This window comes from Cryptomeria japonica, chromosome 9, assembly GCF_030272615.1.
Source record: "Cryptomeria japonica chromosome 9, Sugi_1.0, whole genome shotgun sequence".
Classification (NCBI taxonomy): Eukaryota; Viridiplantae; Streptophyta; class Pinopsida; order Cupressales; family Cupressaceae; genus Cryptomeria; species Cryptomeria japonica.
This window is the reverse complement of record NC_081413.1, coordinates 16,703,565-16,775,653: the sequence shown is the minus strand read 5'-3', so window position 1 is coordinate 16,775,653 and position 72,089 is coordinate 16,703,565. Positions and strand designations below refer to the sequence as shown.

The window sequence follows — 72,089 nt, the reverse complement described above, 5'->3', positions numbered from 1 at the left end:
ATGAAATGCAATATTTTTGTTCTTTTATGTTTTTAATATGTTATGCATGATGCAAATGTGAATGTATGAAATGCTAATGAATATGATAATGCAAATGATTATTTACATGATGAGAATATAAAATGTGCTAACATGTGTTGTGTGCAGGATGTGATGCATTTGGGATATCTATATGTATATGTGAAATGCTTATATGTGGTAATGCAGGTGCAACTACATGAAATGTGAATGTTTTTGGTGTGTCATTATACTCAGTCATGTGATAATGGGCTACATGGACTCGAGAAGGACGATGAAAGTCAATCCAGAAAGGGGGATGGAAAATAGAAGATATGAAAGTGAAAAAGCTTCTTGTGCTTTATCATCATTGAGCTTTATTATGGCAAGTGGGTTATGACAATCTAGGCATATGTTCGACCCAGAAAGTCATTGTACCTGTTTGCATGGAGATAAGACAGCCACAAACAAGGAATGCCCCAATTCATACTAGACTCTTAGTGTCCTCATATCCTTGAACAAGTCATAGCATTACTAAGAGACAATCCATAGACAACAAATAAAAATAGATGACGATACCCCATCCTCGCCTTTCTAGTCAAAGACATCCTGGAGATAGAATCTCTAGTCAGAGACATCCTAGAAAAGCTAAAAGACATGTCACCAAAAGATAAAATCAAAAGAAAACCAAGACTTGACACCAACATCCATTGTAGTCCTCAAGTTTAGTGTCTCTTGTCACTTGTATAATTCTTATTTGATTGTGGTCACAATGTTTACTTTCACAAAAAGGATAGATAGCACTTAACCATAATGTTGTATGAGTCTATTGAAAGATTTGATTTGTTGAAGCCCATTGTTGCTGTTGTGTCTCATCTAAAACTGACTGAATCCATGAAACTGTTACTTTATTGCATAGAAGAAAAAACTTTATTGCGGATTGGCGATGCAAGTGTTGCTTTATTGCCGATTGTGCGCGGATAGATTGAAGAAGGTTGGAAGAAACTGTACTCCTCGAAACATGTGATGCTCTCAGTTCCACACCCATTACGAGACATAGGATTTGCCTTAGCCATAGATAGGAGCTGATTTATTATGGATGGAAAAGGATGAAAAGGAATGTTATTATGGATGGCGAACCAATCTTAGGTAGATCAATAACAAGCCATGATGGGAGTGGGTAAATTTTATTGTGAATGTATATGTTGTGAGTGTGTGCAAAGTGACAGGATGAAATGGAAAACTGAAGGAGGGAGGAGCAATGTCTCTATGCATGGCACTGGTAACCCAGTTTTCACCATGGTACTTGCCCAGGGCACCACCAAAGTGGTTTTCACCATTGGACGAAAATGTTTGTGTTTACTTTTTTGATTTTTTGATTTTTTTTTTTTTTGTTGTCACAAGGCGCCTATTTGCCAGGTTTTCACCAAGTAATGATTTTTTTGTTTTATGATTTTTTTTTTGTATTTTGAATTAGGATACTCCAAAGAGCTATGTGTAAAACCTGCGAAGGTGCATGTTGTTGATAGGATCCTCTAAATGTTCACCCTCTATGGTTGAGAGCTGATATGCCCTAGATCCATATGCTACTGTAATGATGTAAGGACCAAGCCAGTTTGGTTCAAACTTGCCCTTCTTCTCTCCGTCTTGCTGATTTTTGGGGTTTTCTCTGCGAACCAAATCACCTACCTCAAATGTCTGAGGCTTGACTTTGTGATTGTAGCTACGACTCATTCATTGTTGATAAGCCTTGAGATGATTAAAAGCAGTTTGTCTTCGTTCATCCAATAGTACAAGTTCTTGTAAGCGAGAGACCCTATAGTCTTCATCACTAATAATGTTTTGCAAAGAGACTCATAAAGAGGGTAGCTCGACCTCAATAGGCAAGATAGGTTCAGCGTCGTAAACAAGTGAATAGGGTGTAGCTCCTGTAGGTGTGTGGACACTTGTGTGGTAGGCCCAAAGAGTGGGATTGAGTTGGATATGCCAATTACGGCTAGCGTCATCGACCGTCTTTTTGAAGATTTTAAGGATTGTTTTATTAGACGCCTCAGCTTGACCATTACCTTGCAGGTAATATGGTGTGGAGAAACGATGGGAAATATGGAAGCGGTCACAAAGTTCATTAACATCCTGATTTTTGAAGGGACGCCCGTTATCAGTGATAATGGAAACAGGAATACTGTATCGACAAATGATATAGTTGAGAATGAATGTAGCAATTTGTTTTCCAGTGACTTGCATGAGAGGCATGGCTTCGATCCATTTTGTGAAATACTCTATGGCAGTGATAATGAATTTATGACCGTTGGAGGATGGAGGGTGAATCTTGCCTATGAGATCGAGTCTCCATTGACAAAAGGGCCAAGGAGTCGCAATTGGTTGAAGTTCTTGTGCTGGCGCATGGATGAGGTCTCCATGAAGTTGACATTTCTTACATTTCCTGACTAACTAATATGAATCTTTTTCCATATTGGGCCAGTAATATCCAGTCCTGATAAGTTTCTTGGCTAACGTAGGACCACTAGAATGTGGACCACATATCCCTTCATGTAATTAACGTAACGCAATCTAAGCTTCGTCGCTTTCCAAACATCTAAGAAGAGTGCCATCTAGACCTCGACGGTATAGGACATCGGCTAAAATGACGTATCAAGAAGATTGGTGAATGAAAGTGCGACGTTGGTTATTGGATAGGTCAGGAGGAAAGGTATTATCATGAAGGTATGTGAAAATGGAACCATATAACTGGGACTCAGGACCGATGACACATATTATCTCAGTAGGAGTGATTTCATATGAAGGAACCAAAAGGTTATCCACCAAGAACTCATAGCGGGTCTCATTCAGAGGTAGATCAATTAGTGAAGCAATTGTAGCCATGGCATCTGCGGCTCGATTCTGCTCCCTTGGTATCTGCTCAAAGTCTATCTTTGCGAAATGTTGTTTCAGGTCATCCACCATTATTTTGTAAGGCATTAATTTCTCATCCTTTGTTTGGTAATCATCAGTTGCTTGACGAATTACAAGTTGAGAGTCCCCAAAAACACGAAGTTCTTGGATCTTCCACTAAACTGCAATCCATAATCCAGTTGTTAATGCCTCGTATTTTGCTATGTTATTAGTGCAGGGAAATGATAATTGATATGATTTTGGTATAGAATCCCCTTGAGGAGTTATAAAGAGGATGCCAGCTCCTGCCCCATGCTGTGTGTATGAGCCGTCAAAGTAAAGTTGCCATGGCTTTGCATGTGACACTGTTAAAATGGATTCATCTGGAAATTTTGAAATTAGAGGAACATCATCTATCATGGGAGCATCTGCGATAGCTTGTCCTTTTATTGCTTTTCTGTCCACATACTCGATGTCGAATTCACTCAGGATCATTACCCATTTGGCTAGTCGCCCAATAAGCGTTGTTTTATTGAGAAGGTATTTCAATGGATCGATCCTTGCAACCAACTTAGTCTTATGAGTTAGCATGTAATGTCATAATTTCTGCGAAGCAAAGACCACAGTGAGACATGCACGCTCAATTGATGTGTAATTTAGCTCATATGCCACCAATATGCGAATGATATAGTATACTGCCTTTTCTTTGCCCTCAGCAACTTGTTGTGCTAAGAGTGCCCCTAGTGCTGTTGAAGTAGCTGATATGTATAGTAATAAAGGTTGATCTGGAACTGATGGCATCAAAACTGGCGGATTCAGAAGATAACCTTTGAGTATCTGGAAAGCTTGTTGACAGTTATCATCCCATTTGAATTTGACGTTTTTATGTAGCAAGTGTTGAAAAGGATTACACTTATCTGCAAGTTGTGCTATGAATCTTCATATGGATTGGAGGCTCCCTTGCAAAGATCAAAGCTAACTGATGTTTCATGGTGGTTGCATCTCTAGGATGGCCTTGACTTTTGTTGGATCGGCTTCAATTCCTCTTTTTGATACAATGAATCCTAGGAGCTTCCCGGAGGTTACTCCAAAGACACATTTCTTGGGGTTTAATCTTACTTTATACTTTTCCAAGTGATCAAAGATGATTGAAAGTATGTCCAAATGTGTATCTCTGTCTATTGATTTACCTAAGAGGTCGTCAACATAATCTTCCACAGTTACGTGCATGAGATCATGAAAGATAGTAGTCATGGCTCTTTGATATGTAGTGCCTGCATTTTTTAGCCCAAAGGGCATGACATTCCAACAGAAAGTTCCCCAAGGACAAGTGAATGTTGTTTTGTGCTGGTCTTCGGATGCAATTTTTATTTGATTGTAACTAGAGAATCCATCGATCAAGGATAACATCGCATGACCTGTTGTGAGATCGACAATCAAGTCAATATTTGGTAACAAAAAATCATCCTTAGGAGAAGCTTTGTTGATGTCTCTAAAATCTGTACATATTCTGATACTACGATCTGGTTTACTGGTAGGTACTAAGTTGGAAATCCATTCAGGATAATCAATTGGGCGTATGAATCTGACATCCAATAATTTCTCAAGTTCTACTTTGACTAGTAATGCCACTTGTGGATGCATCTTTCTTAATTTTTGTTTTACTGGTTTTGCCCCCAGTTTAACTGTCAAATGATGCATTACCAAATCCAGATCCAACCCAGGCATATCAGCGTATGACCATGCAAAGTTGATTTGTCGTTCCGTGAAGATACTTATGAATTTTGACCTTTCTGACTCTGTCAAAGATTGAGCTAGGAATATGTTGTGTGGAACTTCTTTTGTACCAATGTTTGTTTTGATAGTCTCTTCTACCAACATGGATGACTTTTCCTCATATGATGCTAGGAGAATGTCGAGCCTTCCATCTTCGGGTGCCTCAAAGAGGTTTTCACCCTCAGATACATCCTTTCTTTTTACTTTTTTGGGGTCAGACAGCACCACAGTGTGGTTTTCGCCATAAGACCCTTGGTTTGTTTTTATTTTTACATTTTTGCAACTAGAAGGCCCGACACCCTCACCAAAATATGCCATGCTATTGAGTTCTATAGCGTATCCTGCTTTATGGTCCCCAGGAGGAAGATCATCTCGTATGCCAAGATAGTCAATAAAAGCTTCATCATTTTGGAATGTGTTAAACTGTGTAGGTCCTTCATGGTCCCAGTCAATGAGTTGGTGGTGAATAAGGGGAAGGCCTTTGATGTCCTCAAAGTTAGTGGGCTTAAGAGTGAAGATGCAGTTATATTCAGGTATGTCGAGGTAGTTATCAAGGTCATCATTGGCACTCTCCTCACCAGTCTCGATCATGAACGAATCCAAATTATCATCACTAGTAGCGCATTCCGGGACAGGTTTTCTCATTCTATGTGATTTCAACCCAGGACCTAGAGGCAAAGACTATATGGGTTCCTCTGGGGTTGTTTCTTGACCAACTTTGAATTTCCTATTAAATTCCTCTTCTTTTGTTGGTTCACTTGGTTCTCTGAATGTCTCGGTGAGCTCATAGTCACTAGAGGATTTGTCTGAACCCCATTCCCATTCATTGAAGTATGTGGAATAGTGGTTTTCTTGTTGAATTTCGGTAGCTTTGATTTGTAATGCTTCTTTTGTCCTTTGAGTGTGGACCTTGGAAGTCACAAAACCAAGTCCCTTCGAGTGTTCCTTTTTGAATGTCAATTCAGGTTGTAAAGGTTCAATGATGCCTTCCTTTCTTAACCCAAGAGGGCTTTTGCCATCGTACCCAAATTTTTGTAGAATCTTGAACCCTTTGCCATACTTCTCACATGGTATACTGATGTGATCTTGTGTATCATTTTCAAGGTCTTTGTAAAGCATTTTGTATAGGTCTTCCTCTTCCAGTTCACCCCATTTTTGAAAGATAGTAGGGTCCCATTTGAGTATAATGATAGATACCTGCTTATTAGGATGTGGTCTTCCATATTCTTTTGGTGAACTCATGACTTGTTGTAAGTAAATGGTCTGATTCAAAGTGTATTCACCCATGCCCTTGTCCTGGAATTTTCCCTTAAGTTCACCTTGTTTTGATGTCGAAGGTTTTAATGACTCAGGATCAATGTATGCAGAAGAAGGAACAGCTTCGCGATTACTGGGAATGATGGTCTTAGTTTTTGGTCTCAAGTTATTGCAATATATGAATGGATTAGGATCTCCATTAACTGTTATTTCAACTCCATTGTGAGGAAACTTGATGCATTGGTGATATGTAGATGGGACCACCCTCATTTCATGAATCCAAGGACGTCCTAGCAATATGTTGTATGTGAGATCAAGATCTAGTACTTGACAAACCACATCCTTTGTAACTGGCCCAACTCTGAGAGGTAAGGTGACTGTGCCCTTGGATGAATGCTCTTCATCATCATATGCTTTGATGGTAATTTTGTTTGTAGAATTCACAACTTTGTCAGAATATCCCAATTGTTTAATGGTGCTCAATGTACAAATGTTTAGACCTGCTCCTCCATCTATCAGAACTCATTTGATTCTATGTTTGTGTATGAAGGCTTCAATGTGTAATGGTGCATTATGTGGCTAACTTACGGAGGTGTCATCAGCTTCTGTGAATATAAGAGAGTTTGGAATGGAAAGGTATCCCACCATGGCTTGAAATTGGTCTACGTTCAAATTAGTAGGAACGACAGTGTCTATCAAAATTTTGTCAAGAATGGCTTTATGTGCGGGGGATATGCGTAAGAGTTCAAGGATGGAGATAAGCGCAGGTGTCTTCCCTAACTATTCTACAAGGTCATATTCAGGCTTGGTTGATGAGGAAGCGGTGTTTTTAGCTGGAGCACCTTGCAAAGTGAATTTACCTCGACGGGTTATAACATGACATTCAGAGGTAGGTTCAGAAGAAGATCCAATTCCTTTCAGAACGATCTTGGGTCTCTAGGTAGAATTCTCAGGGGTTTTGTCCTTGATGATAATGGTAGAGACATAATTGTCCATCGAGATGTGATTAATAGTTGAATCATAGTTATAAGATGCTCTGCTATAGTTGGTCTGGTCATCTGTGGCTGCAGCTTTTCCCTTGTCATGTTTTGGGAATGGTTCCTTAAACATCTCATGTTCTTGATTGGATGAGTGTCCTTCAATCTCAATGTCACCCCTATCAATAAGATCTTGTATAATGTTCTTCAGTTGATGACAATTTCCTATTTTATGACCCTTGCTCTTATGGAATTCACAATACTCATCATCATTCCACCAATTTGGTTTGACCTTTGGCTCATATGGTGGAAAATCTGGAATTGTGATTACTTTGTTTGCCACTAGCTTCTTGAAAACTGACTCAAGTGGTTCTCCCAATGGGGTGTACTTCCTTCGTGATCTAGAAGTTGTTTGAGTATTCACTTGATTGTTTGTAAAGCTTGATCCCAAAAAAATGATTTTGGGTCGCACTGTATTGGCATCAACAACACCATCATTGACTGTGTTCTTGTTTTTATTCCAAAATCTCGGCTTATCTTTTCCTTTAAAGTCATCTTTGTTTTCCTTGAATATCTTAATGACTCCTTGTTCAATTAGGACCTTTTCTGTCACTAAGACTTTTTCAATGACGTCCTTGAAGGTGGACAAACAAGCTTTCCTTAGATCATAGCCAATGTCTTTGTTAACATTCTAGGTGAACATCTCTACCATTTGTTTTTGTGGAATTTCACAAGAGCATCTGCTAACTAGATTTCTCCATCTTTGTAAAAATGATGCAAAAGACTCTCCCTCTTTTTTCTTGGTGTTGCACAAGGTAGTGACTAATATGTCTGTCTCTATGTTGTATGAGAAATGCTGGATAAATGCCTCTCTAAGTCACCCCATGACTTAATTCTAGGTGGAAGTTGGGAGAACCATTCCATAGCTTGATCACCTAAGCTCTGTGGGAATAATCTAATCAAATATGTCTCTTCTGAAGCTACCTCAATGCAAGCTGTGAAAAATTGTCTTATGTGTGCCGTAGGATCCCCTTTTCCTCTATACTTATCAAACTTAGGTGTCACAAAGTGTGTAGGAAATGGAGGCATTGGAATGCTTTTGTCAAATGGATAAGGACATATGTCTCTCATTGTGTATGTTGGCTTCGGTGTATTTATGTCCTCCATTTTCTTTTGTAAGTCCCTGATTTGTTGCTCCAAATTGTTCTTCAGTGGAGACCGACTTCTTGGACCATACCCCATGCTTGAGGCACCAATTGGAGGAGAAGCATGTTGCATATATGGATGATATTGATCATACACATGTTCATATAGAGGAGGTCTATAATGATGCTACATATATGGACCACTTGGTATAGAGTCATGATGAGGAACGAAATATCTGTTTTGTCCATGTATACCATACTCTATAGGAATGTCACGAGTTTGTTCTAGTGTGTTGCCCTCAAATTTAATGCAGGGTTTCCTTGTGTCCAAATTTTGAGCATGCCTTTGAGTATCCAATTGCTTTGGTGGTTGATCCTTAGCATTGGTATGTGATTGAGCATATTTTTCTGCATAAGACTTCCATAATGGTCTGCGAAGGTGAGTATCATATGCTTGACCATGTGTGTATGGGACCTCTGGTTTTTGAAACAAAGATGATGGTGATTCAGGCACCATATGTGGTCATCTATTGCCTCCACTATTAGGCCTCCTTTGATCCATGTTGGAGTGATTTTGTTGCAAAGGTTGATTTTCCATTATTTGAGACATGTCAAAATCATGAGGTATCTTGGCTCCACTTTGTGCCATCACTTGTAGGAAGTATTGTCTATCCCTCCTCATTATTTCCTCAACCAATCGATTAAAATGAGGATTCATAATGGTGTCTTCCACTTTTGTTGAATGTACAGAAAATTTGTCCATATTGTCATTGTGTGTATCATTGTTGTTTGTAGTGTTCATGTGCTCAACATTTGGAATGTTTCTATAGGCATCCATGTCAGGTAATGTAGTATGATCATAATTGAAAAAGATATCATTGTCATACTCATAGGAACTCATGTTTGCAAACTCTTGAGCCTCTTTAGTTTTTCTCCTAGATTTTTGGGAATGGGTTTCAACCATGAACTAGGTATTGACCAAGATGTGTGAGACTAGATGAAAATGGAAAGAGTATAGAAGACCAAGAGTTGGATGGAATGTAAATGAATCTGAGGTGTACTTTCAATGTCCAAAGTGTAAGACCAAGTATGTATGTAGTAGAGTAGGTGTGGCTTCCAAAGAGATGATATCTTCTCTTGATGAGGTAAGTTGACCTTGACTCTAAGTAAGACCAAATGAGACCCAAAGGTGATAGACCTTGATGAGGGACCACTTGGCAAAATGTTGTTGTATGTAGTGTGTTGACAAAGTATGATGAGGACAAGCAAGTGACCTTTTGACTCAAGTTTAGACAAATGTGTATGTAATGTAAGGTGTAAAGCAATGATGGAATTTGTGAGACCCAAAGATAGGTTGAATGCTTGATGAAACCCTGGAGAAATAACCTAGGAAGCTCAACAATTCCGAAACTGACAGTTCTTGTTTGCTGAATTATGAAAGTTCTCAATCCTTAACAAAGACGTGTCTGTATACTTCACAGATGTGCTTAAATGACACAAACGCTATTATGACAAACACAGACGCATTTCTGAGATGTTATAAATGCGAAGTTGCTTAAAACACAGACACGTTTCTACCCTTCACAGACGCGGTTATATGACACAGACGCTATTATGTCAGACACAGACGCGTTTTTGCAAAAGTTGTGCAATTTTTTTCAATCTGTGAAGTTGCTTTGTTGTGACCAAATCTAAATGTTTGATTGTTTTTCATGACAAGAGGACACAGTGTTGATGAGGACTCAATGTTTGCAAGTTTTAGACTAAAAAATGACTCAAAGAAAGTGTGATATCTGATGTAAAATTGTTTTGCATACACTTGAAGACACAAAAGACACAATGTTTTGATGTTTGGTCTTGAATGTTTGATTGTTCAAAATAAGTCAAGCACAATTCTTATGGCTGGCCAAGACAATAGTTGTTGATCCCACATGGAGTTTCCCCTGAGGCTACGCTATTCAAAGCGGATACTTAGATGTTTGACCCCACTGGCTCCACCCTCGGCACTCACTTCTCGGGGCAGCCAAGCATTAGTCCCCATGAAAACTCCTCATGGCGAACTTTGTATCTCTACTAAGAACCATATGTGTGTGGGCTGCTACCAGAGGTCTGATCTCCTGCCTCAACAACTAGAAGGATTTTGGCTTTTAAAACAAAAAGGTGCTAGTAAGGGCATCTACTCATGTGGCCATACATGCGGCACTTTCAGCTCTGTAAATACAGAAGGCTCCCAGCCGGTAGGGGTTACGCCCTACAAATGATCAAATAAATTTGATCAAACGGGTTTATGGGGAGACATAGTGTCTGTATGAACTAATCAGCACACGTTATTTATAGTTTTCACCATGAATATAGTTATCTATAATGGTTTGGAAGAAGGTGGCTTTTCTTTTGCTACCACTTGGGTCGTTCTCTCCTTACTAGTAGTCCTAATGACCACACAGGGAGACAGGCCCTTTAAAGATTAAACAAAAAGAGCCTATTGCTCAAGACACAAAAGACAATGATTCAATTTTAGTGCACCAATTGAAGTGTTTGCTAGTCTATGAAAACAAGGCACACAATAAAAATCCAAAAACCCTTTCCAAGGACCTGCAACAAAGATTTATTAGTAGTTTGGATTGTTTGAAATAATCACCCCTTCCTGCAAGCACACAAGTTAGGTAAATTTTAGATCCAAAAGACTTTGTGAAAATAGAGGCCTTCAACAAAACAATTTTGCTTGAAGACAAGCTGCACCAATTTCGTTAGCTAGATCTAAAAATGTTAGCTCAAAATAAACCAGATCTAAAAAACCGAATGACTAAAAACTGAATCAATGAAAACCCCCAAAATGACATTAGCGCACACAGACGCGGTTACCATAAACACAAACATGGCTTCTGGACGCAGGCGCGCTTCTGTGACACATAGATGCGGCTCCGAAACGCAGACGCGCCTAAAAACCCCACAGACGCAAATAGGGAACACATACGCGATTTTCGAAATCTGCAAAAAAAAAATACTGTCGAGGGTGTGGATGCGATCCTAGATGTCGTAGACGCGATAGAAAACCAAAAATGCGATCCGAAAGTACGCAGACGCGAAAATACCAAAATATTGTCGAATGTCAGATCTGCAACTTCAAAACACAAAATCTGCAACAAAGATGTTAAATGCAAAAGGGACAAGAGTCCCACCGGGCGTGCCAAAATGTTTATGGTGAAAATGGAAACAATAATATTGAAAGACTAAATGAATTCAACCACAAAACCCTAGCCTAACAACAACAAAGATCCACCATAACATATGAAGATTACCTAAGATAATGCAAATCAAATGAAATCACAAAGATTATACCATCACATGTCCAATAGGGTTTTAATCTTCATTCTTCCTATCTCCATTGATCTTGCTTGATATATTTGCTCTCAGATTTTATGTGCACAAGAGCTCAACAAAGAACGGAAATGTGGTTGCAAGTAGGATTTCATATGAAAAGCGTAGTGTAGTCAAGTGCATAAATTGATTAGCCAGGGTTTGATAATGAAGGAAACATCTCCTTATATAGAAGACACTATAAGAAATGGAGGGATAAGATTGAGAGGTGTAAAAGAGGTCGGCTATGATTAGAGGGTAGGTAAAGAAAATAATAAAATAATGAAAGGGGTAGGTAGTGTAGGAATTAAGAGATGAATGACATGTGTCATAGGTAGAAAAGGTTAATGAATTAATTAAATAAATAAAGATTTATTTAATTAATAGAAGAATAAGGATCAATTAAATAAATAAGATATTTATTTAATTTAGAAAAAAGGATAATTTAAATAAATAAATGTATTTATTTAAATGAGAAATAAGGCTAGAAGAAGATAAATGAATTAATTAAATAAATAAAGATTTATTTAATTAACAGAAGAATTAGGCTTAGATAATTAAATAAATAAAATATTTATTTAATTAGACATGACAATTTTAGGTGTCTATAGTATTAACTTAGGTATCATCATGGTCATGCATGGTGGTAGTTATTCTCCATGGGAAAGGATGACTGTGGGGTTGTTCATGAGAAACTCTATCATAACTGGCATGAGAATGAGTGTATGTGTTTGGAATCTCAAGTTTTTGAAATAGGGATGAAGGTGACTCAAGCACGAGATACTTTTTCTTACCACCTCATCAGGCCTCCTTTGTCTTGTGTTAACTTGATTTTCTTGATTTGGATCATCCTCCATAATTTGTAACATATCAAAATCACGAGGTAATCTTGTTCCACTTTGTGCCATGACTTGTAGGAAATATTGTTCATCCCTCTTCATGACCTCTTGAACCAATTTATTAAAATGGGGATCCATGATAGCTTCCACAACTTTTGCAGAATCCACAGATGCATTGTCATTGTCATTATGATGCAAGTGCTAGGTTAGGTGAGTGCAATTCAGGACAAAACTATCACAATAGGCCACCAAGGAAACCCAAAACACCCTACCAACTAGACTTACACCTTAAATACACTCTTCAATTAATCATAAACAACATTCTGGACCCTAAGGATAACAATGACAAGATCTTAGGATCAAAAGTTGAAAATTGCTCAAGCCTACTCAAACCGACTGGACACCAAACTTGGCTTCAAGTTGGAATTTTGACAAAATAGTGAGAAGGGATCAAAAAAAAATGGTCAAGGTGGATTAAAATTCCAATACAAACATGCTCAAGGTGTGGTGACACAACAAACTGATCAATCCAACAAGGTTCCTTTGTAAAACCCCAAAATCCTTGTATACTCAAGGGGACTTATCAAAACAACTTTGCAAACTTGCAAATGACCAACAAAAAAAAAAAGGATATCCAAATACCCTTTATTGAGAAAGGTCTAAATCCAAAAGGAGGTGGTCTGGAAAACAAAGGAGACCTGCTGCCCTTCACAAATGCAAGTAGGCCTAATTAGGCTTAAGGAGATGGGTTTGTGAAGAAAGTGTATGAAATGTGATTGATCAGAAAGTTTCACCAATTGAAAAAGTGTTTTCCACACCAAAATTGACCAAATCTAGGAGTTTGTGCATTGGTTCAACCCCTATTTTGTTTTATCACCAATTTTGCATTTTGAAACTAGGTTGTCACATGAGAATGCCAACCTAAAAATCAAAGCAAACGCCAAAAAAACTTGCCAACCTACAAATTTCTTCCAGAATAATTGAGTACATATATAAACCTCTCATTCCACCAAGTTTTATAATTCTTGTACGGTGGCCATGAGAGGAAATGCAAAAATAGGTCAAAACCCTAGGTTTAGGAGGGTTTCAAAACTGTTTTTAGTAAAAATGCAATAACTTTCGAACCAGAGCACTTAGAGACCTCAAATAAAAATAAAAATAAAGGTAAGAGGCCCCTCAATCTGAATCCATAAGTTATAACCTCCTATTAGTCCGAAAATAATCCGTACAAGAGCAAAAACGTGACTGTTTGCAGGAAAACAAGGTTTTTTTATTGATTGCCAAATGAAAATTTACATCAACTCCTTCATCACCCACCTGAAAGGGCTTATGAAGGACTCCCCCATCATTTAAAACCAATTTTTTAACTAATTAGCCAATGGGGAAGGATATTTTCTTACAAACAAAAAGTTGTCAAGTGTTGTGATGACAACATTGACACTTTTTGACAATTTTTGCTCAAAAGCACTTAAAAGTGCAAACTAACTTTCTAAATCCTACCAGTGGTCATGAAGGACCAATTTATTGCCAAAAACAATAAAATAACTCAAAACTAAAGTTTTATGACCCTTTGACCATAGTTGACCAAGTGGCTCATAAATTGTCAAACCTGGGACTAGGCCTCACAAATGGATCAAAAACAAGACCAATGACTCCTAGCATGAAATAAACAATCCAAGACTCCTTAGGAGTCATAAAAAGGTAGGATAATCAATTTTTAAATTTTGTGCTCCTGCACCATACTCCCCATGAGTTTTTGAACTCAAGTTCCCACTTGAGTCAAGTTTATCAAGTGAAGATCCATGATTGTGGATCTGCTCTTTAGTCATCCATGTGACATCAATGGTGGGGAGTCCTTTCCACTTTACTAGGTACTGCAAATATGTCTTCTTCCTAGTTTGTTTTAGAATCTTAGAATCCAAGATCTTTTCCAACTCAACCGGCTTGATTTGAGGAAGGTTGGTGACATAGTCTTCTTGGTCATGAAAGATTTGATCATTAGAAGTACCTGCACCTTCAAAAGGACCTGCAACAATGTCAATACCTGCATCACCTTTATAAGAGGTCAGATCACAAATATTGAAAATCGGAGAAATTTGCAAAGTAGGAGGAAGAGAAATCTCATAGGCGTTGTCACCCATTTTGTTCAAAATGGTGCATGGCCCCACTTTCTTCATATGCAACTTGGAATATCTGCCCTTAGGAAATCTTTCCTTCCTAAGATATGCCCAAACTTTGTCTGCAATTCTGAAATGTACTTCCTTTCTCTTTTTATCAGCATGGGCTTTATACTTTTGAGTAGTATTTTGAAGGGTTTGTTTCACCTCTTCCTGCACTTTTGCTATCAAATCTGTAAGTTCCTCTCCTTGTGCACTGATTTTGAAATCAGATGGTAGGTCTACCAAGTCTAAGGGACCTCGAGGATGCATGCCAAACACTGTTTGAAAAGGAGTCTTCCCTGTTGACCGGTTTAGAGAGTCACTGAATGCAAACTCTGCTTGAGGGAGTACCATCTCCCAATTCTGATTGTATTGCTTTGTTAGGCATCTAAGTAGATTACCTAATGACCTATTCACCAATTCTGATTAGCCATCAGTTTGTGGGTGATATGCAGAACTATAGGTTAGATTTGTGCCCAATTTCTTGAACAAAGTTCTCCAAAAATGGCCTTGAAACTTCACATCTCTATCTGAGACAATTGTTTTTGGTAACCCATAAATTCTGACCACTTCTTTGAAGAAGAGATGGGCAATATGTGAAGCATCATTTGTGCTTTTACAAGGTACAAAATGTGCCATCTTGCTGAACCTGTCCACAATGACAAAAACACTATCATACCCTTGCTTACTCCTAGGCAATCCCATTACATCCATTAAGATTGATTCCCAAGGTCTAGAAGGTATTGGTAAGGGTTGATACAATCCTTGATTGGTTGACACACCTTTTGCTTGCTAACATATTGTACAAGTTTGAACAAACTTTTTGACATCATTTGCCATTTTAGGCCAAAAATAACTCCTTTTAACTAGATCTAGAGTTTTATCAATACCAAAGTGACCACTCATGCCACCACAATGTTTTTCCTTGATAATATTAGACCTCATTGAACATTTAGGAATACAAAGTTGAGATCCTTTAAATAATAAACCATCTTGAATGAGGAAATCTGAAAAATCAGTGTGATATTTACCCACAAGTTTAGAGCAAACCTCAAAAGCTTCACCAAAATTTGAATCACCTGCATAGAGAGTCTTCAAGGCATCAATACCAATGCTTTGAAGTTGGATTTCTTGAACCAAACCCACTCTTCTACTTAATGCATCAGCCACTTTGTTGGCTTGACCCTTTTTGTGCTTGATAGTGAAAGTATAGGCTTGAAGTTGCTCCATCCATTTGATGTGTTTAACACTTAGTTTCTCTTGTGAGTTTAGGTAGCTAAGAGCATGATTATCTATGAAAACCACAAACTCCTTTGGTAGAAGGTAGTGTCTCCATTTTTTCAATGCTTGAACCATCACATAGAGTTCAAGGTCATAAGTAGAATACTTCTTCCTGGCCTCATTGAGTTTTTCTGAAAAGAAAGCAATAGGTCTGTTTTCTTGGCTTAGGACAGCCCCTATAGCCAAGTTGCTAGCACCTGTTTCAACTGTAAACACTTTGCCAAAATCAGGCAAGGTTAGAATGGGATATTGTGCCACCCTATTCTTCAAATATTGAAAAGCCTCATTGGTTGCATTAGTCCATACAAACTTAGTTTTTCTACCACCTTTAATTGTATCCAACAATGGAGCACAAATATGACTGAAATTTTTAATAAACTTCCTATAAAAGGTGGCTAATCCATGAAAACTTCTCACATCACCTGGATTCTTTGGTTGAGGCCAACTTACAATGGCTTCTACCTTGCTTGGATCCATCTTTAGTCTGCCTTGAGAGATGACAAAGCCCAAAAATGTGAGCTCCTTCTGCATGAAGATACACTTCTTTAGATTGATGATTAGTTTGTGCTCATGAAGCTTCCTTATAACCTGCTCCAAATGGTTAATATGCTCTTCTAAAGTGCTGCTAAAAATCAGAATATCATCAAGATATATAACCACAAACTTACCATTGAAATCTTTGAAGATTTCATTCATCAACCTCATGAATGTGCTTGGAGCATTGCTCAAACCAAAAGGCATGACAAGCCATTCATACAAACCATCTGTTGTCTTGAATGCAGTCTTCCATTCATCTCCCGGTCTGATCCTTATTTGGTGATAACTAGATTTGAGATCAATTTTAGAGAAGTAGCAAGCATTACCAAGTTGATCCATTAGGTCCTCCATCCTTGGAATTGGGAACCTATATCTTATAGTGATCTTGTTTATAGCCCTGCTATCAATGCATAACCTCCATTTCCCATCTTTCTTGGGTGCTAATACTGCTGGTATGGCACAAGGGCTAAGACTCTTTTGAATGAGTCCCTTGTTCAACATCTCATGAACTTGTCTTGAGATCTTAGCATTCTGATTGGGTGTCATCTTGTATGGTGCCTTGTTGGGAAATGATGCACCAGGAATCATATCAATTTGATGGCAAACATCTCTCAAGGGTGGGAGGGTAGAGGGCAACTCACTTGTGTTGACTTCCTTGTACTTGTCAAGCAAACCTTTCACAACATTGGGAATAGGTGCTATAGGATTATATTCATCTTTGTCCTTGGGTTTCACAACCAAAACAAAACTCTCTTCTTGAGACTCTTTCAATGTTTTTACCATCTCTTTCTCACCAATTACTATGACTGTGGGTTCTTTCTCTGCCTTAGTGTCAGGAAATGGTTTCATGGTATAGGTGATTCTATCTTTTACAATGGTGTAGGTGTTCTTCTTACAACTATAAGTGGCATCCATGTCATATTGCCATGGCCTCCCTAGTAGAAGATGGCAAGCATCCATCTCTACAATATCACATAAATTTTTGTCCTTAAAATCACCTAAAGAGAACTCAACCATGGTTTGATCAGTCACAAGGGTTTGCTGCCCCTTAGTAAGCCAAGAAACATGATAAGGAAAAGGATGAGTAGATTTAGTTAGTCCAATTTTATCTACCATTTCTCTAGAAACCAAATTTTTAGTTGAACCGGAATCTATGAGTAGGTTACACACTTTACATTGGCACCTTATCCTTATCCTGAAGAGATTCTTCCTTTGGGGGGGTTCTTGGGTGTGGGGAACTTGTAGGAAGGCCTGCCTCATCATTAGGACCGTACCTTCTTCAACATCAAGTTCATGTCTCTCCTCTTGGACCACTTGAGTTCTTCTTTCACCTTGGTTGTTGTTGTTGTTTCCTCTTTCAGGGCACCTTCCAACATGGTGTCCTAACTGATTACAATTGAAGCATTTGAGGGGTTCATTTGATCTCCCTCTTCCTCTACCAAAAGGTCTTCTCCCTCTAGAGTTTCCTCTACCACCATAGTCACCTTGTTCTTTGTTTCCTTGGGGCTGCTCCCAAGATTTGCTGTCATTACTTAACTGCCCTTTACTCCAAAAATTGCTCTTGCCTTTGGAGTTTGGAGTTCTTGTTGAAATTGCTGCCTTTACCCTTGCTGCCTTGGTCTTTCCTCCTCTTCAACTTATCTTCCACTTTAAGTGCCAATTGGTAGCACTGTTGTACTGTGGTGGGGGTACATAAATTCAACTCATCTTGGATATTCATTTTCAAGCCATTCAAGTACCTGGCTAACCTTTCACTTTCCCTTTCCATGGTCTTGGACTTCAAACACAACTTTTAGAACTCCTCGGTGTATGTGCTGATGTCCATGTCCTTTTGCCTAAGATTTTGCCTCCTTCTATGAAGTTGAACTTCATAATCTGGAGGGATATAGGCCTCATGTATCTTGGCCTTCATGGTTTTCCAAGAGGTAATCAAACTCTTGTCCTCTTTCACCCTTTCTCCTTGAAGAAAGTTCCACCATGTCAAAGCTCCACCTTTCATCTTGGACTTCGCTATCTTGACCCTCTGACTTTCAGGGATCTCTTCACAATCAAAGAAACAATCTAGGGCATCAACCCATTCAGTGACCACATCAGGGTCCATCTTGCCATTGAAGGAAGGCAAGTCAAGCTTACTATCAGTGGTTCTCCTTGCCACTATCTTGAGGGAATTAACAAGGTACCTTTGGTCTGTAGGTACATCATCAGCATCATCCTACCACAAGGGTTCTTCCTCTTCTTCACCCCTCTCTCCAAGGTCTTCTCCTTGTCTCCTCTCATTAAGCTTCTGGTTAAGACTATTTACTTGATTGATTAGGGATTGCACCCTCTTTGCCAATTCCACATTTGTCATGTGGTGTGGGAGCCTTTCATTATTATTATCTCCATCTACATTATTCTCTGACATCTTTCACTCCTTAGGTTCAAAACCTAAGCTCTGATACCACTTGATGCAAGTGCTAGGTTAGGTGAGTGCAATTCAGGACAAAATTGTCACAATAGGCCACCAAGGAAACCCAAAACACCCTACCAACCAGACTTACACCTTAAATACACTCTTCAATTAATCATAAACAACATTCTAGACCCTAAGGATAAAATTGACAAGATCTTAGGATCAAAAGTTGAAAACTGCTCAAGCCTACTCAAATCGGCTGGACACCAAACTTGGCTTCAAGTTGGAATTTTGACAAAACAGTGAGTAGGGATCAAACAAAATGGTCAAGGTGGATTAAAATTCCCATAAAAACATGCTCAAGGTGTGGTGACACAACAAACTAATCAATCCAACAAGGTTCCTTTGTAAAACCCCAAAATCCTTGTATACTCAAGGGGACTTATCAAAACAACTTTGCAAACTTGCAAATGACCAACAAAAAAAAATAGATATCCAAATACCCTTTATCGAGAAAGGTATAAATCCAAAAGGAGGTGGTCTGGAAAACAAAGGAGACCTGCTGCCCTTCACAAATGCAAGTAGGCCTAATTAGGCTTAAGGAGATGGGTTTGTGAAGAAAGTGTATGAAATGTGATTGATCAGAAAGTTTCACCAATTGAAAAAGTGTTTTCCACATCCAAATTGACAAAATCCAGGAGTTTGTGCATTGGTTCAACCCCTATTTTGTTTTATCACCAATTTTGCATTTTGAAACTAGGTTGTCACATGAGGATGCCGGCCTAAAAATAAAAGCAAACGCTAAAAACATCTGTCAACCTGCAAATTTCTTCCAGAATCATTGATTACATATACAAACCTCTCATTCCACCAATTTTTAGAATTTTTGTATGGTGGCCATGAGAGGAAATGCAAAAATAGGTAAAACCCTAGGTTTATGAGGGTTTCAAAACTGTTTTTAGTAAAAATGCAATAACTTTCGAACCAGAGCACTTAGAGACCTCAAATCAAAAGAAAAAGAAAGGTAAGAGGCCCCTCAATCTGAATCCATAAGTTATAACCTCAGAGTAGTCCGAAAATAATCCATACAAGAGCAAAAATGTGACTGTTTGCAGGAAAACAAGGTTTTTTTATTGATTGCCAAATGAAAATTTACATCAACTCCTTCATCACCCACCTGAAAGGGATTATGAAGGCCTCCCCCATCAGTTAAAACCAATTTTTTAACTAATTAGCCAATGGGGAAGGATATTTTCTTACAAACAAAAAGTTGTCAAGTGTTGTGATGATAACATTGACACTTTTTGACAATTTTTGCTCAAAAGCACTTAAAAGTGCAAACTAACTTTCTAAATCCTACCAGTGGTCATGAAGGACCAATTTATTGCCAAAAAAATAAAATAACTCAAAACTAAAGTTTTATGACCCTTTGACCATAGTTGACCAAGTGGCTCATAAATTGCCAAACCTGGGACTAGGCCTCACAAATGGATCAAAAACAAGACCAATGACTCCTAGCATGAAATAAACAATCCAAGACTCCTTAGGAGTCATAAAAAGGTAGGATAATCAAGTTTTTAAAGTTTGTGCTCCTGCACCACATTATCATTTCCATTTTTATTGTCATTGTTGTCATTGTCTAGTATATGACTATGGTTTTCAAATGGATTGTAAAATTCATCTCCATCAAACTCACAAGTACTCATGTTTAAAGACCTTAAAGCTTCTCCGAATTCACTTCTAGACCTTTGTGAACGAGTTTCAACCATGAACTAAAGTCTTGACCAAAATGAAAGGTAGTATGAAAATTGAAAGACTATGGAAGACCAAGAGGTCTATGAAGTGTAGATGAATCTAGGGAAAACTTGCAATGTCCAAGAGTATAAGACCAAAGTAGGAGAGTAAGGTGTGGCTTCCAAAGAGATGATGGATCTCTTGATGAGGTAAGTTTACCTTGACTCAAGAAGACCAAATGAGACCCTGAGATGATGGATCTTGATGCGGGACTCACCTAGTGTTGTGTTTTAGTGTGTTTGTAAAGTTTGTTGAGGACAAGCAAAGTAACCTTTTGACTCAAATTTGGAAAATATGTATCAGCGCAATGCAAGTGAAGGAAAATGATTGACTGTGTATGACCAAGACAAGTTGAATGAAAAATGAAGCCCTATAAGAAGCAACCTTAGAAGCTCTTTAGATCTGAAAATTTAAGTCCTTATTGTTCTCAAGAGTTTTCTTGTAATCTCTCAGCTGTGAATGCAGACTCAGTTTTAACAAACCCAAACGTGATTTTGAAATTTGTAATTCTGTCCAATTGTGAAGTTGTTGAACGTGACCAAATCTCAATGTTTTGACTTTTAGTGGCAAGAAGACACAATAACAATGAAGACTCAATGTTTGAAGTTGTTTTGTCTTAAAGATCCAAAATGTTTCCAAATGTGAAGTATAACGTGAAATCTTTTTGCATACACTTGAAAAAATGACATACACAATGTTTCTTTGTTTTTATTGAAAATGTTTGAGTTTTTTGATCATGCAAGCACAAATCCTAGGGCTGGTGGGGACAATAGTTGTTGAATCTCACATGGGGGGTTACCTTGAGCTATGCAATTCAGAGCAGATACTTAGGTGTTTGACCCCACTGGCTCCACCCTCGACACTCACTTCTTTGGGGCAGCCAAGCACGAGTCCCCATGAAAACTCCTCGTGGTGAACTTTGTATCTCTACTAAGAACCATAAGAATGTGAGTCGCTTTAGAGATTCGACCTCCTGCACCAACAACTAGAAGGTTTTTGGCTTCTAACACAAAAGGTGTCTAGTAAGGGCATCTGTTCGAGTGGTCATACATGCGGCAATGTATGCTCTGTTAAGGAAGGCTCCCAGCCTATAGAGGTTGTGCTCTATAGGGTTTATGGGGAGATATGTCGTCGGTATGAACTAATCAACACCCGTTGCTTGCAACTTTCGTCACAAACACATTTATTTATAGTGGCTTGGAAGAGCTTGGCATTTGTTTGTTACCACTTGGATCGTTCCCTCTCACTTGGCCTTATGGGCTACTCTAGAGGTAGGCCCTTTAAAAGGAAACACAAAAGGAGCCTGTTGCTCAAGACACAAAAGACACTTGTTCATTTAAGAGAACCAATTGAAGTGTTTTGCTAGACTAAAGAAGACAAAGCAAGAAATTTTAAAATCAAATATTTTTCAAAGTTTCTGCACCAAGATTATTAGTAGTTTTGAAATAATACCCCTCCTTCGAGCACACAAGTTAGGTAAATTTTAGATCCAAAAGACTTTGTGAAATAGGGGCCTTCGACAAGACATTTTTTGATAGATTCAAAGACATGATTTTCCACTAGTTGTTTTGCATAATAAAAAATAGTGCACCTATAAAATTTCAAGACATTTCCAAAAATATAAGAAAATCCAAAAAAATTGCTAATTTGCTTCAAAAATAATTTTTTTATGAAAAATCATAGAAAATTCAGCATTGATCCAAAAAATCTTAATTTTGTACTGGAAACTCCTGATACCCTTCAAAACCTATATTAAAAAATTCCTACAAAAATTCCTATCAATTTGTGAGATATGATCAAAATATTGCAAAACCCTAATTTTTAGAGATCCGATTTTTCATGAATTATGTTGCATCAAAATTAAAATCACAAAAACTATACCCCCTGTATAATTCTGAGAACTTTCCAAAAATGTAATAAAATCCTAAAAATTCTCTAATTTGCTCTCAAAATTAAGTTTTTATGAAAATTAATAAAAAATTAATAGAAAATTCAAATTTGCTCGAAAAACTCTGAATTTTTATTGAGAACTTTTGATACTATTCTAGACTTTCGATACAAAATTGATGCAAAAATTCCAAGCCGTATATGAGATCTGATCAAAATAATGAAAAACCTTAATATTTAAAGATCTCATTTTTCATGAATTATTTTGCACCCAAATTTAAATCACAAAAATAAGACCCCCTGTAGAATTTTGAAAAATTTCCAAAAATATAAGAAAATCCAAAAAATTCGCTAATTTGCTTCAAATATTAAGTTTTTGTGAAAAATCATAATTCATAAAAAATTTAAATATGCTCCAAAAATTCTGAATTTCGGCTTGAACACTCCTGATACTGTCGAAAACATACAAAATAATTTGGTGCAAAATTTCCAAGTCGTTTGTGAGATCGGATCAAATCTCTCCAAGATCTTAATCTTGTGTCCAAAACCCTGGTTGCATAAGGTTATTCTCCAAATTGTTTTACAAAACAACAATATAAGGTTAGAAAACTCTATAAAAAAAATATAGATCTAACAAAAATCCATGTCCCACCGGGCGTGCCAAAATGTATATGGTGAAAAGTGATTATAAACTATTGTAAAACCATAAAGATTCAACCACAAACAATCTAAGTCCTACAATGAAACATTCACGAATACCAATAGAGATACCTAAGAACATGTAAATCAACAAAAATAAAGCAATATTACCATTCACATGTCTAGTAGGGTTTCAATCTCCATTGATCTTTCTTGATATATTTGCTCTCAGATTTTATGTGTGTACAAGAGCTCAACAAAGAACGAAAATATGGTTGATACCTTCTCTTAATTGCAAAAAGGCTTGATTGCATAATTAGTGTGCTCATTAGACAATTAGGGTTTTTTAATGAAAGAGAGTATCCTCTTCTATAGAAGATACTTTAGAAAATGAAGGGATAAGATTAAGAGGTGTAAAAATAAATGGTCGGTTAGGATTAAAGGGTAGGTAGAAGAAATAATAAAATGATAAAGGTGGTAGGTAAGTGAAGAATTAAGAGATGAATGACATGTGTCATGGGTAGAAAAAAATAATAAATTAATTAAATAAATAAAGATTTATTTAATTAATAGAAGAAGTGGGATCAATTAAATAAATAAAATATTTAATTATTTTAGGAAAATGACAATTTAAATAAATAAAAGTATTAATTTAAATGAGGAAAGACTTGGAAGAGGATTAATGAATTAGTTAAATAAATAAAGATTTATTTAATTAATAGAAGACTTAGGATAAAATAATTAAATAAATAAAAAATATTTATTTAATTAGACATGACAATTTTAGGTGTCTACACTCTCAAAGCAAGTATATGAAAGAAATGTTGATGAAGTTTGGTTTTGATTACTGTAAACTGGTTACTACTCCTTTAACTATTGGATGCAAGTCGAGTAAATATGAGTCTCCGAAAGTTGAACAGAAGAAGTACAGGTCGATGATTGGTGGATTGTTGTATTTGACTATGTTTATACCATATATCATGCAAGCAATTTGTTTAATAGCTAGATTTCAAGCTAATCTAAAGGTGACACATGAGCAAGATGTGAAAAGAATTTTCAAATATTTGAAAAGTACTATGGATTTTGGACTTTGGTACAAGAAATGTGGATAATTCATGTTGAAAACTTATGCTGATGTAGATTGGGCTAGAAGTGTTAATGACTAGAAGAGTGCTAATGGAGCTTTCTTTTTAGGAGACAAATTAGTTTCCTGGTTCAATAAAAAATAAGATTTAGTTTCCCTATCTACAGCTAAAGTAGAGTATATTACAGCGGCATCTTGTTGTACTTAGGTGATGTGGATGAGACAGACTCTTAAGGATATCAAGGTAACATTTGATGAAGCAAATCCTATTTGGTGTGACAATACAAGTGCAATAAACATTTTAAAAAATCTTCATATGCATTAAAAAACAAAGCATAATTCAAATATATATCATTTCCTAAGGGAGAAAGTTGTTGAGAAGGAAGTTAGATTGGAGTTCATTTCTACAAAGGAACATATTGCATATATTTTCACTAAGGCATTAGTGAAGAATTCATTTGAGTTTCTCCAAGAGAAGCTTGGGGTTATTTCCCCTCCTTCATGGTAGGTGCATTACAGGATGCATTTTTCTAGGGGGAGCTTTCATGCCTATTTCTTTTCCTAGATTAATGTCGTGGTTGCTCTCAGGGGGAGTAGTGGTGTGCAGTGATTTGCAGTAATATTGGAGCCTTTATCCTTGATGAAAAAGGGGGAGAGATTGTGCAGTTTGAGCAGTATTTTGAGTAATGTATTTTGCGGGAGAGTTTGAGAAGTGTGTTGAGTAGTTTAAGAGATTGAGCACTAAATTTGTGTGAGCTATTATGAGAGATATTGAGAAATATTATTTTGTAGCTTTGATTGTAGGTTGAGTTTTTGTTATATGTTGGCAAGTGTTGCCATCAATGGCAAATGATGAGATTGATTATAAGTTTGTGATTGTTACATTTGTTATTGATGTCAAACTTGGTGTGAACTGGCTTTGCTCTGGAATGTTTGTAGTGCAAAGTTATCTTGTTGTGTTATGGTGTAGTTGTTCTATTAGTTGTTCCAGAAGCGTTGCGGTCTAGAAAGTGTTATTGGTATTGATGTGTTGGTTATGTGTTGTTTATTAATTGTTTATGTGATGCAATAATGTATGTTTGGACTGGTTCACCCCCACTCTCAGTCCTACCTTAGGTTCGACACCCCCCGAGTAAGTGCAAGAAGTTGTGTCCACTTAATGTGGAAGTTTTAGACTTAGTAAAAAAGTGAAAATCAGACAAAGTTAATAGGAGACGAATTGGGATCTCATCTATGCTTGGGATCCCGAGCCAAAAAACAAATGGGATCCCGTGGGACCCAAGATCCCGAGCCTAGAACCCCAAATGGGATCCCATATTAAAATGAAACAAGATCCCATGTTAAAATGAAGCGGGATCCCGTGTTGAAATGAAATGGGATCCCATTTCATTTCAACATGGGATCCCATTTCGAATATATAATTTAAAAAAAAAATGAAGTGGGGTTCATTTTTGCCATACGGGATCCTGATTGGAGTGGAGCCCTCCCCAAAAAGTGCTAGAAAGCCGCCTGCAAGTCTTCCAGGTACGCCAAACACCCATTTTTTTTCAATAATTCATATTAAAAAATTTTTTTTAGTTAAAAAAAATAGATTTTTAGTTTTAATTTTTTTTTTTGTTTAAAAAAAAATAGATTTTTAGTTTAATAATTATTTTATTTATTAGAAAAGTATGTTTTTAGTTTAAAAATTTGCTTTTTAGTTTAAATATTAGTTAAATTTAGTTTGAAATTTATTTTTTTATGAATTGATTAGATTAGGATTTTTTTTTAAATGAAAAAATTTAATAAAAATGTTGAAAACCTTGAAATGAAACCAAAACCCAAAAAAAATCAAAACCAAAACATTTAATACAAGATCAAAACAAAAATCAAAATGAAAACCAAAACCAAAAAATTACAACAAAAACGAAACTAAAACATTGTTAAAATTTCCCAAAATGAAAATCAAAATATAGAAATTTAACTAAAACATAGAAAAACCAAAACCAAAACCTTTTTTTAAAATAAAATGAAAATGTTGAAAAACCAAAAATTATAGGATCACATACATGACCATTTGACCTATATGACCTAATATATGACCATATAGGAGCACAGTGGATCGTAAGGGGTCATGTGTAGTCCTAAGCAGTCACGCATGTGTTCTAACACATGTGCGACCACTTAGGAGCACATATGATACCATAGGATCACATCATGTCCTAAGGAGTCATATTTGGCCCTAAGGGGTCATGCATGTGTTTTTTAACATGTATGCATGTGACCCCTTAGGACCACATATGACTCTTTTTAATATCTAGTGTATACAACATAACCCCTATGACCACATAGAATCACATCACATCCTAAGGGGCCATATTTGGTCGTAAGGGGTCACACATGTGTTTTAACACATACGTGACCCCTTAGTCCACCACATATGACCCCTTTTAATATCCTAGTATCCCAAGGGATCATTGAATATGTGGTCCTAAAGGGTCATGTACACACGTGTTCTAACACATACGTTCAACCCCTTATGACCACATATGACCCCATAAGATTAGCCATAGTGTCCAAAGCGGTCATGTATGTGGTCCTAAGGGGTCACACATGCACATTCTAATGTACATGTGTGACCCCTTAGGACCACATACATGACCCCTTAGGACACTATGCATGATCGTATGGGGTCATACATGTACATGGTCCTAAGGGGTTGAACGCATGTGTACTGGGCCTTTAGGACCACACTGTGTTCTAAGGGGTCATATATGTGATCCTAAGGGGTCACACATGTGTTAGAACACATGCGTGACCCCTTAGGACCACATATGGGCCCTTTTAACATCTTAGTAGTTGGGGTATACATGTGTTATAACACATGTGTGACCCCTTAGGATCACCTATATGATGGTCCCTTAGAACACAATGTGGTCCTAAAGGCCCGTCACACATGCATGCATGAACTAACTCATGTGTTCAACCCCTTCTAGGACCATGTATATGTGTATGACCCCATATGATCACATAGTTGATCCTAAGGGGTCATATGTGGTCCTAAGGGGTCACACATGTACATTGTAGAACACATGCGCATATCCCCTTAAGCCATCTCCTACTTTCAAATGCATTCCCCTTTCAAGCCACATGTCCTACAATTTACTTTTATCCCCTTTCTTGCCACATGTCCCAATTAGGCCTACATACCCTTTTAAGCCATGTCCATATTATACCATGAGTTAGAACACGTGCATGTGTGTGACAGGTCTTTAGGACCACATTGTGTTCTAAGCTTGGGTCATATGTGGTCCTAAGGGGTCACACATGTACATTCTAGAACACATGTGTGTGTCCCCTTAAGCCATCTCCTATTTTCAAATTCATTCCCCTTTTAAGCCACATGTGTCCTATAATTTAGTTTGATCCATGTCCATATTATACCATGAGTCAGAATGTGTGCATGTGTGTGACGGGCCTTTACTAGGACCACATTGTGTTCTAAGGGGTCATATGTGGTCCTAAGGGATCACGCATGTGTTAGAACACATGTGTGACCCCTTCGGACCACATATGAGCCCTTTTAACATCCTAGTAGTTGGGGGTGGTCCTAAGGGATCACACATGTGTTAGAACACATGTGTGACCCCTTAGGACCACATATGAGCCCTTTAAACATCCTAGTAGTTGGGGTCCTAAGGGGTCACACATGTATACCCCAACTACTAGGATGTTAAAAGGGCTCATATGTGGTCCTAAGGGGTCACACATGTGTTCTAACACATGCATGACCCCTATGCGTGACCTCTTAGGACCACATATGAGCCCTTTTAACAGGTCACACATGTATACCCCAACTACTAGGATGTTAAAAGGGCTTATATGTGGTCCTAACGTGATGCCTTAGGACCACATATGACCCCTTAGAACACAATGTGGTCCTAAAGGCCCATCCTAGTATTTGTATTTACATTAAATATAAAAAAGTTTGAAACTAATTTTATTAAATGGTCAACAAAATAATTAAATGATTACCTTTTTGTACAAGGGCTGAAACACAATCATAATCATTTGATGCAAACAATTGATCATTATCTTCAATTGTGTTAATATGATCTTGTGCTTGAGTAGGAGTCAACGATCTTTGATTCCAATCTTCAACCCATTCAGTATTCTCACATACATCAGAATCACCTGAAATACAAAACTGACAAAAACATGCAAGTTCGCTTATCCATATAATCCATGTGCTTGCATTTGAACTCTTAAATGAATGCCATTTTGCTGATCTGCTAATTATCTCACAATCAAGTTTCCGCACAATGTTTTCCTCTTCAACTAACCAAGAGAATCGCTGACATAGCATGCTTAACAAATTCATCTTTTTTTGATGGTTTCACATAGATGCATATTTTTTTCATCACTTTTCTCATTTTCCACATTCTCATCAATTGCATCATAAGTTGACATTGAATTGCTAGTTTTTTTTGATAAAAAAATTCTTTCTATATTCTATTGGCATATGTTCTTATATGTCTCCAAGAAATCTTACCAGGAAGATTATCCAAAACATTTTTTTGATTTTTTATAAAAAAGTTTCCTTGATCTTCAATAATTGGAGGATTTTCATTTTCACCATCTTCAAAAAGATTTTCACTTTCAACATTCAAAGGAATTTCATCTTTACCAACATGAAGGTTTTCATTTTCATGGACAATTCTATCAATCTCAACATTGGTATATCCAGCTTCTACTAAATAATCAATATGAATATCACCTATAATCACATTATCCTTGTCTTCTGGAGAAGGATTTGAAGCTATACTTGGACAATTTGAAGATGTACCTGGATTTGAGTATTTAGTATTTGTAATATTCATCATAATTGTTTCATTCACATCAACATCATCCATAATTGCATCATCTACGTCCATCTTATCCCCCAAGGCATCATCTTGAATGTTTGTCTCTTCCATTGTTGTGGATCCAGAAGCATCAAGATTATTCATTTGTCGAATCCTCACTCTTCTATCTCTTTGACGATTGGCCTCCTCTCTTTCTGCTTGAATTTCCTCGACAGTCAATTCCCTCCTTTGTTTCTTCTTTTGATGTTGTTTAGACCCCATGACTAAAAAATTATGCAATAAATGCCACCTTAAAAAAATGGATCTAAAATTGCAACAAAAGAGCATCCAAAGGACAACTAAATCATAAAATATTAAGTAAAAACTTGCACATTTGAAGACACATTTTATCATTTTTAATATCTCTTATTTATAAAATTTCAAAGAAAAAAAATTAATGCAAAACAAAATGGGACCCCGTTTTCAACACAGGATCACATTTTAATTCAAAACAGGATCCCATTTTGTTTTTGCATTTTTAATTAATAGGCAAAATAGAACGGGATCCCATTTTGGATACAAGATCCCGTTGTAAAAAAAAAATTTGGGGCCCGCTTGTAGGTTCAGAATTTGGCTTGGAAAATGGTTCGGAAATCCGAACCTGAGGCTTGGAACTAGTTTGACTTGCAACTTGAAGGCCAAATCAAGCTTCATACAAAAAAATGACTTAAAAAATATATCTGAACACCTAATTTTCAGAAATTTTTTAAACAACAAAAACTATTTATAATACACACTGTCTAGATTCCAAATATATAATTTTTTAAAAGAATAGATCAATATTTTTAATTTTAAAATAATTTCTAGTAAAAGAGGTCCGTAAACTTGAAATAACAGGGTTTTTTAAAATTTTAATAACTTTTTTGTCTTTAATTTTTTTAATTTTTTTTATATGGCATCAAACTAGAGATGAATCTATACAGTTTAAAAAAAAATAAAAAAAATGTTAAGTTTAGGTCAAATTATGCTTGCCATACACGCGAATTTTTCAAAACAGTGATTATGCCCAGTTAAAAAATTACTATATATATATATATATATATATATATATATATATATATATATATATATATATATATATATATATATATATATATATATATATATATGGAAAAAAATTACAAAAAGATATCCTCAGCAGAGGTGAGTGAGTTACAGATATTTTACCAAAAGGATAAAGAAAAATACTTTCATTTAGGTCAAATTATGCTTGCCGTACACGGGCATGGTATGGTCCTAAGAAGTGACTTTTAAACTATAGGTTTTAGTAATGCCTATTCAAACTTCCTTTTTAAGATCTGGGTATTAAAATAAATTACATATTTGGAAAGTAGACTTCGAGCACTACATTTTCCATTACTGAATTTTTTGAAGAATCATTCTTTAAGTGCCTCAAATATTTAGGTCAAACGGGATGAAATTGAAAAAAAAGGGAAAAAACTTCCACTTTTTGGCCAAAAAGTGGACACAACTTCTTGCAAGCACCCCCCAACTTAAATTTCCTCATTCCTAAAATAAATTATAAATCCAATATTAGAGTCATATTTTTTCACTTCTCTTAAAATTTGAACCTTTTTTGTCAAGACAATGACAACTATTATCATCGTCCAACACTTTTTGGCTTGAACTTTGAGAGGATAATGTGACAACATTGACATTTCCATATCTATCCTTGAAATTGGGATATGCCCATTAAAGTCAGACAAAAAGTGGATTTACCTTGAGAACCATATATATTGTACATCACCCTTAATTCATTTCATCATCTACACGTTTCGTTTCAAGAGAAATTATTATGATTCAAGAGCATAACCAAGTTTAAGGAGCAACAAGCTACAACAAGGCATCTTCAATTATGTTTTCATGATGGATTTTGTGATGATTTATCATGATATTTCATCAATACAAGGAAAAATTATCCTAAGAACATTGTATCATCAAAAGGTATAATTTTTTCATGATATTAAATTTTTAATTCAAGCATTTCCTTTCAGATTTAGCCTCTTCCCTACAAGGGTAAGTTCACTTTTTCATCATAATTGTTGTAGGCTTAATTCCAACCAAGGGCTTGACTTAGGAATTCCCCTATGCAACCCAACACCATTTTACTCTCCTTTTGTGCATGTGCGGGCTCATAAATAGATTCCAAGATCATATTGAAGATACATGAGCACAATTTGGATAAAGATAGGGGCAATGAGACAAATTTTAGTGCAAAAGAGGTAGACATTGACAACTAGAACCTCTATTTACCTATACTAGGGTGCCTAGAACCATAGTCAAAGTATTTCCGCTTGAGGTTTGACTAGAAAGTATCTTAGAGGCTCTTGAGACCAACTAGATTCATATTTTGCACCTGGTCAAACTATTAGGACTAGGGCACCTATCTACAATGTCCTATCAATTTAAGCTTAGATTTTTGTCATAGGTTCTTGTCTGCATCCTCTTTTCACTTTTATACATGTTAGTTGATTTCCAGATCTGTATTTGTCTATATATGATATTTATTGTCAATTTTGCACTATTTAGCCTAGTTCTTTGCATCTATCTTATCCAATAATCAAACACAAAAGATAAAAATCAAACAATCAATCATGTGTCTAAATATCTCAAGGGTTTGTAGTTTGACCAATTGATTGTTCTCCGATGCAATTGATTGGATTGGAATTGATTTCTAGTTGCATGTTTAGACTAGTGAATCCCTTTTCCACTATATTTCAATAACCATATAATATGAGAATAAAACTAGAACAAGAATGGTATGCATGTGATACTTTTTCTAATGACGCCTTCATCATATGTTATCATTATCTCCTTGATTATACCCTCCCTTGGGTCATGGCTTTGATGAGGGGGTTATCCTACATATAATTACACCAAGAAAATGGGTAGTAGGTCCATCATCTCCAACATATAGTGCATAAATTAATTGCTTAAGTTGGCCAATAATATGACAAAAATTTAAAAAGTGATGTGTGATTCTATAGTTCTAATATTAGTACATACTTTAATGATTAAAAAAGTTTACTTATTTCTTTTTCTATTGGTTTATTCTGCTAACAATCATTGCAAAATTCAATTTTCATTTTTTTTTGAAGGAAATTAACATTTTGAGTGTTTTTTGCATTTATTTTGGTCTATTGGTTGTGCTTACCATATTTATATCTGTAGACACCTAAAATTGTCCTGCTTAATTAAATAAATATTTTTATTTATTTAATTATTTTATCTCACTTCTTTTTTAAATTAAATGAATCTTTATTTATTTAATTAATTCATTAAGCCTTTTCTAGCCTTTTTCTAATTTAAATCAATATTTTTTATTTTTTTAAATTATCTTTCTCCTAAATTAAATAAATATTCCATTTATTTAATTGATCCCACTTCCTCTATTAATTAAATGAATCTTTATTTATTTAATTAATTCATTAACCTTTTCTTCTATGACACATGCCACTTATCTCTTAATTATTTTCTTACCTACTCTCTTCACTATTTTATTATTTCTTCTACCTACCCTTTCATCTTAGCCGACCACTTATCCTCTTTACCTTTTAATCTTATCCCTCCATCTCTTAAAGTGTCTTCTATATAAGAGGATGTTTCCTTCATTATCAACCCTAATCAATGCGTCTAATCAATCTTATGCAATCAAGTCTTCTTGTGATCAAGCTATCAACCACAATCCGATCTTTGTTGAGCTCTTGTGCACACATCAAATCTTAGAGCAAATATAATAAACAAAATCCATGGAGATAGGAGACAATGGAGATTGAAACCCTACTTGACATGTGAATGGTAATATTGTTTTATTTTGTTGATTTACATGATCTTAGGTATCTTCATTGGTGTATGATGAATGTTTGGTTGTAGAATTGGGGTTTTTATTTTAGTTGAATCTTTATGGTTTTACAATAGGTTTTCATCATCCTTTTTCATTGTATACGATATCAAATTTAATGAATTTTAATTTGTCATTTAAAAAAAAAATTGAAAATCTTCAAAGATAAATAAAATGCGTAAAACTTTAAAAAAATCTGCATAAATCTTTTCTTCTTGAATGCAACAAAGTTCATGAATCTTGAAAAATCTTAGCTTCTTCAGTGTGAACAAGTATCCAGTCAACACACAAATCTGCATAAATCTTTTCTTCTTGAATGCAACAAAGTTCATGAATCTTGAAAAATCTTAGCTTCTTTAGTGTGAACAAGTACCTAATCAACACACGCATTTGTTTCACCAATGTTAAATAAATGTGGACAATATCCCATTCAATGTATATTCAATAGGGGTAAGTAAAAATTAAGATCACGACTCTTATTTGAATATTTGAATTCTTAATTCATACATCTATTTCAATTAATTTGTTAAAAAGCAACATATTTAATATCAATTCACAACTTCCACATCTCCAAGCAAAATATGTGGGCACTGAGCATGTTGATCTTAATAGATTGTGAATTATCTATTTCCTTCATCTATTAATTTTATATTTTTTTTCTACTTTGAATGATGAGGAACAATGAAATATAATAAGTTAGGACTTAATATAACTGACATTTGGTATGAATCAATACTTAGTGTATAAGGCTTTGTATGCTCTAGGACATTCATAAATTCATAGTGCTTTTTCTATATACAATTGATGGAACGGGTCATTTACCATACAAGTAATATTTTTTATCATTGTGATTTTTTTAAAACTCCTAGGAGAGTTCTCAGTTCTACAATTGCTTTTGGTGACATCTTTCAAATATACAAAAGTTTATAAATCTCTTCTTAAGAAAAAGTAGAACAAGAAAATCTCAAAAAAAATCCAACAGTATCTTCAGAGGCACATGGGTTCTTCCCATCAAAGTTGCTTCTATTGGGTTATCATCTTTAATACACTTTCTTTTCAAAACAAAGTTGAACAGTTGCTGATGATATGTGTTTAAGGGCAGTTTTGTTGAGATTTGAAATTGGGAAAGACTTGCCAAGCTGTTATATTCAACTATTAAAAAATAAATAATATATGATTTTTTTTATAATGAGTATTGAATATATAAAAGTGATTAATTTCAATGTTTCTACTATTAAATCTTTAAATTTATCCAAATCATTATAATGTTGATAAGAATCTGATGCAATGCATCTTTTGTTAAAAAATTCAAATGTTTTTTTTAAAATAGAGAGCCTAATCTTCTAGTACTTATGTTGGTCATATCATCGAACATATTTAGATATGAATTGATATTGACTTATATATAAAATTAAGCTATTAACTTATGTATGAGATTAAGATATTGAACTAAATAGGAAAAAAACCTCTAAGATAGACATTAAATAATTAGTTAAACATTATATTGGAACAAGATCCTAGTATTTGTGAAGTTTAGTTGAGTTAGTCACTAATATATTATTATTGTTAGAAAAAATTATGTTCAATCATTTATTTTGTACACAAACATACTAAGGACAATAAGAGAAACACTTTCTATTATGATTGTAAAAGATCCATTTTTATCTTATATTTGATAGTTATTTATATATCAAAGTATTAATATTTAATAATATTAAAAAAATTAGAATAGATTAAAACTACAAAAGAACTCTTAAAAAAATATTAAACAACTCTTAGTAAATAAAATGAAATAAAATAACTCTTCAATAAATAAAACAACTCATAAACATAAGTAAATAAAAATAAAACAACTCTTAAGAAAAAAAAAAGAAAAAAAAAGTAAACAATGTAAATAAAATAATTTAATTTTGAAGTAAATAAATAGTTCTATTCTTTTTATAAATTAATTAATAAAAGATCTTTTATTTATTTATATAGCCTCATTTAGTTCCAAGAACCATAAAATTTGGAGATATTCCATATTGTCTCACAAGTTGATGAGAGGTCAAACATTAATATCTATACAACCCTTCTACATATTTATCAAAATGGTCACAACCTCTCATACTTCTAACCCTACCTATATTATTTGCATAATAGCATTTTAGCTTAGGACTACAAATAGGGGTTGAGGCAAATTACACAAACCTTCCCCCCACTACCTTAATACAATCATAGTTCCAATTAGTACAAACCACATTTTTGTTGAGGCACTCTTCTCCTTATTTTGACTTTCTTCTCCTTCAACTCACCACATTCAAAGAACGGGGGAATGACCTCCTCCTGAATGATGACCTATGGCAATTGCCTCAATAACGAACTATAATCATATTTACCTCTTCTTTATATCATGTAGGTGCTCTAAGGCACAAGTGAAATGAACCTCACCTTGTTTGATTTTGTTTCCAACATCATCATGAAGAAGAAATGAACTTGACATAGTGGAAGGAATGGCCACACATGACAAGATTGAGCAACATTGAAGGTATTCCACTACCCATAAGAGCATCTTGGATCCAACAACAATTTACCCATTGCCTCATAGATGTACCAACTCCACCACCCACTTTTGCAGTACAAGATCTCTAATTTCTTGATCAATGAACACCATAACTTCTGTTATCATCTTCTCCCTCAACACCTTCTTGTTTCTCAATTTTGGAGCATTTTCCATTTTTATTCCTTTCACAATTGCCAACCCTTCTCAAATTAGCATCTACAACAATAACCATGGAGAACTACTACCACAAAGCTCACCAACACATGCAAGAAAAAAAATTGTTTGAATACAACAATCGATTTAATAACCACGATGCATTGAATCCACACCTTCTAATAATTGCCACACACATTTTCCCCCTTACCAAATGTACTACTCATGACCATTTCATCCCATTATTTTATTTTACTCCAAAATTTTACTTACATTATTTATGAAATCATTAAATGTAATTTTATTTAGAATTAATTTATTTTTATATTAAAAATATTTATTATTTAGATAATTTTTTATTTTTAATTAATTTTATAATTATTGTTTTTAAATATATGTGAACTATGTTCTAGATTTTATATATATCATAGTCGTATAATAATAAAATACTTTCTAAATAAGATATAGAAAATAAATAAAAGATAAAGATACGCTTGCAACTCATCTCAGTATATATCTACATCTTACCTTTCCAATTTCCAACGAAAAAACCTCTGCAATGACATTTAAAAAATAGTTTAAAATGACGTTTTGATAATAATTTCCTGTTCAAACCCAGTGGGCTGCTGTCGTCAAACGTGGATATTCTTCCAACCGAGTGCAATCAGTGGGCGAAAACAATTTCAGTTAGGGGAATTCCTATAAAAAAGATTAACGATTGACCGCGGGACAACATACATAGCACCTTTTGTTTTGTTAGATTTATCCAAATGTTTTGCCACTTCATCTGCCCCTTCCGCAAAATAGAAGACCTTCAATTCTGCAGATGCCACGCCTTCAATTAGTACTCTACGGATATTGGCAGTAGCAGTTCTTTGGAGTATCATCGTTTAATTTGATTTGAAGATACGCTCAACTTATTTAAATCTTGAAGCCCAATCTATCATTGCAAAACCATAAACATGGTAAAGGATCATATGTCTCAATTGGGTTTGCCAGCAATGGAAATTTCAGTTGCATTTCCTCAGGCTACTCCAGCCTCCAAATTCCCTCCTTGTGGTGAGTTCAGCCACAGTTAGGCTATTTTTTTGTTCTCTAGAAATAACCCCAAATAATAGTTTTAGCTTCTGTAATATGTTTTATGAAATAGATCCAGTTTTTCTGTTTTATTTGTTTTCTTTTTAGGTTTGGATGATAACATGCTGAAGAGTGACTCAATCAATATATATGTCCCCATGCACAATACCTAAATGGATTCACAACTACTAAATCCAGTTTTTCTCCTCTTTCAGAAAAGTAATAATAATTATTTTTTGGTTTTTATTAAATTCTTTTGTTCAATAATATAAATTTTTTATAATAAAAAATGCTGAGTGACCCGATTGATACATATGTAATAATTCCTTTTGGCACATGATTTTGATTTCATACCCCAAATCACTCAACATATTCAAAATTTAGCATTACTCGATTCATGAAATTGAATTTTGTTAATCATTGAAAGGGTTTTTGAAGTGTTTACTGATTGGCCCCTAGAGTGATTTATGGGGGACAAGTAAATACAGCGGTGTAGGGAAAACGACTGATTTATTTTTTAAAGAACTATCCTAGGGCATACTTCTTTGCATCCTAGGAGTCGGATATTCGAGGTATTTATTCAAACTATATCAAATATGCTGTCCCTTTAAGCGGGGGAGACCTAAATTAGAACTGAACCTTGAACATGATGCCTGGTAAGCTTGGACCACATATTTGTGAATATGATCACACTTGAATATACCTTGTAGTCATAACAGCACGTTCTTATTTGATTCATGAAATTGAAATTTTTGATGTTTGAATTTGTTTTATTGAGGTATTTGAAATGTTTAATGATTAGTCCCTGGAGTCTCTGGCAGAGAATTATAGAATGAGTGTATGAGATAGATAAGAAGAAAATTATTCTTCATTCTGGAAAAAATTATGACCTAGGGTAGACTTATTTTCATCTTAGATGAGCTCTAAGGGGTGTCTATCCCATACTATGATATTACTATCAAGGTTCAACTGTGTAGTTTTTGAGTCAAACTCACTGACCCATGTTTCATGAGTAGTGGTTCACAAGAACCCATCTCTCATGAGAGTGAATGGCCCACTTAGCACTCATTGCATCTAGGTGATGCTCACAAGGGTGAAGCATTGGGCCTTCCAAGACCAAAATAACTTCCACAAGAGAGAAAATGGCAAGAATAGCTTGCATAATAAGAATGCATTGATTGAATAAGAAATATACAATGAGATGCCTTGTTTATGAAGGCAATGTGAGATGTAGTATCAACAACTAACATGACCCAAGCATTAAATGCCTAGGAAACTAAAAGTAAATGAGGTGAACATGGCCCCATTATAACTAACAAATGCGTATACTAACACATTCTAGAGTAACATGGTACTGCAATTGAAGTCCATTATTTACATGGATGAAATGCACGTAGCTATGTTAAAACAATGTCCCATACCACAATATATATTCACCTACTCCCCTCTAGTGGATTCCAATGTGTTCATGCCTCAAATATGTGTCTACACTACTAAAAAATAGTTTATGTACAAACACATGCTCTTATGCTATTTACATGGATGAAATGCACGTAGCTATGCTGAAACAATGCCTCGTGCCATGACGTACATTTGTTCACCCCCTTGCAATTTTAGAACCCTCAATCATGTATACCATCATATGCAACATCACAAAAATTAAAAGATGTCATTAACAATAGAATAAATACAATTACATGAGAGAACAAAGATTTTAATTTGGAGAATCCTAAACTTTAGGAAAAGTCTATACTTTATTCACGAAGGGAAATGCAAAGATGAAACTCTCTTCCTCATCATCTCTGCCTGTAGATGATGCTTTATTCTTGGAATCATGCTATGGAATGATGCTCTCTCACCTCAGTCTGCTCCTTAATTTTGGAAATGAATGTATTTAATATTTTGAAGGTGATCTTTGAGCTCCTAAACGTTTGATATTCCAAGTGCATGTTTCTCCTATGATGCCTTAATTCTTGGGCCCATTTTCACACCTCAGCTTTGCCCCACGCGATACAAAAGAAATAAATGGCTTATCAGGGCCTGTGGTTGTTTTTTTAATTTTTCGGAGAAATGAATGGGAAAACATGGGCCTTTCCGTGATTAAATAAATTAGTTTCTCCAATTTGAAGTTCATAATGTTTTGACTTTTGTTTAAGTTGCTAGTTTTGGTATGAATATGGGTATGCCAGCATTAGAATTTTTTTTCTTGGGTATGGCACGTCTGTGTTCTCTCTCTCTCTATATATATATAGAGAGAGAGAGAGAGCAGAGAGAGCAGAAACGTGCCAATTGATAGTTCAGAATTTCAATATTATGTCATATGCCATATAATATATATCATATATGTCTAGGGTCACAATTCAAATGAAAATCATTACAATTATGAAATTGAAATAAATACAATCAAAAATAATAGTTGTGTTCAATCTTTATCAATCGTCAAAAGGATCTAGATTAAGGTCATCATTTGGTTCAAGTTCAACATCATTTGAACCACAAGTAAAATGCATTGCCACTCACACTAGGTGCATCATGTGTAAGTGTCTCATCATCATCATCATCATCATCACTAGTGACTCTAGCAAGCTCTTGAACAGATGCATCTAAGCTGGTACACTTAGGGGCTACAATGCTTCATTGACCTTTCCTTGTAGTGTTCTTGTTTATGTGATAGAAGATGTGAATTGTAATGGATATAAACCAAGTCTTCTGTTTTTTTTTCAGCCAATTGGTTACACTTCACTGAGTGGATAAAGGTGTATGTACTCCAAGTCCATTTAGTAGAAGAACTTGCAACTTGTTGAAATTGGAGAGGACACCAACACAACTTAAATATAAAAAAATGCAAAATAAATTAAAGAATGGTAAATACTAAAGTCTACAATACAAATGTTAAAAATAAAAACTACTTGTGATGGAATCTTGATTGCAAGAGGCTGGAGGAACAAATAATCTTGCCCATGGAGGTACCACCATGTACAAGTATCTAGAGTGTATTGGTCTTGAAGAGCACAAATACTATGATCTCGTTCTTAGATGAACAAGCCAAACTCTTTCCATACATTACCTACCACATCTGGATCTGAGAAGAGTCTTTTGAATGCCTGCTTGTACCCATTAGCAACTTCACTATCTCTATATGGTGGAGTTCTCCTCGGCAAACAAAGCATCTATGAGCTATAGTATTTGGGAGATAATGCATATGCAAGGAGGTGCAATGGTGTGTTCATCTTGTTCCAACGATGATGAATGATATAGCAACTTCACTATCTCTATATGGTGGAGTTCTCCTTGGCAAACAAAGCATCTATGAGCTATAGTATTTGGGAGATAATGCATATGCAAGGAGGTGCAATGGTGTGTTCATCTTGTTCCAATGAGGATGAATGATAATTTCCACACTTAGGAAACATGTTTCTTTGGGTCATTGTCTTTTTGTGCTATCATGACCTTTATTTTTCTATCATGGAATCAATACCATCATAGATTTCTCTCGAACATGGTTGATCTATATCAACAAACCTGATCATAGGCTGGATGAAATTCAAGACCTATTCCACACGAGCCCACCAATCGTCATCATGATCAATGACTTTACCTTTTGAGTCCTCTCTAAATTTGATTGCTTCCAAATACTCCATTGGTTGCTATTAACCCCCAATTCCTCTCACACCTTCACAAGTCATCTAAAAACAACTATGAGATGCAAATTGGGTCTCAACAACCTAGGATCATGAAAAAAATATGTTAGTAACACATTGCAAAATATAATATATTTATTGAACATGTCTTAAATAAATTTTAATAAATAAATTAAATTTAGCTTCAACAATTTCAAAATCAAGAAAGTCTTGGAAATTCCTTGTGCCATATGGTGGTTTGTCACAAACATTTGGATCTCCTTGCCCTTTTGCTATACAACTTTCACTCACTCTATTTGAGTGTCAATTGCTTGCACTACCAAGTTAAGAGAAGTGTACGGTGCATGGTGTCCAAAAAATGTGTTCATATATTTCCTCAACCGAAGCACCTACAACCTCGCAATTTTTCAAATTGTTTGTAATGATTTGGACAACAATTTCAAGACCCACCATCTCTATGGACTTGGTGATGATTTCAGAAATGAATTCTGCATCTTTGATTTGCCACTCACAATCAATTGCCTTAAAAAACATTGCCTCCTTTGGTGAACATTGCAATAATATTTATTAAAGGATGGTTTTTGCAGTCTTTCCATCCATCAGAAACAATACACGCTCTTGTTTCAATTTAAGAATCCTTAATTGGTTTGAGTGATGTCTCTACAAAAAAAATTCTCTTGCCAATAAGGTGGTGCACACCATACCCAAAACCTATGAAACTAGAAGGTGCACTATTGATTGTCACCACCATTTCTTGCCAATATCTCACCAAGTTGAAAGGAAGATCATAGACATAAATGCAATGTGCAACTTTTCGTTTGCAATTTCTCTTGCTTCATTTTGAAATGCCTTGTCCAATGAGCCTCTTTTGCAAGGAGTTGGATCTGCTACTTGGATAGAGGGTGTCTCCAAGAAAGGATGTTGGGAGGTCATTATTGAATCTGTAGGTAAATTCATTGATTTTTTCTTTGCTAAAGGATGAGATCTTAGTTTTGCTCTTTCAGTCACAACATCAGCTTCTTGTTATCTAATTTATGCCATAATTTTTTTGTTCAACAATCCCTTCCCAGTTGGCCCTTCATATACTCTAATCCCTTTCAGACTTATGGAACAAAAGTGATTTTTCACTTGACCATATGAGCTTCTAAATTGGATTCCTTACAATTCCAAATGAATGCCCTACCTCTTAGAGGTTCAAGCGTCATAGTATATTTCCATAAGGGAGATGCCTTGTCATTTTTAAATTTTCTCTTTTCATCAATATGCATTGAACTTGAACTTTTGGCTATTCTTGCAAATTGATTTTGCTTTTATAAGAAATTTCAGAATTTTAAATTAAAAAAATAAAACAAAATAAATGCAACCCTACAATATGTACAAACTAACGAAAGTTCAATAATGAATACCAAAAAACAATATAACAAATAGTAAAACTTGTTTCTTTTTTTCTAAAAAAACTTTAAAAAAATCATCAAAAACTTGATTTTTTTTGTTAAAAGACTAAAGTTCTAGGTAAAATGCTATCTTAGATGATTAGATCTACTTTGTGCAAGTTATCTTTTCTCCTTTGACACTCTCTGACCGATCTCCTTTGGAAAAACCAGCTGCCCTTCAAAATGCATAAATGAGAAAGAAATGAGAGAAGAGAGAAAAATGATGTTTGATGTGAGTGAAATTGGGCATTTAGGGTTTTTGGCTCTTTTTGGATCCTTAAAAATGTAATTTTTTTCCCTTGTTTTTGGTGTTGAGTGCTGCTAGGAGGTGCACGGGAGAGCCTAGGAACACCTTGGATGCCCCAGGTTTCCTATGGGGACACACCGTGTACCCACAAGGAACTTGGGGCATCTGGGGAGCTCCCTAGGAATTCTCGGGTGCTCTTGCGCGTACGCAAACTAGAATGCTCCTGGAATGGGTATGGGACACGAATCAGAAGAACCTAACCGTGTGGTGTTTTGATATTGAATGGTCAAGGCAGATCCAAAAACATAACATTTCAGATTTTATTTTTTTTGCATTTGAGGTGGGGAGCTGGGGTTTCAAATGGATGACTTTTCACTTGAAACTTTCAGGTACTTTGGGTACTGTGTAAGGATTATGCATATCAAGTTTAAGCCCAACACAATATTGTATGAGCAAGATATAGTAAAAATGCAATCTCAATGCCTGGTCTGTTTCCCCACATATTTCAGGGATCAAAGGGTGATATTATAAGTTGAAAGAGACGATCACAATTTGTAAATGCATGGGACATTGAAAGAGAAATTTCAAATAAAACTCCATGGAAGGCAGGAGAAAACTGTCGAAATGAGGTAAAATGATACATCCAACTCACTAGGCAATGCGTACCCTACTGGATGACGGCAGGTGCAAGTCCTGGGTGAACTTGACAGAAAAAAAATAGCCATTAGTGGTGAAATCTAAGCTGATAGTCACCCTGCTAGTGGAATCAACTAATTGAAAAAATACTGAAAGGCTGACCTGAATCTTGTTGAGCATATTGATGACTGACTGAGGATGTCTGATGTGTTCTCTCAATATTCATTGTGAAATGTGACTTCACATGAAGATTTTATGGTTATCTTATGGATTCCTATTTTTCTGTTTATGATTCAGATCAATTTTCTGATCGGTTGATCTCTCTTCTTTACAGATTTTTACCTATTTTGGAGGTGCTGTTCTTGACCAGTTGTTGGTTGAGGGATGCTTGTATGTGTAATATGATGCCTGGATTAAAACGATTAACTGGAAAATAGGAGAAGAATATTTCGGAGTAATCTGGAGTATACTGTTAATTTTGTAACATCGGTCGTGCTATTTCATGCTTCCGATATATATTAATTTGATTACATATACTAATATGTTAAAGTGTAGTATATACATTAACAAATGATAAATAAAACCAAAGTTAACTTATCGCATTTGACCAACGGTTACACCGTTCATGGTATCAGGTGGTAAAGCGATTCTTAAACAAGTTGCACTCCTTCCGATCGGGTAAGTAAACAATGATTAGTTTATGTGCTGTGGTGAGAGGTACGTAGGGAAGAGATGTGTCTTCCCACGTGGGAAGAGATATCTCTTCACTACGTAACCCCTCATCCACTTATATAACATGCTTACATTGAGGAGGATGCACACACCGAAATTGATAAGTGTGGTGCATCTTTAAAATCACACTATAGCAGATAAAAATACAACTTTCAGATCATATCTCCATCTCTTCTATTTTGATCATAGAATTTTGAAAGAACTTAACATGCTATTAGAGCGAACTTAAGGAAGATGATATTAAAATTCTGTAACGATCTCATAGACTTTCACCAAGCTCTTACTAGATCACATTCCTATAAATCCTAATGGCAACCAGAGTTAGGTTTGAAGATAGATTAGATGGAGCATCAAATTTTGTATCTTGGAAATTCAGGATCATGCTTGTTTTGAAAGAAGATAAAATTGACTCCCATGTCAAAAGTGAAATTCCTGAACCCTCTGATGATACAGAGAAAATTCAGTGGAGCAAGGACAGTGAGAAGGCCCTTAAGATAATTGTGGATTCAGTGAGAGACCACATTGTGCCAGTTATTTCTAAATATGAGACAGCCTTTCAGATGTTCAAAGCACTAGCTGACATTTATGAAATCAACAACACTAGCAGGGCTCTCACCCCAAAGAATCAACTACACCATATAAAGATGAATAAAGGAGAAACAGTTACATCCTATTTCTTGAGGATCACTGAGCTTAGGGATCAACTATCCACTATTGGACATCTAGTAGACAACAAGGAACTTGCTATGATGGCCCTAAATGGACTTCCTACCTCATGGGAATCGTTCATTCAAAGAATCAGTGCTCGTTCTAAATTTCCTAAGTTTGATAGATTGAAAACCGATTGTATTCAATAGGAATCTCGGCTTGTCACAAGAGGAATAAAACAAAACAATGGTAATGAAGACATTCAAGTTCTAAACTCTAATTCCCACAATAAAGGAAAGAAGAAGAACTTTAAGAGAAAGAGGGACAACAACTCAAATGGGAAGAGGTCTTCAAAGAAGAAGAGAGACATTTCTGAAGTACAATGTTTCAGATGTGACCAATATGGGCACTATGCAATGAAGTTCCCAAACAGGATCAATCAACAAGCTTTAATGGCAGAAATTAAGAAAGGGAGTAATTCAGAGAAGCTAGTCTTCTACTTAGCCCTCTCTAGTCAAGTCACCTCCAGTTTAAACACATGGGTGATTTACAGCGGAGCATCTCGAAACATCGTTGGATTTCGTGAGCACCTAGATACACTTGTGGAAAATTCAAATGAAGAAGTGACAATTGGTGATGACTCAAATTATTTAGTTATGGGAATAGGAACTTTCAATATCAACCTAAAGTCAGGCATATCCCTACAGCTGACTGGAGTTCTATTTGTACCTGGTATATAGAGAAACCTTGTCTCAGTTTCTGCACTTGAAGATAAGGGTTACAGATTAACCTTTATGGAAGGAAAGGTACTTGCTTGGCCAAAGAACTCCACCATCAAGAAAGCCCACACCATTGGAGTAAGACAAGGGAGCCTCTACAGACTTTGCACCACTCCTCCTCTAGCCTTGATTCATGAGACTCTAGATTCAAATGAACTTTGGCACAAAAGTTTAGGACACCTTCATTTCCATGCCCTACCTAAGATAGAGAAGATGGTGATCGGCTTACCCAAGCTAAGTCAAAAATCTGAAGGAGCCTGCAAAGGGTGTGCCTTGGGAAAGAATACTAAAGGCTCTTTTAATTCTAGCAACAGTAAATCCAAAAATGTATTAGAATTAGTTCATTCTGATTTATGTGGACCCATGTTTGTACCCTCATTAGGGGGATTTTTATATTATGTAATATTTGTAGACGATTATTCTAGGAAGCCCTGGATATATTTTTTGAGGTACAAAGAGTCTGAAGAAATCCTTTATAAATTTAAGGAATTCAAAGCTCTTGCAGAAAATATGATAGGTAAGAAAATCATAACCTTAAGAACAGACAATGGGGGGGAATACACTTCTGATATGTTTAAAGATTATTATATAAATGCTGGGATTAAGAGGGAGTTAACTGTATCTTATAACCCACAACAAAATGGGGTAGCTGAAAGAAAGAATAGGACTATAGTAGAAGCTGCTAGGGCTATGTCGTTTGACCAAAATATAGAAACCTCATTTTGGGCTGAAGCATCTAGGACAGCTGTGTACATTCAAAATAGATGTCCTCATTCTCTTCTTGACAATAAAACCCCTCAAGAAGCCTTTACTGGTAACAAACCTGACATAAGTCATTTCCGTATCTTTGGGTGTCTAGTCTATATTCATGTCCCCAAAGAAAAGAGGTCAAAGTTAGAACCTTCTGGAAAGAAAGGAGTATTTTTTGGGTACAATGAAACCTCTAAAGCCTACAAAATATACATACCTGGTCAAAGACAAATTGAACTAAGCAGAGATGTCATCTTTGAGGAAGACATAGCATTTAGGAGGTCCAAAAGCTCTAATGAATTAGAACACCAAGATCCTCCTACAAGCTTGGATGAGGATTCCACCCCGAGATTCAAAGGGAGACCCCTGAAGATGCTGAGCATGAAGTTCAAGGCTTACCTTTAGACGAACATTATCCCGAAACTAGGAAGAGATCACTTTGGGCTAAAAAGATGCTTCAAGAAGCTGAAAATTATGCTGCTGCAAAGGGGACCTTCAGAGAAAGTAAGAGACCTAACCTATTTTCCAGTTATACTGCCTTGATGAGTGAGATCATTGATGCAGAACCTTCCTGTGTTGGAGATGCGCTCAAGCATCAAGTTTGGAAAGATGCTATGTTAGAAGAGTATTTGTCAATTTTGAAAAATGATGTCTGGGATATTGTGCCTAGGCCTATAGGCAAATTTGTGGTATCTTCTAAATGTCTCTTCAAAATCAAACATCAGCAGATGGTAGCATTGAGAAGCACAAAGCAAGGTTTGTTGCCAAAGGTTTCTCACAGAAAGAAGGTATTGACTATGAAGAGACATTTGCTCTTGTTGCCAGATACACTTCTGTCTGAGCAGTTTTGGCTATTGCAGCATCTAAAGGATGGAAAGTCCATCAAATGGATGTCAAGATTGCTTTTCTGAATGGTAAGATTGAAGAAGAAGTTTATTTGGAGCAACCTGAAGGTTTTGTGATTCATAAGGCTGAATCACATGTCTGCAGATTAAAGAAAGCTCTTTATGGACTGAAACAAGCCCCCAGAGCATGGTATGAAAGAATTGATCACTATCTCTTGGAATTAGGGTTTTCCAAGAATGAAGCAGATCCAAATCTCTACTACAAGGTAATCAATGGTGAATTATTAATTCTTATTCTTTATGTTGATGATCTACTAATCACAAGAGAGGATAATTGTATTTCTCGATGTAAGAAAGAATTAGCCTTTGAGTTTGATATGAAAGATTTAGGAATTCTTCACTACTTCCTTGGATTGGAAGTTTGGCAGTAGGCAGATGGTATAATCCTTAATCAAGGAAAATACACCATTGATACACTCAAGAGATTTAGAATGTTGGATTGTAGATCCATGACCACACCTATGGAGACAAATCTGCACAAGCTAAAGGAAACAGCTGCAGAATCAGAGTTTGCAGATCCTACACTCTACAGACAAATTATTGGATCTCTGATGTATTTGGTAAACACAAGACCTGATATATGTTATGCTGTTAATGCACTAAGTCAGTTCATGTGTGAACTCAGGGAAATACATCTTGTTGCTGCAAAGCATATTCTGAGATATCTTCGAGGAACTATTGGTTTTGGTTTGAAATATAAACATGTAGAACTTGACCTACATGGATTCACTGATTCTGATTGGGCTGGAAGCATAATTGACAGGAAAAGCACATCAGGATGTTGCTTCAGTTTAGGACCAGGAATGATCTCATGGATATGTAGAAAACAGTCTTTAGTTGCTCAGAGTTCTACAGAAGCTGAATACATTGTAGCCTCCATGGGAGCAAGAGAAGCTGTGTGGCTTCGGAAATTGCTTGTAGGACTGTTTGGTCAGCCCTTAAATCCTACTGTCATCTACTATGACAATCAGAGTTGCATCAAGTTTTCAATGAATCCAGTATTTCATGACAGGTCTAAACACATTGAGATTCCTTATCACTATGTTCGAGATATGGTGGAAAGGAATGTGATCCGACTGAATTATATTAGTACAGGTGATCAGATTGCAGACATTCTTACCAAGCCTCTCTCTAGGATCAAGATTGAACACTTTAGAGATAAACTTGGTATGGTTGAAAATGTTATTTAATTTTGAGATAGAGTCTCATTTATTCTGATATACTAATATATTTAAAGATGTTTAGTGTGTAAACTCTTTTATTTGTCATGTGTGTGACTCCATGACTGCATGGGCCTTTTGTGAACATTATTGAAGGGTGACGACTTTTCAATAATGAACACTTGTTTCAAATTGATATTTGAAGGTGATGATTTTACAATTATCAATTTAACTATCTTGATGGATATCATGTGACTTGATATCTGTGGACATGTCATGATAGTATATATATCTCTGAGACATTATGGTAGATATCTGCTGGTTGATATCATTAAATAAACCATAATTATGATAGAGATCTTCATGGTGAATATTATGAACATAATATTCGTGGACATGCCATGAAATCATTATCAGTATGGCAGGCATCATGTGACTTGATGCCAGTGCACATACCTTACTTGATAACTATGAGTTATGGTGAGCATAATGAGACTTGATATTCATTGTTGAACCATATCTCTGAATATCACTATGGTGTGATATCTCTTCTCTTCACAATCAATGGATGAATTGTGATGTTTTCTCTAAACATGAAATGTGCCCTCCCTAGTTAAGAGGGAGTGTTAATTTTGTAACATCGGTCGTGCTATTTCATGCTTCTGATATATATTAATTTGATAACATATACTAATATGTTAAACTGTAGTATATACGTTAACAAATGATAAATAAAACCAAAGTTAACTTATCGCATTTGACCAACGGTTACACCGTTCATGGTATCGGGTGGTAAAGCGATTCTCAAACAAGTCGCACTCCTTCCGATCGGGTAAGTAAACAATGATTAGTTTATGTGCTGTGGTGAGAGGTACGTAGGGAAGAGATGTGTCTTCCCACTTGGGAAGACATATCTCTTCACTACGTAACCCCTCATCCACTTATATAACATGCTTACATTGAGGAGGATGCACACACCGAAATTGATAAATGTGGTGCATCTTCAAAATCACACTATAGCAGATAAAAATACAACTTTCAGATCATATCTCAATCTCTTCTGTTTTGATCACAGAATTTTGAAAGAACTTAACATATAAACCACTAGGAGGAGAAAAGTGTTGAGCATGAGGGTATTTTTCAGGCTAATTTTGTTTGTGGGAAAGAATTGAAGAGCAATGGTTCAGAGAATATCCTTTTTATTGGATGGCATAGAAATTTGAAATATCAGAATATTAGATTTTCAGCTCTTGTTATGAGACCTTAAACTAACTCACTGATTTGTTTCTGATTGCGTTCAATCATAAATGTTATTTACATATTGCTAGCTGGATGAGATGTCATAAAATTTAATGCACATGGACATTGCATCACTCTTCATGGGAAAAACACAAGCATTTATTTATTTACCATTGTAAAATATTAGCTTAAATTTGGAATTCTATCTTTGTTTCGAATATTAGACACCTAACTACTCCTATTCCTTTTGTTGTCCTTTCTGTTTTGCAGTGTCTGATTATTATCAGTTAGATGATCTTTTAACTCTTGAAGAGAAGGCTATTCGTAAGAAAGTTAGGGAAGTTGTTGAAGCTGAAATTGCCCCTATAATTGCAAAGGTATGTTTTAGGAATTCACTTTCCCTTCTCAATAAATTCTCTCCCCTTTCTGATATTAGTGCCCATTTATATAACAATTTTGCGTGAGATGCCATGAAGCACTTACAAGGCCATGCTGGGAACTCACATTATTTTCAGGTGCAAGCATTCCAATTTCTAACTCAAAATTCTTGCAGACTTTATGTTATATGGTCATTTTACTTTGAGGAAACACTTACCTGTGTGGAATGTATGCTATGCATCTAACTATATCTATATCTTTCCAAGATAGCAAATAGCTCCAGAAAAATATTTGAGTCCAGGATTATATCATTTTTAGTTGAGATGAAAAAAAATTACTGAAGGAAGTGACTGTTAGTTCAAGCACTATTAGTAAGAATGTGTGGAATAATACTAAATTGTATATTCAATGAGGAAGAATAAGATTCACCTGCAATCTTTGTTAACCATATTATGATTCTTTATTTGTGGCAACAAATATAATTCCTTGCATTCAGATCAGTAGGATGGCAGTTAGACTGAAAAAAACCATCATCAGGTCTTGTTAGTTTCTATTATACCCTAAATGTTGTTTCTAGTTTCTGCTATTTAATAATCGATGTTACTGGAATAGCCAATAGGGACATTTGCTTTGTGTGACTCTTCAACAGTTTTGTGCATTTTTTCTATTTTTGGACTTTTAATTCCTAATGGTTTTAACTGATCATATGAAAATAATTTGCTTCCATACAATTCAACTCCAAGGATTTTTACTATAGTCAATTTACATTTCATTTATAAAATTGTCTTTGCTTCAGTAATGATTGCAGTTATAATTGATTTTGCCAATCCAATGGAAAAGTTTTTGTCCTGGAGTATGAAATGTCAAATTCTTCATCCAGAATTAACATCAATCCTGTCCACCAAATGATATTGGAAAGGGTGTCAGGAAATTTTTCTACAGCAGTTTTTTATTTTCAACAGAAGCTTGAACCCTCTGGAATATGAGAAAATGCATTTGAATTTCAGAAATTTTGAAAAATGTGTCAATTTTGTAATAATGTCCGCCTACAAGACAAATCATGCTCTCATTAGTACTGTAAATTGATTTCTTTATTTTCTGATTGAAGTAGTCTATTCGGCTCTATTGAAATCATTGGTAGTGGTCTTTGATCTTTGTTAGTTATTTGGGAAACATTCAATTGTTGCTTTGTCAGTTTTGTTAATAACTCTACTGTTTGTGATTATGAACACACTTATCATTTTTTACCATAGGTTTCTCATATAGTGACGGGCTTATAATGTCTTTTTATTGAAATATTAACATGAATATATAGCCCTAGTTTTTCTAAATCTCACATCTATAATTTTTTTAACAATTTATTATTTTTCTAGTATTGGGAGAGAGCGGAATTTCCATTTGAGATCGTGCCAAAGCTTGCAAATATTAAGGTGGCTGGAGGTACCATTAAGGTCAGAGAAATCTACATGTGGTTCTTTTGTTCCCTACAAACTGTTCACAGAAACTTCACATCTTTATGCCTGGAATGTCTTGCAGGGATATGGTTGCCCTGGTCTATCTGTTGTTGGTAGTGCTCTTGCCATGGCTGAGATTGCAAGAGTAGATGCCAGCTGTTCTACTTTTATAATGGTGCATACTTGCTTAGCAATGCTAACAATTTGTAAGCAGTTCTACACTTATGTTTTCTGTTTTGCTTTTCAAATTTTGTCTACCATGGACAATTTTCTACAAAAGATGGCTGTTTATGTTCTTTGAACGATTGAGTCTTACCTTCTTGGTTGAAATTTGATTTTAAACAGCAATGTGTGGAAGTGAGCATCAAAAGGAAAAATATTTACCTTCTTTGGCTCAACTTGATACCATATCTTGCTGGGTATGTTCTCCGTTCATTGAGACACGTTAATCCTTGTCCTTCTTGTTTGTCCCATTTGATGCAAACTGGAAAACAACCAATGTATAGTTCTTCTAGCATCGAATTTTGGGGTAGTGGTTCCGTTCCACCCATCTTTTATGTTAATATGTACACACTATTCATCTAAAAAAAAGTAACCTATATAATGCTTTCTCATTGTTACAGGCATTGACTGAACCAAACTATGGCAGTGATGCAAGCTCGTTGAGCACAACTGCAACTAAGGTCTATTTTTGTTATCCTTTCATGAGATGTTCATATGTTTAAAATGTGTTTCAGTTTATCCTTATATCATCAGCTGTTCACAAGAATGAAGCAGAAATCTTGTACTAGCTGCGATCTATTTCAATGATAAGGAAGGTTGAATTTATTAGTATCATTATTTGGTATGTTAATTTGAACAGGTAGAAGGTGGCTGGAAGTTGGATGGCCAAAAACGCTGGATAGGAAACAGTACTTTTGCAGATATACTAGTTGTTTTTGCTAGAAACACAAGTACAAATCAAATCAATGGGTAAGAAACCAAGTAAACCTGACGAAGATGATCTTGAATATAGTTGAACATAGCATTTATATGTATCAATTTCCATTATGATAAGAAAAATTGTGATTATGAATTTGATCTAAGTGTATTTGTAATGTAAGTGAATACACCTGATCTTAAGTTAGTAAAATACTGAAAAAAGAGATTGTGTTCCATTTAGTGGTACTTCTACAATGGGCCTATTTCTCTGATTACCTCATAGGTCTTGGTGGTCTTGGTGTTTTATCTCACTTGTACCCTGATCTTTCAGTTTTGGATCTGAAATTGTCTTTCTGCAAAAAAAATTGAAATGTATTATACCATTCTCATACATAGCTTTTGGTATTTTATTTTAACTAAATATCATTATGTAAATTTTTTGTCTATTACATTGCATGCAGATGAACAATTGTTATGTTCAGAGATGTTTCCAATGATATTGTGACTGTACTTCACTGTTTTAAACCAGTTTTAAGAACATTGTGGCCATATACTCTTTATTGCCACAGTTACTTTGACTGCACCTTTGCCTGCCCCTCTCATGAGCAATTTTTGTTAAGCTCTTTTTGATGGAGTCCAATGTTATTTCTGAGCAAGATTCTTCATGAGTTTTGACTTACAATATTGGGTTTTTGGTTTCATCCCTTTTTCTAATATTCTTACTTATGAAGTTGTTTGTGTCAGCATACTATTTTATGGATACCTGTCATTCCGTGTTAGTATTTTTGCATATTTTCAGAATTTTACTATACTTGTATCAGAATTTGGAGTTTTCATGTCAATCTCATTATTTATTAGATTCTTGTAATCTAACATTTTCTCGAGCATATTGGGCCTTTTCAACTCCACTTGAATCAATATGTCTAATTAGCTACTTATTCTGTGTGCACTTTTTATTCTCCTTTTTGTACTATTATTCTATATTTGATTTCTTTAATTTGAGAAACAGTGGTGTAACTTGCACTTACCTAGTGGCTAAACACTGGTGCTAGTACTGAGGTTATGGAAAAGGTTTCTTGCAGTATTAATAATCTATTCACAACATTTGTATATTGTAAGTTTCTCTTCTCCTGGAGTTTTATTATCTTTGGGCAGGTGGACCGTATGAAGCCTTCACGATTGAAATGCTTTCACCCACAAGTCTTTCCTGTCATAGATGCACCACAGTAGATCTTGGATTGTTGTAGTTGGGATATCAAATATGGATGTATTCAGAAAAACTTTGTTGCAGGGTTTATCCCCAAGGGTGCTGTATCTAGGTCTTTTTCGAACCCAGTTCGGATCCGGGTTCGGTTCCTCTATGGGTTCAAGCTGGGTGTGCCATTTTGTGCCCTGGTTCATCCTAGGTGAACCTGGGGCAAACTCAGGCAAACACAGATGCCTAGGTGCCAAAAACAAACAAAGTTTTGCAATTTTTAAACCTTTTTTGGTATTCAGTTTGACTTCAATGCCATAGGAACCCTAAAAGTGACCATTAAAACCATAGAGACGAGACTCACACAGACTTGCCCAAAATATAACATTTAAATATATATTGGCAGGATGTTTGAGAGTGGTTTCAGATCTTTAGGAGTTGTAATGCAAATTCTACATTTTAGAAGATATTATAAATTTTCAGACAGTCAAATTTCAGTAATTAGTAGGCTCCTATTAGCATTCTCTCACTCTCTCTATCTCACTCACTTTATCCTCTCTGAACTCTAGACCTATCTCTCTCCCTATCACTCTTCCTCTATCCCCTCTCTCGACCTCTCTCTATCTCACTCTCTCCTCTCCCCTCAAGATTTACACCTATCTTTCTACCCCTACTCTCTCACCCTCAACCTGGTTTTGGTGTTGCGTCTCCTTTCACACAAACAACATGACTTCAAGCAAGGGGAGACGAAGATGTGGAATATAGAGTCAGAGCATACTAATTTGGATGCTTCCACTTTTCAACATATTGCATTTGAGGACTCAAAAAGTAAGAACAGTATTAGTGCAAGTGCAAGTGCAAGTGGCACTGGCATTGCTTGTGCTTCATCTAATGTTCCTATATCATCTAATGTCAATGATGATGATGATGATGTTGATGATTAAAAGTTAAAAGTTAGAAGTTCCAATTGTTGAAACTTGAAACAATGACATTTGAACTCGATATTATTATTTTGATATTGATCTTGAAGTATATATGCTATGATTACATGTTTATGGTGGTTTTTTTGTTTATATGATGCTATGTGATATTGTAATCTCAATATCTCAATTCATGCTTCTAGGCTATATATGTATGTATGTATGTATGTATATTTTTTACATTGTTTTTGTACTAAGGAACCCAAAACCCATTTTCAAAATTTTGCTGAACCGGCAAACCGGGTCCTCGAACCCGAATCTGAACCCAAACCCAAACCGGCAACCCAGTTATTTACAAAATTACAGGGTGTTTATAAGTACTCTTAAATTAATAGCAACATTGCTTTTTGAAAAGATTATCTTATGAAATTATAAGAATCACAAAATGACTGCTACCATGCAGATACTGGGTAAAAAATTTAAAAATTGTTGTTGTCAATCATGTTTTAAATAGGATTATAAATGAGAAAGATAATATCCTGTACAATGGTAGCATTCTAGTAAAATTTCCTGAACTTAAGTTAAGATAATTTGAGGAAAACTTAAGCGAAAAGGAGGTTAATTGTAAACAGAATCCAATATGATAGATTCATTAGGAAGAGAGTATATTAATGCCCACAAACAACCAAATTTGGGTTAATGGGACTCGAAAGTACAACCATTAATTCTAGCAAGAGAGAGCTACAAGCTAAAAGCATTACAACAAAAGATATTAACAAACAGGGGTGAACCCAAAATGGATAAACACTAAACATGCTAGATATTCAGAAGTGAAAATTTTATGTATTACAAATATCACAAATAAACATCAGACAAAGATGCATCAACCAAGCAGATAAAGCTAATAGACAGCATGGCTGTATCCATTTCAGAATGCTGAGAAAATTTATTTTAGCGTTAAGAGATTTTTATTTCCCAATTTCTTAGCTTATGATATTAGTGATAACCATATGATTACCATATTGGCCTATATAAATCCACGATTGCATGTTTTATTAACTCGCTAAATGTTTTGTCTATCAATTACCATTTTATTTTTAGTTTGCTCACAGAAGATTCATTATTTTATCGTAGGTTCTTGTGGTGGAGTGTGGATTTTGTTCTATTTCTTGATTCTGATACCTTTATTGTATGGATAACAACTCCATGTTTTTTTTGCAAGATCTCTTTAATTGGTTCCAGAATACTGATATGTTAATAGATATTGAATTTTACAGGTTTATTGTTAAGAAAGGAACTCCTGGATTGAAAGTATCAAAGATAGAGAATAAAATTGGGTTGAGAATTGTTCAGAATGGGGATATTCTTATGAAGGGAGTTTTTGTTCCTGACGAGGATAGGTTGACAGGCATCAATTCTTTTCAAGATACAAACAAGGTATGCTAAGAGTTGCCTAATACATTAGGATTTCTCTGAAAATCTACTGGAAATCTTCATATAGAGATATGTTCTGTATGAATTTTTGAAGTAAACATCTCTTGTTAAACCATGGATCTATTTGAATTTTTCTGTTTCCTCTTATAAAATTCTTTGCTTAATTAAGAAGCACTGTTTTTATTCCTGCGTTTATGTGCCTCATTTTAAAAGAGTGAAATTCAATTTTCATTGTGTTGCAGGTTCTAGCTGTATCCCGTATAATGGTTGCATGGCAGCCCATAGGAATTGCAATGGGCGTGTATGATATGTGTCATAGGTATGATATAGAATTACTTTAATTCAGTATTGATTTTGCATCACACAAATTGCTGGGAACAATCCTTTGTATCTGTTTCACTGTGCAGGTATTTACAAGAGCGTAAGCAATTTGGAGCATCTTTGAGTTCTTTCCAACTAAACCAAGAAAAACTTGTTCGTATGCTGGGAAACATTCAGGCAATGGCCCTGATGGGGTGGCGTCTATGCAAGTTGTATGAAGGTGGGAAAATGACTCCAGGGCATGCCAGCTTAGCCAAGGTAATGCAAAATGTTGTAAACTCTCTATAAGCACAAATTAAGGTATAGTTTATGTTTTACTGTTTTGACAAATGGGTGACATATTGGATTTTTTAATAGGCATGGAACACCTTACGTGCAAGGGAAACAGTGTCATTAGGACGAGAATTGCTTGGTGGCAATGGAATCTTGGCCGATTTCTTAGTGGCTAAGGTATGAGTTGTACAGCAGTTAGTTAAAGTGTACACGTTCTTTTTTCACTTAATATCAATATGTATGGTTTGTGCAGGCATTTTGTGATTTGGAGCCTATATACTCATATGAAGGAACATATGATATCAATGCATTGGTAACAGGGCGTGAAGTTACTGGAACTGCAAGCTTTAAAGCACCACCTGTTAGCAGAGGAATAAGAGCAAAGCTATAATTTGGGTGGTTTCTTATATGATTTCCTTACTGTCATTGCTGAAAATATTCAAGTTTTTGAACTTTCATATATAAAGTTTGAAGGGCAATATAGCTTCACTAGAAAATTATGGCAGCAAATGCATTTTATGCATCATTTTAGAGAGTTTGTAATTGTACTTGGCCTCATATATTTCTACAACAGGTTCTGCTTAAATAAATTTTATGCCCTTGTCATTAGAATAATGTGTAATAAAATTCCCCAAAGAAGTTTATCTGTTAATAACTATTTTGTAAAATTATTCCAAAATATTGCAGTGGTTGTTACTCTAGAAACTGAACTTTTCTTTTTGTTTAACATAATAGTAAAAGCACAGAGATCTATAAATTTTGTGCTCCATAACGTAGAAGTCAAACAAAAATGGTTTCAAGATTTGAGTAGATTTTCTTGTTTTTGATGGGGACGATTTCCAAATTGGTTTGTTGGACCTTTTGAAGTGCATCATTCAAATACACATCGTGCTTAGTCTTGAAGTTTTCACAAAATATTGACAACGATGGTGATTTAAAAGCAACACAGTAACATGAAATCAAAGAAAGTGAGATTTATGCAGCTCTATTGACAGTGACACTAGAATCTTGTTATTTTTTTTATATTGATAATAGTTCACAAAATCATAAGTACAAAATGGGGGTTGCAAGTCTAGATGATAACAGAGATCATCACCAATAAAGAAGTCAAAACTATAGTCAAGTTTGTACTTATTAAGCTATCTATATCATTCTAATAAAAGAGTCATTTCTAATACCAAGGGCCTATAGTTTTGCTGTTGCAGTCAGCATGAACATTGTCTTCTGTTCCTAATGGAGGTCCAAGAAGCTTCGCATCAATGTCCTTTAATACTGACTTAACAGTAGGCTTCATCTTTTCCCTGGTCCGTTCTTGAGCCTCTGGTTTGGCGATCTTTCGTTCTTCACGATATTTGTTGAGCAACTCCAGTTCCTCCTTATTTAAGTTATTTTTCCCATGAGGGAATAAATGTGCAGACTTCACTTATGATTTGCAAACTATTGCTATTCCCTCGAGCAGGATCATGAAGCAATCCTTAGCTATCTCTATTACTGCTGACCTGAAACATGATAGTCAAGCAGGCAAGTTCACTATTGAACTTAGTAAAATGTCTTCTTTTGTTCTGAATTACCTCTTCAATCCTCTTCTTCTGTAAAAACCAAAAAATTCATTAGACAAAGTAAGCCAAAACCTATTCAAATCAGTATCAAAAACATCCACAGCCAGCAAGAATCTTATGCCAAGAAAAACCATTAGGATCCATCTAGTTAACAGGTTGACCTACAAATACCAGGTTGACCCACAAAGACAACAATGCCAGAGCATATTTACACCAGAAAAAGAGGTGTTCTTAGGTCTCAAGAAGAGAGCAGAAATCACAAGTTCCAACAGACAATCCATAATTTAACAAGGCATGACCAACAACTAACTTTTTCAAAATTAGGAGCCAACAAACACAAATCTTCTTGGGTTCAAAATTATTGTGCCACAGATGGTCAAATTATTTAGCCTATTTAGTTTTTGGCTAGGTTACTTGCCAAGTAGAGTTAAGCCAGTTATAAACCTCTCTCGAGTCAACCAGCATGCAATAGATTTTATTTACTGAGACAAGATTTAGTTTAGAGCCGTCCTACCACTTTAGTTTGCTTGTAGGATCTGTGTCTTTGATCGATTTCCTAGGTAACCAGTCCCCCAACCACTGCAAAGCATCGAGTATGTTTTCTCTGTGTCCTAGGCAATCCATACTTAAGTGTCAACTGATCCAGAGAGCCCATGGTACCATTAATCAATAAATCTTCCATGACTTTCACCCTAAGGGAATTCCATACCTTGGATGAAAACCCTTGAGAGAGGGCCAAAGATTTCCTATTTGAGGGGATGTTCGACCAAATGTATTTGTTAGCAATCACATAAGGAGTTGAAATGTCCATGGCCCTACCATTAGAAATTAAATGCCTAACTTGAGTCCATGCCTTCCATTTTGTGGTAAAGATGAGTGAGCCAAAAACTTTAACTTCAATTTGGCCAAACATTTTGTCATAGATATGTATGTCTTGTCACATTTTCCCCTTCTTTGGTGTAGATAATTCCAGATCAATCCTTATTAGAACTTTCCAAGGCTCGTCACCCTCAATTGCTTTAAAAATCCATTTAGAGGCAAGAGCAGCCCCTTGTAGTCTCAAGTCCTTCCGACCAAGCCCCCTCTATTTTTTGGCAAGCAACACCAAGTCCAATTGACATTGTGTTGCAAGTTTTTTCTTTATGACCTTTGGGGTGGATGGGAGGGTGAAGAAAAGCGGTTTGTCCATGAAGAGGAGTCTCCTTAGAGTTGTATTTAAGTCCCTTGGGTTGGTGCATGTCTACTTGGCATTGTGAGTTGTGCTTATGGACAAGTTGGAGCCCTAGTTGGAGATAGGCTTGTGTGAGTAGGTGTTTGAGGGTTTGGTGTGGTCTAGTTGTGGGAGAGTTACAAACTGACCTTGAGCAAGTTAAATGAACCTATTCTAATGTTTTCCAATGGTTCTACAAGGGTTGGAAGGCATGAGTTTGCTTTTGGGGTGTTGAAGCCATATGAGCACCTAGTTACCTTATTTGAATAGACGAGTTGGGTGAAAGATATCCCCTAGGTTGTGTGTGTTGGATGCTCTACATCAAAGTGGTATCAGAGCAAAGGGAGTAGATTCCTTGAAGGTGGAAGTTGAAGGTTGAGAGGAGAGTGAATACAAGATGCCTCCAAAGAGTGCCATTGTAAGAGAGGTTATTGAACTCCAAGAAAAGCATGCTCGGGAGTTGAGAGAATTGTAAGAAAGAATGGCTGCTAGAATAGAAGCCTTGGAAGCCAACCAAAGGAGGTGTGAGGTCACAGGGGATGTGAGTGAGCAAAGGAAGAAGGAGAAGCCCAAGGGGAGCAAGAGGAGCAAGTGAACCCTAAAGAAGAGAGGATGGCTAGGCTTTTGAAGGCAATCAAGAGTGAAAGTCATAAGACTGAGGTAGACTTACCCATGTATGGAGGGAAGTTAGATTGAGAAGAGCTCTTGGATTGGATAGGGGCTATGAACAATCATTTTGATTGTGAGGATGTACAAGAGGACCAAAAAGTGAAGATAGCAAAGTCAAAACTGAAGGGGCATGCATTGCTTTGGTGGGAGTTTGTGAAAACTAAGAGGAGAACGAGAGAGAAAACCAAGATAAATTGGGATAGAATGGTGGCAAAATTGAAAGGGAAATTCCTCCCTAGTGATTATAGTGTTCAATTGTTCAAGAGGTTGCAAAACCTTAAGCAAAAGGACCTAGATGTGCAAGCCTACACTGAACAGTTCTACAAATTGAGTATAAGGACAAAGCATGAAGAAGATGAAGATGAGACGGTGGCAAAGTATCTCAATGGTCTGAGATACAACATCCAAGATGAGTTGAGTCTCATTACACCAAGGATGGTGGAGGAATGCTATAAGTTGTTAATCAAGACCGAGGACAAGTTGAAGAGGAAGCAAGACAAGTCCATGAGAGGAAGAGGCAACAATCAGAGGGGTAGAGGATCCTTCACTACATCCAAACAGTCCCATGAAGACCAAGAAGATGGAAGTAAAGGCAAGGACCAAGTTGTTGATCAAAGAGGTGGATTCAAAGGTTCTAGGGGCAGATTTGGAGGAGGTAAAAGTTCTAGCACATTCACAGGCAGATGCTACAATTGCCAAGAGATTGGACACCCAACATTTAAGTGTCTTGAAAGGCAAGGATCCACATCAAGTGGTGGAGAAAGGATAAGTGAAAAGAGAGTGAAATTGGTACAAGAAGAAGAGGGTGAGAGTGTCAACTCTCCAACTAGATATGTTGATCATGAATTAGGGGAATCATTGATGGTGAAAAGAACTTTGTTGAAGACACCTAAGGAGCAAGACATCAGCCAAAGAAGAAGCCTATTCAAGAACACTTGTAAATGCAAAGGCAAGGTATGTAAGGTAGTGGTAGATTCAGGTAGCATCGATAACATAGTGTCTCAAGATATGGTAGACAAACTGAATTTGGAAGGAATCTCTCATGGCACACCTTATAAGGTATCTCGGTTAAATGATAATCAATCAATCATGGTAAATGAACAAGCATCTGTGGAGTTTCAGATTGGTGCATATAAGGATAGGGTTCTTTGTGACATTCTACCTATGGATTGTTGTCATCCTCTACCTGGAAGGCCATGGCCATGTGACAAACACATGTCAGATATAATGGGTTTAGAAACCATTGCCATCTTTGGTTCACACCTAGAGGTGTCAATTGGCACTTGCACTTGCACTCTTTCCATGTCATCTTTAGTCTTCACATTGTGGATTAGACCCTCTATACTTGCAACCTCTTTTGGTTTCCTGATTTTCTCCTCCACAAATAGACAAAACATTGCCCCAATGAACACTCCATCATCCAACCTTGTTGTCCTAGTATGCTCAAGCCTTGAGATGGCTATAACTTGGCTTGATTCCTTCTCAATCACCTTCACAAACTCCTTACTACCCAACATGATGACCTTTGCTGCTCTTTTTTGATCTTCTACAACCTCTTTCAATGGAAGTAGAGTAAAAGAGATTCCTTCATGTTCAATCTGACAAGTATTGGCCCGACATGAGTTTTCCCTTAGGGGGGGTGTATGGTGCAGGAGCACCTAGTTGGTCATGTGTTTCTATTTGGCCACCATGAGATATTTCAAGTTCCATGACATATTTAGATGGAATAAGTTCTTGAAAAACCATTCTTTATGTAATAAGGTCCATGCTACCATTTTGTTATGTTTGAATTTAATTTGTAGTTTTGTTGTCCCAATGTTGTCAAGAAATTGTCAAAATTGTTAATATTGGGTAAGTAGATACCAAGGTGTCAAGTGAAGGATTTCAACATGTGGGAGGGTCTATTGGACCTCCTTAATCCTATTTGTAATGGTCTAAGAGTCATGGTGATCTTAGTTTTGGTCTATGACTAGTTTTGATCAAAGTTGTCATTATTTACAAAAAGTTGTCAATGCATTATTGTTGCTAACTTTCAAAATTCAGTTATGAATGTTGGAGGGAAGGTAAAACCTATATATACATTTCATCGACCAAAGGGTCGGTTAGATGATGTAATGAAGCACAATCAATAAATTGTGAAGTTTTACCCTGCATTTTCATAATTTTTTAGGCGTAACAGTCTGTTTTATTGCATTTTTCATTAAGGAAATGTGATAATTTTATTTGGAAACCTATTGAAAATGTTATAGGGATGAATCCTCTATAATTCTCTTTTGGTTTCATTCATTTTCACTTTGTTTTGAGAGAGTTATTAAAGTTTTGGTGCAAACAATCACAAACCGTTGCTAGGGTAACCAGTGACCTAAAATAATGTATTTTTTGGTCATCCCATCATTAAAAACCCATGCCATTGGATGGGATGACCCTTTTAAATGTATATTTTTCTTTCCTTTTGATGCAGGGTTCCATGCACAAGTTGGCACATGCTAAGAGAGGCACAAAATTTGATTTTGTGTCTCAGATTGAAAATGGCAGCAAGTTGGTGATGTGTGGGTTGATATAAGGGCAAGATTGGGCTCCCATAGGTTGGTTGAAGGCTTGGAGAGGTGTGAGGGGTTAGTACATACCCTAATCAAGTATTTGTGGCCCTTGATTGGCTCACCATTTTTATGACTGTCCTAAAACTGAGTATGTTGTCCTAATGAACTAATGGACCGAGATTTTGAGAATATGATCCAATGGATAGGTTTGGTTAGTGTATGACACTTGGGGAAGGTGTGTGGGAGTCCTTAGTGACCTTTGAAGGTGTTAGGAAGCCCTAGAGAGAGGAAATGGCTTAGATTATTATGATTGTCCTAATTGCTTGTGACTGTCACAATGAGACAATGTTGCTACAATAGCTTTTCTCTATGACCTTCGGGGTGGATGGGAGGGTGAAGAAAAGTGGTTTTTCCATCAAGAGGAGTCTCCTTAGAGTTGTATTTATGTCCCTTGGGTTGGTGCATATCTACTTGGCATTGTGAGTTGTGCTTATGGACAAGATGGACCCCTAGTTGGAGATAGGCTTGTGTGAGTAGGTGTTTGAGGGTTTGGTGTGGTCTAGTTGTGGGAGAGTTCCAAACTAACCTTGAGCAAGTTAAATGAACCTATTCTAATGTTTTCCAATGGTTTTACAAGGGTTCTCTTTTGGGGTGTTGAAGCCATATGAGCACCTAGTAACCTTGTGAGGCTCTTGTAGCCTTGTGAAGAGTAATTACCTATTTGAATAGGCGAGTTGGGTGAAATATATCCCCTAGGTTGTGTGTATTGGATGCTTTGCATCAAGACAATAGGTCGGTTTTCCACTTTTGATGCTTCTTTTCAATTTTTTAAAAGAGCCATTACCACATGTCTTTTAGGGAGGGGGAGACAACATAAGGGATACCTAGGTAGCTCACCACTTTATGGGGATTAGATCACCACCAACCCTTTCTTTTGAACCAACTAGGAGCATTATGAGACCATCCAATTATAGTAAATTTATGAGGGGCAATCTTGGAGCCAAAAGTAGAGCAGAAGATTCCAATCTCTTATGAGTATTATCAAAGTTGTCTTTGAACAATTCAATAAACAACGTCATGCCATATCTAAATTGAGCATTTAGTAAGACCTCATGGTTAGGAAGCCTAATGCCCTTAAGAGGAGACAAAAGATTAGTTCTAAGCACATAAAGGAGGTCATCAATTGCAATAAAAAACAATGTACGAGCTATAGGACAACCCTGCCTGATAGATATCTAAAGCATAATGGGGTCAGTAAGCTCACCATTGACATCCACAACAATGAAAGAATCTCTTTAAAGAATAATAGTCCATCTATAGAACTTAGAGGGGAAATTAATTGCATGTAACATTTCCAACACAAACTGCCACTCTACCTTGTCATAGGCTTTTGCAAAGTCTAAAAGAACCTTTGCAACATTTTGATTATCCTGTTTTGCCCAATGCATCCCTTCCCAACTTGTGATAAGGTTGTCCAAAACATACCTACCCTTAATAAAGCCAGTCTGTGTGACCAAGATAACTTTTCCAAGAACCTTTGTTAGTCTCCTAACCAAGGTTTTTGTTAGTATTTTATAGGAGACACTCAATAGAGTGATTGGTCTCCACTTTTTTATGAGTTTTATCCCCCTCCTTGGAGATTAATTTAATGATACCTTTGTTAATGTTGTCACAAAGAATTGTACTAAAATGTAACATTATAAACCTCAAGAAGTTTTGAACCTATCCACTCAACATTTTCTTTGTAAAATTCTATAGTAAGTCCATCAGAACTAGGGGATTTGCTATTGGCTAGAGATTTGATGATAATGTCAATTCCTTGCAAGGAGAAATCTATATCCAACATGTTAGCATCCTCTATACTAACCTTTTTTGGAATCATTTTGAGGCAAAATTCTCTAGCCTCAATAGCCTTAATTTTTTGCTTTGAAGTAATTAACTGGCTGAAAAAGGAGAAAAAGGCTTTTTTCATGAAGTTGGGATCATTAGAGAGATTCCCATTATCTACAATTGGTCCAATTGCCTCCCTAATTTTCTTATGTCTTATAAGGTTAAAGAAATACTTAAGACTCTCTATCCCCTTGATGTAACCAATTCATCTTGGCACAAGTCTTTGGCCTTAGAATTTGTAATTTTGTAGTTTCCAAAGTAAAGACTTGGTTCTAATGAGGCTTGCCTCCAAGAGAATGTTAGGGGTGTTATCATGTAATTGTTACTCTAATCCAAGCAATTTTTTATGCAGAAGATATCAATCTTGTTTCTATCCATGACCTTTTCCTTTCCCACAATCTCAAAGAGCTTCCTCCAAACATTCACCAAAGAGTCCCATTTTTTAATTAGATTAAGATTAGGATTACGGGATTTAGTCAAACTAGTAACAATTTTTAAGCCTAAGACAATCTTATTCAGCTAGTAGGGAGGAGTTCACCTTTCACTAGGGGGTTTAGGGGGTGGAGTGGAATATATGAATTGTAGTGAAGCAATAATGGGAGATTGATTAGTCATGGAGGTGGGAATTACAGACACAAGATTATCATTATTTGAGCTTGAAAAGGAAAAATGGTTTTTATCGACATGAAACCTATCCAACCTACAATAAATCCTCTTATTCAAGGATTGGTTATTGCACCAGGTGAGCTAGATAAATTTTGAGGAGGCCTTGCTACTTTCTAGAAGATCTATTAGATTTAATTTCCTTTTCATTTTGGACTAGAAGTATAGCTCATCTCCCTTCCAAAGAGAGTCATTACCACCTTGCTTGTGAGATTTATCTTCTGGCATATTGATATCCCTAGTGCAGATCCAAGGGAGTTTAGGGAGGTATTATGTCATCCAAGTCCACAATTTAGACCTTTCCCTATTATCATTCGATGCATACAAGGAGCAAATCCCAATTGCCTCTAAACCAAAGGACAATGTAACCCAAACAATCCTATTACAAGGGGAGGATCCCCATTGAGAGATATTATTAGACCATTTGGGGTGGAAACAAATAGTTGTACCCCCTTTTCCTTTCTCATGGTTGGAGATAAATTTTTTAGCATTTTTCTAGATGAAGTTAAGCACAATATCAGCCTGAAATCCCACCATCTTAACTTCTTAGAGACATGGACAATCTAAAAAAGGTATATTATTATGAAAGGCTCTAACCACATACTTTTTATCAACCATCTCTAGACCCCTAACATTCCAGCTACAAATATTAAAATTCATTTATGGTTATGAGGGGGGGAGTGTCCTTTTGATTCTTATAGTCTATCAAAACATGATAGGAACTTATTTTCTTTCCTTTCTTTGTCACCTTCTTCTTTGAGTTTGAATCGGAGTTAGCAAGTCTATCCTTGTACTTTCTTTTTTAATTGCCCTGTTTTACAGAAGGAGTCTTCTGCAAGGGTAGAGGATTATAAGTTTTTGGCTAAGATACTGGATTCTCCTAGGGACCCCCAAAATTGGAGCCGGGTTCGCCCTTGGGTTTTCCTCAGGCACGACCCAAGTGGCTAGGTCTTCTGTGGTTCCAACAAATCTAGACCCACAGAGGACCCACCCACCTGGGTTGCACCTGGGCAGAACCTAGGATGAACCTGAGTGAAATCAAGAGAACCTAGGCCCGTGGGTGCCCCAAAACAGGGCATGCGGGTCAAAAAGTGTCCTTTTTTATTAAAAACATTTTTTAATTATTTATTTTGCTTTCAACCCTAATTTCACCCTTATTGCATATTTTTTACCTCTATCCACTCATTCATCTCATTTTATTTGCATCTTTCAATTTTTTTTTCTCTCCAAGAAGGTTTTGAAGCTGATTGCATTTTTCTTCAAAAGTGAAGGCTATGGAGGTGTGAAACATGCATCAGTTGTAGGAATCATTAGAGAAGGAAGATTTAGCCATCAAAGGTGAGTGAATCTAGATTTTTTTCAAGTTTTTTTAAATTTTTTTAAAGAGGTATTTATACTTTTTTACACTTTATATGCATAATATGGGGTTATAATGCTGATTTTTTTTCAAGTTTTTTCAATAAGGTTGAGTTTTCTATTTTTATTTTAGGTGCTTTATTCATATAATCATACACAATGACTCAGACTAGAAGTGCAAGTGCAAGTTCTAGTTCAATTACCTAGGCTTGAACACAACATAATCCCTTTAAAATTGATGTTGATTCATCACTTTGGCATTATACAACAATGATTAAGTAAATGTCCAGTGGTGGGAGTTTTCTTTGGCGGTGTAACCATTGTGGCATTGAGTATACTAGCTCATACTATCGAGTGAAAGGTCACCTTTGCTTCATCCTTGGACGTGGAATATAATTTTGTAAGGAGTCAGATGGCAAAGAGCTGCCAAAAGCTCTAGTTATGGAATATATTAGAGAATAAGAGGAAGTTGATAGGAGAAGCAACAAATCCAAGAATGATCATCCTCTTGCCAAAGCAAGCTCAAAGAGGCATTCTAGTAGTAGTGGCTCCACAAGCTGGGTTGACCCACATCCTTTCATGCCAATACCACCACCTTATGTACCAGAGAAAATTGTGATTACACAAAAAAGAGGCCCATTGGATAGTGCCTTCAAAAATGAAATGAGAGGTTGCAAATCAAAGCATTGGTCATTGCATTTATGGAAATGGGTTTCCTTTCAACATTGTTAGGTCACCTTACTTTCGAGACATGGTGCATACCCTTTGCAATACACCTCTTGATTATGTTTGTCCAAGGTATGAAAAGGTGTGGATGACCTTATTGACAAAAGAGAAAGCTTCCATAGAGACACAATGGAAATCCATCAAAGATATATGGCTGGAAATAGGTGTGTCCATTCTTTTTGATGAATGGAAAGATTGTACATATAGGCCATTGATCAATGTTATATCAATATTCCCTAAAGGGGCAATTTTTTTGAAAGTGGTGGATTGTGAGGGGCAAGTGAAAAATGCAAGTTTCGTTGAAAATATACTCATAGAATCTAGTGACATGGTGGGGCAATGTTGTCCAATTGGACAATGCTAAAAATTGTAGGGCAACTAGTTATATAGTGGAGGCTACATATGGTCACATCTTTTGGACACCATGTCCAGTTCACTCACTCAATTTAATTATGCAAAAGATTGGCACCCGAATCGATTGGGTGAAACAAGTGTACATGAAGGGTTAGGAGATTCAAATGTTTATGTTTGTGACTAATCATCATATGTCACAAGCCATTTTCAGGACCTTCTCCAAGTTGGAGTTGTTGAAGGTAATTTAATTTTTTAGTTTTTTTTAGTTTTTATTTTTTAAAATTGATATATGATGTGTATTTTTTATGTCATGTTAGGTTGCCAAAACACAATTTGCATCTCATGGGCTTGTCTTAAGATGACTTATGAAGATGCGAGAGCCTTGCGTTCTATGGTCATCAACACCTTGCCGAGTGTACTGAAGTAGTCCAACATAGAAAGAGCTAAAAAAGTAAGAGCATTGATCCTTGATGACAAATGGTGGGATAATGTGGGATATGTTTTGAATTTCATCAAGTCCATCATGAGCATGATTGGGTATGTTGATGCTAATCACCCATGTTTGGGTGAAATTTATGATGGCATGGATTGCATGGTGTAGAAAATGAGAGAATTAATACAGAAAAAGGAAAAGACCCAACATAAACATTTTTTGAAGTTGTGCAAAAAATTGTTGTTGACCATTGGAACAAGATGACCACCCCTTTACTTACATCTATTAGCATTTTCTTTGGTGCCAAAATTTTATAGTGCACAAATGCTTGCAACACTAAGGAGGGCACCGCCATATAGAGATGCAGAGGTTGCTACTAGCTATAGGGTTGCCTTTAAAAATATATATCAAGATGAGGAGACAAAAAATATTGTCTTGATGGAGTTTGGCCAATTTGTATTTACAAAATATCATGATGTTGTAGCTCTTCAAGCCAGATATGGGATGGATGTTGTCATGGTGATGAGTGGTGGTATGTACATGGTCAAGGCTCCATTTTCTTGCAACCTCTTACACTTAAAATTCTCTCCCAAGTATGTATCTTTTTATTTTTTATTTTATACTTTTCCAATTCCATTTGATGCTAACATATTAAATTTTTTTAATTTTTTAATTTATAAATTTCTAATTATGTTTTAACTTTTAACAGGTTCCAAGTTCTTCTTCAGCTGAGCGGAATTGGAGTACATACTCCTTCTTCCACTCAATCAAACTTAATCGTTTGGGTGCAAAGAAAGCAAAGGATTTGGTCTACATACACTCCAAACTTCATCTATCGTCACATAGAACCCTGAATATAATGCGGGTGCAACAAGGAATTGGGATCTAGCCCTTGAGAGTGCTGATTTAGATGCTACAATTGCACAACTTACCCAAGTCTCTATAGACGAGGTAACTATGGAATTTGAGGGAGACATAGCTAGTGGGAGTGGCATTCCAATGGATCGTGGTTCAAATGATGACCTTGGGTTTGGGCTTGATGCTTCAGATGAAGATGAATATGGAGATTAAATCCCATAAGCCATATGGCTTGTAATTTGAATTTTCATTGTGTCATGACATTTTGAGACTTGAAAGTTGAATATTATTATCATTTTTGCAAATTATGAATATGAAATTACATTTACGATATATGAATATTTATTGGCAATTATGGATTTATCATTATGTATGGGAAAGTTGCATTGTATGAATTGTATCATTGTAATAATGGTAGTGATAGTTTATATTTTATAATTTTGATATTTGAAAAGATGTGTGTGTGTGTGTGTGTGTGTGTGTGTGTGTGTGTGTGTGTGTGTGTGTGTGTGTGTGTGTGTGTGTGTGTGTGTGCGCGCGCGCATGTGTGTGTAATTTAAAAATGTATATATAGTTGTATGGTCATATCCATACTCGTATCCAAGGATTTTTTTGTTGTTGTTGTGTCGATTCCGCTATTCTATACCCAAATTAGTAACTTAGGCTTTTGGCCCATCACATAGGGAATTATAACATTCCATCGATATCTCTTTGTCATAGGCCCCATTGACTAGTTTGAGGTTAGAGTAGTTGGTTGGCCCATTTGTTACCATGCCACAGTCTAGTTGTCTCATAATCTGTCAAATCCTTTTAGCTTTTGCCTAGATAGAATCTAGGGCTAACTGTTGTGCATTATTATGTTTCTGTTGAGGGGTGGGGTGGGTTTATGCCCTGGTGAACCCATTTGGGTCTTCTTGGGATCATTTGAGGTTTGAGCATAGATGACCTCGAGATCCCCCTCAAATAGGGATTTTCTAGTGACAACATCATGTTTTCAGGGGTCCTTAAATCATCCTTATTCCCATTATCAAGAGAAGAATCCATGGTCGTGGGGGAAGAGCTAGCTTTCATTTTGTGTCTGAATAACATCCATAGATTGGGTAATCCTTGTTTCTCATTAGTGGGTTTATAGGACCCAAATAGTTTGGGCTTAATCTTAGGACAATCCTTCCTAAGATGATCATTCCTTTCACACAAAAAAGAAGCATTTAGTGAACCCAAAACTTCAATTTCACAAAAAATTATTTTTCTTTCATGTTGTAGAGACACCATGTTAGGGATCTCAGAATCCAATAGTAAGGATATTAAAACCATAACATTGAGGTGAGAGAGATTTACCCTCGATTCTTCAAGCTGCATCACATTGTCTAAGGTTTTCAATATATTAGGAATGAATTTCTAGATTTCAAGTGCTACATTTTCTATTTCAAGCCAATCAGGGGCTGACCTAGCCATGACTTCCTCCAAACTATTATTTGGAGACCAATGAACAGCCTTGAATAAGGATTCCTCAATATTCAAATTTTCTTTTTTAACAACCCTTTCTTGCATGCCATGATTCTTGATAAAAACAACAAATACTCTATTTTTGACCATTCTACAAAATGAAATATCAATGCCCATTTTCTTCATCCAAATAGAAGCAATTGAATCATCAAAGAATTTTCGAGAAGGTAACAAATTAAGATCAAGGTACCAAAAAAAATACAACAATATTGAAAGGTACCAAAAAAAATACAACAATATTGAAAGTGGCTATCGAGACAGATAAAACTCACTTTATACAAAAGATAAATATTCCGATGTACCTTTTTCTTTTTGTATAAAGTAAGTTTTACTGCCTGAATAACCATTGCATACAATGCAACTGAAGGTAGACAGGCATCGTCAGCCATGCCAGAAATTAGGGCATCCTTGAATGTCTGCTTCTACGAAGAAGATTTTCTAGTGCCAACATTCGCTTCATGAATGTTTGTATCTTGGGGTTCATTACCTTTATCGTTATCTTTCACCCCCTCATTAATTTCAACTCCATCTCCCATGACCCAATTGGCTCGGGAATGAAAAATGGTGGCAAAACTCGTACAAGGCTATTAAATGCAGGAAAGACAAGGTCTAAGATTTAATTAAAGTATCAACTATGAGGAGGGAACACAACCCCAAACCAGGGAGGGAAAAACAATTTATATTAAAATCCTACACTCAATCAATTATCAAGAATTCAATCAATCACTAGACCACAAAACACAAAGGATCAAACGAGCAGAAGACAAAGCCACCAAGAGAGAAGAAGAGGAACAAGAATCTTGTTATTGACAATAATGACATAACATATATACAATGCTGGCTTCCAGATACTTTGTTGCCCACTATTAAGGGATTGAGTTAAGTACGTACATTTTTTTAATTTACACATTGTACTATAATTCCATAGGCGATATTTTCATGACAGATTCAACCATATTAGCTATTTAAATAGATAAATTATAAGGGAAAGCTCAACATACTAATTCACGTTGAGTATGTTATGAAAAACATCAATACCATCTTTGTTCTGTTACCTACATATAGTTTAAGTTAACCGCCAACTTTGTCATATGTACTATAAACTGAAAATCATTGGTAACTAGGTTTATCATATCATAATAGGCTTCCATGTATATGCTCTGTAACTAAATTGGCGCATTTGTTAGTAGATGCACACTCATATGACTAAAGACTATCTTTTTGAAGCTGACACAAACGATTCATGACAAGATCTCTTAACTTACTAGTGTTTTCTAATTTCATTTTTCATAAAATAAATCTTGAAAGTCTATGAGAAATAAATGTAAGTGTTATAAAAAAGCCACTGGTTTATATATATCTATATCGTACTCTAGGTGATGGATCTAAATTTCAAAGGCTTACGTTGAATACAGGTGACCTTTAACCAAAGAAATGCTACTAAAAATATGGAGGATCAACTACTAAACTAGAATTTCAATAATAACATATGCGTAGTCTTTTTTTAGACTGTAGGAATCGGGTAGCCCCCTACAAACTGCAGTACAACTAATAAACCTTTTAACGTGACTGATGACGCTAGTATGACATGTCCTCTAGTACTATGTGGGCTGGGGTGAGATTGGACCTCGTGACCTCACGCTTTACCTCATGAAACTCTTGTCAATCAAGCCAGGTCTTTAGCCCAATGTATGCGTAGTCTAATTGTTAAATTCCCGAAGTCATTTTTTATAATGCAAGATGACATAAACATTAAATAGCAATTCACACTGTGCTACTTACTTTTCTTGATTAAAATTATATTAAACTATGTAAGAGAGGTATTAGAGAGCAAAATAGCCTTGCTACAACGACTTTTATTAGGGTGTGTTGTAACACATCTCAATATCTTTTCTTATTTAGAGGATTATTTTTGATATTGATAAACATGGGAAATGGCTTCAACCCATTACAAGAGGCCAATTGGAAAGAGAGTGGAGTCTCAAGAGAGACGAGACTACCAAGCATTGCAGACAAGAAACAAAACAACACACACTAGATAGAACAACACAAAAGAGAGACCAACCCAAGGATAACAAAGCACGAGAGCAAAAACTGCAACTATTGATTAAAAAAACTTGTCATTCATTGTTGATGAAGTTAATACAAACAATACCCCTTAGGACTTTTTTAATACATCTTTGCCTTTCACTTCCAGGTATTTGGCTCTTGTTTTGTTAGTAGGCCCTCCATGCAACTTAGTATCTTTGTTATTCAGGTCCATGTTGTTGAACATTATATTGTCATTAATGTCAAAGGTGCATGTTGAGGTGCTTGTGTTGTAGTTGATATCAAGGTATCTTAATTTTTTTACTTTTGTCACGCCATTGCAGAGCATTTGGAGTTATGAAGGAAAAAGTCAAGTATGTTTGATAGATCTCTTTATGTTATCATTATGTTCCTGTATGATTGTGTTGATGTTTTTGATGGATGCACAAGAGGATGGTAAGGTGTGCTAGCTGGAGGAAGCGTGTAAATGATATTTGGAACAAGTTGAGATTGTGTTAGATGATGCACAATGTGATCCCACTCCTAGAGTAACATGTTGGCATTTGGACCGGGCCTATTACATGTTTAGTTTAAGGCTTATTCTTGTGGCCAACTTGTGGATGTTGTAAATATGTTCTAGGACAATTATCTTTGTAAATATGTTCTAGGATATTGTGGATCTAGGTTTGTTCCAATTGTGTGTATTGGTAGATGTGACAAAA

At 35.9% G+C, this 72,089-nt stretch overlaps 1 protein-coding gene across 1 annotated transcript; it reads left to right on the top strand.

The window, feature by feature from the left end:
- Positions 1-35,947: 35,947 nt before the first annotated feature.
- LOC131051161 (acyl-coenzyme A oxidase 4, peroxisomal) lies at positions 35,948-56,254 on the top strand. Its single transcript, XM_057985545.2, has 12 exons — positions 35,948-36,491; positions 48,950-49,056; positions 50,431-50,508; positions 50,594-50,717; positions 50,857-50,930; positions 51,135-51,194; positions 51,374-51,483; positions 54,825-54,984; positions 55,224-55,300; positions 55,389-55,560; positions 55,660-55,752; positions 55,829-56,254. The coding sequence occupies exons 1-12, from the start codon at positions 36,395-36,397 to the stop codon at positions 55,964-55,966; spliced, it is 1,290 nt and encodes a 429-aa protein (XP_057841528.2). The 5' UTR covers positions 35,948-36,394; the 3' UTR covers positions 55,967-56,254.
- The last annotated feature ends 15,835 nt before the right edge of the window (positions 56,255-72,089 follow it).

Coding starts and splice junctions, on each gene's coding strand:
- LOC131051161 (XM_057985545.2), top strand. CDS start 36,395: ATGGTAAAGGATCATATGTCTCAATTGGGTTTGCCAGCAATGGAAATT. Junction 36,492..48,949: donor CTCCAAATTCCCTCCTTGTG/GTGAGTTCAGCC, acceptor TCTGTTTTGCAG/TGTCTGATTATTATCAGTTA. Junction 50,931..51,134: donor TTGATACCATATCTTGCTGG/GTATGTTCTCCG, acceptor TCATTGTTACAG/GCATTGACTGAACCAAACTA.